At 41.7% G+C, this 70826-nt stretch overlaps 6 protein-coding genes across 13 annotated transcripts; 1 reads left to right on the top strand and 5 right to left on the bottom strand.

The window, feature by feature from the left end:
* Nucleotides 1-11388: 11388 nt before the first annotated feature.
* LOC306791769 (CD59 glycoprotein-like) lies at nt 11389-12980 on the bottom strand (the record flags this gene model as incomplete). Its single annotated transcript, XM_079288642.1, has 3 exons — nt 11389-11549; nt 12090-12197; nt 12923-12980. The coding sequence occupies 3 exons, from the start codon at nt 12978-12980 to the stop codon at nt 11389-11391; spliced, it is 327 nt and encodes a 108-aa protein (XP_079144768.1).
* Nucleotides 12981-26399: 13419 nt separating this feature from the next.
* slc39a4 (solute carrier family 39 member 4) lies at nt 26400-33081 on the top strand (the record flags this gene model as incomplete). The annotated part of the gene is made up of 12 exons (XM_079287538.1): nt 26400-26600; nt 28239-28595; nt 29884-30085; nt 30341-30483; nt 30634-30817; nt 31098-31270; nt 31454-31651; nt 31945-32049; nt 32269-32323; nt 32437-32589; nt 32671-32858; nt 32953-33081. The coding sequence occupies 12 exons, from the start codon at nt 26400-26402 to the stop codon at nt 33079-33081; spliced, it is 2088 nt and encodes a 695-aa protein (XP_079143664.1).
* Nucleotides 33082-36942: 3861 nt separating this feature from the next.
* recql4 (RecQ helicase-like 4) lies at nt 36943-47747 on the bottom strand. Of its 2 annotated transcripts, none has more exons than XM_079288530.1 (28): nt 47436-47747; nt 47188-47221; nt 46957-47072; nt 46701-46847; nt 46391-46569; nt 44630-45737; nt 44466-44548; nt 44289-44388; nt 43805-43964; nt 43518-43628; nt 42974-43141; nt 42783-42875; nt 42558-42694; nt 42323-42406; nt 41891-42079; nt 41340-41522; nt 40963-41158; nt 40642-40835; nt 40145-40228; nt 39873-40010; nt 39519-39647; nt 39079-39352; nt 38818-38947; nt 38503-38663; nt 38062-38239; nt 37758-37905; nt 37544-37652; nt 36943-37212 (listed from the first exon to the last, which is right to left on the bottom strand). In XM_079288530.1, the coding sequence occupies exons 1-28, from the start codon at nt 47517-47519 to the stop codon at nt 37091-37093; spliced, it is 4839 nt and encodes a 1612-aa protein (XP_079144656.1). In that variant the 5' UTR covers nt 47520-47747; the 3' UTR covers nt 36943-37090. The 2 variants fall into 2 exon arrangements, with proteins under 2 accessions (XP_079144656.1, XP_079144657.1); XM_079288531.1 differs by having other exon boundaries at nt 39079-39349.
* A 1270-nt stretch (nt 47748-49017) lies between these two features.
* Nucleotides 49018-55698, bottom strand: cndp2 (carnosine dipeptidase 2). Of its 5 annotated transcripts, none has more exons than XM_079287599.1 (13): nt 55386-55698; nt 55224-55314; nt 54724-54801; nt 54431-54574; nt 54176-54338; nt 52804-52892; nt 51408-51608; nt 51142-51226; nt 50879-51039; nt 50617-50781; nt 49778-49919; nt 49405-49552; nt 49018-49203 (listed from the first exon to the last, which is right to left on the bottom strand). In XM_079287599.1, the coding sequence occupies exons 3-13, from the start codon at nt 54781-54783 to the stop codon at nt 49137-49139; spliced, it is 1425 nt and encodes a 474-aa protein (XP_079143725.1). In that variant the 5' UTR covers nt 54784-54801; nt 55224-55314; nt 55386-55698; the 3' UTR covers nt 49018-49136. The 5 variants fall into 5 exon arrangements, with proteins under 5 accessions (XP_079143725.1, XP_079143727.1, XP_079143726.1 ...); XM_079287601.1 differs by having other exon boundaries at nt 55534-55696; XM_079287600.1 differs by having other exon boundaries at nt 55583-55687.
* Nucleotides 55699-57581: 1883 nt separating this feature from the next.
* Nucleotides 57582-63628, bottom strand: dus3l (dihydrouridine synthase 3-like). 3 transcript variants are annotated; one of them, XM_079288139.1, is made up of 16 exons: nt 63583-63628; nt 63051-63161; nt 61967-62237; nt 61526-61877; nt 61145-61221; nt 60951-61046; nt 60788-60829; nt 60479-60631; nt 60224-60340; nt 59915-59980; nt 59634-59744; nt 59070-59166; nt 58826-58901; nt 58166-58354; nt 57915-58043; nt 57582-57815 (listed from the first exon to the last, which is right to left on the bottom strand). In XM_079288139.1, the coding sequence occupies exons 2-16, from the start codon at nt 63125-63127 to the stop codon at nt 57743-57745; spliced, it is 1926 nt and encodes a 641-aa protein (XP_079144265.1). In that variant the 5' UTR covers nt 63128-63161; nt 63583-63628; the 3' UTR covers nt 57582-57742. The 3 variants fall into 3 exon arrangements, with proteins under 3 accessions (XP_079144265.1, XP_079144263.1, XP_079144264.1); XM_079288137.1 differs by having other exon boundaries at nt 63387-63618; XM_079288138.1 differs by having other exon boundaries at nt 60951-61040; nt 63387-63618.
* Nucleotides 63629-63899: 271 nt separating this feature from the next.
* mterf1 (mitochondrial transcription termination factor 1) lies at nt 63900-66025 on the bottom strand. Its single transcript, XM_079288292.1, has 2 exons — nt 65940-66025; nt 63900-65542 (listed from the first exon to the last, which is right to left on the bottom strand). Exon 2 carries the CDS (start codon nt 65513-65515, stop codon nt 64352-64354), a length of 1164 nt encoding a protein of 387 aa, XP_079144418.1. The 5' UTR covers nt 65516-65542; nt 65940-66025; the 3' UTR covers nt 63900-64351.
* Between the last annotated feature and the right edge of the window lie 4801 nt (nt 66026-70826).

The following is a 70826-nucleotide window of genomic DNA, read 5'->3' as shown; positions in this document are numbered from 1 at the left end:
GGGGAAAGGGAGAGCGATGGGGGTAGATGAAGAGACAGAGGGGGACAAAGAGGTAATTAGAAAGAAAGAAGAGAGACAAACATGAAGTGATAAAGACTGATGTCAAGAGGTGACGTTTACATTTTGACAATGTACTTGTTTTCAGTGAAATGTTGGTGCCAGAAATGCTACATCTCCTGGAGCTGCATTTAAAGAAAAATAGTTTATTTCCTTCCTCCACTTTGGTTTAATTTGTCCAGCTTTTGAGATATCTGAGTATAAGATGACCAAAATAGAGGTGAATGTAATTACTCTTTGTGGGCCCTTACAGTATTGAAAAAGTCCTTTTTTTCAACTCCTTTTGTTCTGGCTCTGCAGTGTTTCAGCTACATGCCTTCGCTGGTTGCAAACTATGGTGTGAAAGTGCTTTAATGCTGCAAACAGAAATTCTGGTTGTCGCCGGTGTTTGTTCGTGCTGACTCAGCCAAAGCTGTCAATGTTTCTTCAGCTGTCTCACTTTCTTCTGGCCTTGCACATTTGTCCCACATTATTGACTGTTTTCATGTCTGGCTCATGTGGTGTGTAATCATTTTTGTTGTTGTGACTGACAGCTTGCATACAGTACTGTAAGTCACTGAGTTGATCCGTCACAAAATATGTTCCAGATTGATGCCATACTACAGAAGAACCTTGCAGAACCTTGTGACTAATCTTAAGGATTTTAACGTTGAAGAACCTGCAAAGGAGTTGCCTAAAGGACTTCTTCTTTAAGGAACCTCTGTAAAGACAGTTATTTGTCTTCCGTTAATAACCCATATTGAAGTAGCCACATCTTAAAAGATGTGTTGGGTGGAAAGCAAGTATATGAACAAAGCTGTGAGCGTTGTAAGCAGGTGTGTGAAATGCAGCCACATGCTCCAAAACAATAGGGGGCAGCATTTCACCTCCACTACTGGGTCCATACAATTTAAATTTACAGTCAGCTGGTGTTAAGGAAAAGCCAACTATACCTCACAGCAAGGCACAAATACACACATTTCATCCAAACTGCTGAAACTCAGGAATGAACGAGCGCCACCTGAGACGCTGTCTTCACTTCTCTTTATACATCCATGGATCAGATCATCGGTGCTGGGGTTTGCACTGGTCTAATTTGAGCTAACTGCCAACTGCTAACTGGAGGGGCGTTTAGTTTCTGTCACTTTGGATTTATCCAATAAAAAATGTACAACAGACCATGGATGTACTATTGCCAATCCCTCAGGATTTTTTTCTGAGGTTGTTGCAGAGTTCAAGCGTGTGGTCTTTTACCCAACACCACCATGTCAAACGTAGAGAGAAAAAAAGTGAGTCCTGCATAATGTCCCTTTGTCCTGCCCACACACATGCACACACACACACACACACACCTACACACACCTACACACACTCAATGACAAGGACGCACAAAGTTTGGACACCAACATGGACTAATGAGAAGTAAGAGTAATTTGTGTTACTGCGATATAGTAACAGCTAAGGGCACAAAGTGAATTATATTATAACCCAAACAAAGGCCATGCACACACACACACACACATACACACACACACACACACACACACAGCAGGAGCAGCAGCACGGTCTTTGTCTTGTTTCCACCGTCTTAACTCTCACATGTAATTAGCTTCACTCTCTCTGTCCGTCGCAGATACCGATAGCACACAGGAGGGGGTCAGTGTGTGTGTGTGTGTGTGTGTGTGTGTGTGTGTGTGTGTGTGTGTGTGTGTGTGTGTGTGTGTGGTTATTGGGTGGGTATGGGGACAGGGGGGTCCAAGTGTCTCAAGGGACAGGTTATGACAAATAAGATTAATGTGTCCCCTATTTCCAGACTGGTGCACTGCCCTCTCTTCTGCTCACACACACACTCATGTCGTAAAACACACATACACGCCTCCCTGATAGCTTTTTCTCTCTGGAGAGGGTCCATATGGGGACCAGAGTCTGGTGGGAGTGTGTGCGTGCATATGTGTGTGTGTGTGTGTGTGTGTGTGTGTGTGTGTGTGTGTGTGTGTGTGTGTGTGTGTGTGTGTGTGTGTGTGTGTGTGTGCCACTCCAGGACATCACCTCTCTGTATTTTCCTTTGTTGTCATGAAATCCAGAGTCTCGGATGTCTTTGAAGACCTTGACTCACTGCTGCTTTTGTTTTCGTCTTGTATCAGAGTTTTAAAGACGTTGCATCCTTGATTCAATATACCGGTATGCATGTAAGTTAACAAACCCAATGCAGAAAACAGTAAAAAAAAAAAATAGATACAAGTTTAACAAATGATACTACCCTATTACTAAGCTTGCATGACAGGTGATTATGTGATCAGTTTTCTCCACTTCTTCTTGTACAGGACATTTCACAAAGCATTTGCACCAAGTTTCACCACTTTTAGAGGTTTTCATGTTGGTTGTTACATTTTCTTTTTATGCTATTTTTGAGTTTACAACATATTGTTTAACTCTGAAGTTCTGTTTTATGGCGAGAACAATTACACAGGTGTACACATTGCAATGTGTGTAAGTTTCTGTCAAATGTAACACACTTAATTAGCAATGAATAATCTTGGAACATGACTATAATTAGTTTAGGGTATACTTCACCAGTTACACAAATATAACAATGTATCATTCATGATACTTTGTGATGTGCAATAAAGATCCCTGTAGCTGTAGATGTTTCTAAGGGAACGCGTGTTGGAGTTAATCTACAGCAACACCTAATGTTGATGATGATATTGTACGTGTCATCACTTCTCTGTCCTTCCTCTTCCATACTCATCCAAAGTGTGTTTGGTTTGTGAAGAGTTGTTCCCAGTGAGGGAAACTCATCTTAGCACACCCACTCAAGCTGCTGAAGCGGGACGGCACGGCCTCTTTTCACCTTTGACCTCGGCTCTTTTGGCCCCGCATGCTTGAGTGGTCATTACATATCACCAAGACAAAATGGAAATCCGTCTGTGTGTCAGAGACAGAATGAGAGACAGACAGATAGATTGATAGAGAGAGAGAGAGAGAGAGAGAGAGAGAGAGAGAGAGAGAGAGAGAGAGAGAGAGAGAGAGAGAGAGAGAGAGAATGGGAGAAACAACATGTTTGTGTTGCTGAGTTGAAATTTGAATGAACCTTAATGTTCCCTAAAACAATTCAAATTAAATATGAATTAATGCAATTCAATTGTTAAATCTTGGGATAATAGTGGTAACGTTCATTTTATTTTAATCAGTTCCTTAAAAAATTCCAGACGGATAATGCTCACTGGCCAGCCTACCGATGCAAATGTAGGGACACCCACCATGAGTCTTGCACTGATTGAAAAGTAACACTCCGTGTGAGGCGGGTTGTGGGTCACGTGGGTCACCTCAATAATCAACCTGTGTGCATGTTTTTCATCGTCACCCACAGATCAAGTTGCGTGGATTTTTAAGAACACATTTTTGATACAGTCATCTGTCTGTCTTTTACTCTTTGCTCTATTGGAGGCCCTCGGGCATGTGTGTTTTCGCCCAATGGGGTGTTTGTCTCCTGGGTATCTGCAACATGCACACACTGGGAGGACACAACACACACACAGTGTCACAGTCGGGGGTAGACGCTCAGATCTGTGGGCAACAGAAGCACAGCGGGAGTACAAGGGGAAAAGATTACACCTCTGGGGCTGACACACACACACACACCCCAAAAACACACACGACAAAACACACACAAAAAAAATCTAAACTTTGAACAGTGAGGTGAGATTAATATGCAGGCAGAAAAACACTGAATTTACATTATGTATAAAACCTTTTCATCCAGAGAGTTTCACTCTGCGTATCCCACTGTTCAAGTGACTGAGAAGTTTCATAAAGTGCATTAAGTTGAATCAGACTCAGGTTTTGCTGGTTCATGGGACATGGAATCGGACTGATGAGGCTTATGGGTACTGTTGTATTTTGTTCCATTCAGCATAGTAAACTGACTGAAAACAACAACTCAGCAACTCATTCACAATGCTGCTGCTAGAATACTGACAAATGCCAAGAAGAGATAACACAAGTCTCCAATTATTAGATCCCTGCACTGACTTCCAGTTATATATTTTTGTTTTATAAGATTCTACTTATTGTCCATAAGTCCTCAATTGTCAGGGCCCAAAATATATCGCAGGCTTCAACCTGATTGTGCCGCTGTGTGTGGGTTGCAACACAACTCGATCCTAACATGTATAACAGCACTGTCTATGTTTTCTATTTCACAATGTATTAGCCATCTGATTCAAGGCTTTTTTAAACTTTTTCTGGCAGAAGGGTGACTTGGACCTTCCTTCTTTTTTGAACTTTAGTGTTTGCAACCAAAGAACAACTTCCACGCACTCCGGACCTTCGCTTTTGTATATCACGGATAGTCTGCAGGGACTGGTCAGGTAGTGGTGCCCAGCATTAAATCCAAATGTGGTGAGACGTCTTTCAGCTTTTATGCTGCCCAATGGTGGAATCAGCTCTCCTAGGAACTATTATTATTATTATTATTATTCAAAACAAAACGTTTTTAAACAGTTTTATAGGATTTTTATACAATTTTATTAATTAGTTTTTTAACGTGTCTATGCTCTTTTATTAAAAGGTCTCTTTTACATGTTTTGCCTGTTTAATGACATCTGTTTATGATTACGGGCCATATAAATACACTTGCTTTGCCTTACAGTATTGTTAAATTATCCAGGAAACTCTTTTTTTGTACAGTCATTGTGTTTTCTTGTACTGTATTAGTACTTCTGGGATACATTTACAACAATGTTAAAAGGGATTTATATGTATGTGTATTGTTGGTTTCAACGGCCAATACATTGTTGATCACATATGATATTATTTGAGGGAATCTGCTGTAGTAGTACTGGACTTATCCGGAGAAACCAAGAAAGGACTAAAAAGAGGGACAAGAGAAGAGAACAGATGAAGCAAAATAAACAATTTCTCAGAGCTAATTGGATGTATAGGAAGCAATTTGGTGTGGGATGATCTGGTGTATGAGTATGCATGTGTGCGTGTCTATGTGCAGCAGTTGTTGCGCCTGAAGCAAAAATATGGAAAAAGAAACGAAGACAGATTTAGACGGACACAGAGAGGGAGAGACAGATTTGGAGAAGCGAAGAAGACAAAAAGAAAATCATCGAGGGAAGATGAGAGCGAGAGAGAGGGAGAGAGAGAGAGAGGGAGACATTACTCCTCTCTGTCCTGGTCTGAAACTAATTGGTCCAGGATTAGAGGAGATTATATTTAAAAACTACAGAAAAAAATTATACAAAGCCCTCCACTGGTCTGGTTTCCATGGCGATAGTCTGCTGTGCAACAGTGCAACAGGGGGAGAAAATGAAACCAGTTGCTGCCTCGATCGCCAGGAAGACACAAACCAGTTGTAAGAGACTGATTAAATGAACAAATACTTGCAAGCATGCATTCCAGGTATATCACCACCGTGGATCGGTCTATAAATATGTCTCTGAGTGTATAATAAATCATTGTGCGGCGTTCTAGCCTGTGATGAGCCTTCACACTCACAGATCGTTCACACAAATCAGCCTACCTCGATCGTATCTCACGTCTCACTGGAAACAACACACCCTCACCAACGTAGCCCCCAGTATTCAGTCTGGACTTGTGCTTAGTAGCCTCACGTCTGAACTTTGCAGTGAACCAAGCTAGTTGTTTGACTTTCTTCCGGTTTTAATGCTAAGGTAAGCTAATGAACTCCTGGCTCCGGCTCCGTATATTTAGTTTCATAAACTTAGTTCAGGAACGGGACCACGCCCAGAACACGGCTCATTTCCCCTGCACAAGTATTTAAGCTCAACGCACCTGTTCACTTCCTCTTCGACTCTGTTCTCTCATCCCTCCCCCCCCCCCCCCCCCATTTTTTGTTTTCCTATTTTTTCTCTCTTGCAGGATTACAGGAACGACAGGAGACTCTGCACCGCCGGAGCTCCCCAGAGATGGCCCCACTGAACAGTCTCCGTTCCCACCAGCCGCTGGACACCAACTGTCCTCCATCACTTCCCTTCATCCCTCTACCTCTATCCCTACCCTACCTCCTTTCATCTCTCTACCTCGATCCCTACCCTACATCCCTTCATCCCTCTATCCCTACCCTACATCCCTCTTCATCTACCCTTACCCTACATCCCTTCATCCCTCTACCCCTTCTGCTTCCTAAACCTAACTATCATTCCATTACGCAATAAAAACTCTCGAAACTTATCCCGTTATTGGCGTGGTCCTTGTTAGTGAATCACTGTAACGTCACAAGAGCGGCAACCTCATCTGACTCTCTGCAAGAAAGTGCATGAGCCCTCTTAGCCCACTAGCGATACATTTTGTCATGTTGCATGTTGAATACTGATTGTAAAATGTAACATAACTCATTAGCAACATGAATTTATTCATTTTATATCTGAATCTGTTTTCTGTTAAACCTTCCCTGTATTTTATATTTAAATAATAGATTAGATGAATGATGACATTTATAAAAAACACAAAAATACAAAACTTCATTATGACATATTGAACAAGACCGAAGACACAGAAAGTTTTAGACAGCATGTGAAATAAACAGAGGATAAAGAAGAGTTTTTTTGCAGGAAGCGCTGCCATAAAAAAGGTTTAAATGGTCGCATTAATCACAAAAACTGTCAACGGTGGGAGGACTGTCGTTGTTTTTTCTCAAGCCAGTGAATATCTTTGATACTCAAAGAAATTGTCTTAGGTCTTTATAACTATGTTGAAATCCAAAAGGAGTAGGGGGATAAGAACAGGGCAGAGGTGTGGAGAAAACAGAAAGCTCCTGAGGCGTCGCACAGTGTGAACAAGAACACTTTTCGAAAATGTTAAACTTCAATTATTCACTGAGACATCTACTTGTTTCAGCACCCCCCCAAAAAAACATCTGCTGTTAATTAAAAACAGGCTTCTACCTTTCAAAAAGCAGCCGATACTCTGATTGTGGTTGCTGTTTATGGATCTCAGCAAGAACACTCATGTGCTGCTTCAGGCTTTGAATCCGTCTCTGTGTATATTTCAGTGCTTGAACAAAGGCTTAACAGCGTGTCAGCTGTTGTTTTTTAACTGGGTGTCACGCTGCTGCTTTGTCTGTGAAATGCACTCGACTCTGAAGCAAGAAGCTTTCGTCCCTGTCTATCTTCCAGGCTGATCAGACAGGCTGAGACATCAGTGTTTTCCTGTTCCATCATTGCCTCTGAAATATGTTCTTCAAGAGGGTTTTGATCACACTGTGTACCTGTGACAAGCAGATAAACCAACAACCAACTAACTTGTTACAAGCAACAATATCCCAGCTCACTGTGCCAGCCTCCACCTGTCAGTGGATCACAAACTTCCTGACTGACAGGACGCAGCAGGTGAGGCTGGGAAAAATCACATCCAGCACCCGGACCATCAGCACTGGCGCCCCCCAGGGATGTGTGCTCTCCCCACTGCTCTTCTCCCTCTACACCAACGACTGCACCTCAGAGGACCCAACGGTCAAACTCCTGAAGTTCGCAGACGACACAACGGTCATCGGCCTCATCAGGAACGGTGACGAGTCTGCGTACAGACGGAAGGTTGAGCAGCTGGTCCTCTGGTGTGGTCAGAACAACCTGGAGCTTAACAGGCTCAAGACTGTGGAGATGACAGTGGACTTCAGGAGGAGCCCCCCAACACTGCCCCCACCCCCCCCCCCCCTCACCATACTCAACAACACTGTGTCCGCTGTGGAGACCTTCAAGTTTCTGGGATCCACAATCTCCCGGGACCTGAAGTGGGCTCCCAACAGCAACACCATCAGGAAAAAGGCCCAGCAGAGGTTGTACTTTCAGCACCAGCTTAGTAAGTTCAACCTGCCTCAGGAGCTGCTGATTCTTTTCTACTCAGCCATCACCCAGTCTGTTCTCTGTTCTTCCATCACTGTGTGGTTTGGATCGGCCACCAAACAGGACAGAAACAGACTGCAACGGATTGTTAGGTCTGCGGAGAGGATCATTGGCTCCAGTCTGCCCTCCATCCTGGACTTGTACACCTCCAGAGTCAGGAAACGGGCTGGAAAGATCACTGCAGACCCTTCACACCCTGGACACAAGCTGTTCCAACTCCTCCCCTCTGGTAGGCGCTACAGGGCTCTGTACGCCAAGACCACCAGACACAGGAACAGCTTCTTTCCACTGGCCGTCACTCTCATGAACAATAAATAGGTTATACTACACTACTACCACCACTTACAACTCATGCCATTGTCTATAGGTTGATGTTCACATGTATATATATATATATATATATATATACACTTTTTCTCTTGGATATATATTTATACTTATATTATAGCTAAATGTCTGTACCTACATCCGTTCTACTTTTTTTGCTGCCCTTTTTTATTCTTTATACATATATTTTCTTGTTTATTGTAAATTTGTGTTTGTACATTGAGAGCGGAGTGGAAACCGGAGACAAATTCCATGTATGCGTGAGCACACATGGCCAATAAAGCTGATTCTGATTCTGATTCTGATTCTGTTGTTCATCGACACATTTATCATGGGGACAGATCAGGCAGATTATTAGTCCACTCTCCTCTGCTGCCCATTGCAACCTGCGCAATCTTGGGATTTTCTTTGATCGATCCATGTCGTTTGACCCTCATGTTAAGCAGCTGTCCAGGTCATGTTTCTTCCATCTAAGAAATATCAGGAAACTGAGATCTGTAGTATCAACACCTGAATTAGAAATGATCATACACACATTTATCTCTTCACGCATTGACTACTGCAACTCACTTTTCACATCACTCAGTGTATCTGCTCTTAACCGTCTGCAGGTCATCCAAAATGCTGCCGCCAGATTACTCACCAGGACAAATCGACGGTCTCACATCACCCCCGTACTCCGATCTCTCTGACTTCCTGTATCATCTCGGATACCCTTCAAAATTCTCACCATCACTTACAGAGCACTTCACGGTCAGGCTCCGGCTTATGTAGCTGATCTACTTCGCCCCTATTCACCCGCCCGCACTCTCAGGTCAAACGCTCTCGGTCTTCTGTCAGTCCCACGCACACGATTTAAGAGCCGTGGTGACCGAGCCTTTGAGGCAGTGGCCCCGAGGCTCTGGAATGCTCTGCCTGCAACTCTGCGCCTCGCAGATACTTTTAAAAGCCAGCTCAAAACCCACCTGTTTAGGCTGGCGTTTGTGTAAAAGTAAACCCATGTCCTAGACCTGCTCTTAAAATACGTTTTACATTTTTATTTTATTTTTTATTATTTGTTATTTAATTTTTTTATTTTCTCTGTGTAGATAATTAATTGACCCTTGGGTCACATTGTGTTTTTTATGCTTTTAAATGTCTGCTCTGTTAAGCACTCTGCGACAGCAACGGTATTGTTCTCAACTTGTGCGAGTGATCATATTCTGTCACTGCGTAACATCACAACCGCATAAGATGCAGTCACGAAACCACACAGGTGTGTAGTTGAGGTTAAAATGAAGTTTGAGTTCAAAGTTGGCCGTCGTCCAAGCAAGGGGGCTTTACAACCCATGGCCTGATATGGCGTTGCAGCTGGTGTGACCCCATCACAAGATGGATCTCTAGTTCTATTATTTTCCTTCTTGTGGCAAGATTACCTCGAGAGCTCAACGCACCACAGTTTAAAGGTACCATGGGGAGTTTTTGACCACTAGTGGCGCTATGGAGCATTGTTTTTTGTGAGTGTGTCCTGTTTTGTTGGTATTGTACACGTGCAAGTGGATGCAAATTCAAAAGGCGGCCAGCATATTTTTTTAATGCGTCTCATTAATCAATCTTTGTTATATCCTAATTACATCACCAAAAGATCACAGATTCCACCCAACACAGCTCAATTTAGTCGCTCTTTCTCAGTCTCACACACACACACACACACACACACCTGGTATTTTCCTCCTGTGCTCAGCCAGATGTTATCATTGAGATTTCGATGTAAATTCAAGTGTGAGAAATGTTTTTAATTATCTAGCCACCTGGACAGGGTTGTAGCATGCACACACACACACACACACACACACACACACACACACACACTTTGCATAAAATAGCATCACTTTCTTTGACGCACATTCACATAGAGTGATTCGTATAATACCTCGACTTTCTAACTTTAAAAATGTGTTTTTTGTCCAGAGTGAATGTCCTCACACAGTCTTATTTTGTCGCTTGTGAGGACATCCTTAGAATAACACACACACACATATTGTTTCCGGTTACAGATGTTGTCCTTCTTTTGATTAAAGTCAACATATTTAGACATTGTTCTCACTCACTGCAGCAGAAACGTCACATTATTCTATAATCGGCTGAAGGGGAATACATCAGCTTGTTTGGAAAATGAATCTTAATCATGTTCGAGAGCAGCAGCAGACACTCGTACAGTCTTGGACTTTGATGATCTTCTTCAGAATATTTCCAGGCTTCTGTTATGCTTCACCAGTTTCAATGCTCTGTCTACAGGATCTTTCTTTCTCAGTATTTTCTCACCGAGTACTTTCTACGATGATTGAAAAGTGATCAATTTGATCTGCATGTTGAGTGCAAATATCAAATTGTCATAGGCTTTACCACAGCCTACTCTGTCGCTATGTTGTGCGGATATTGATCCATTTGCTCAGGATTTTTGGAAAGCCGCACAATTAATTTATTTTATCCCCATTCAAGTTAGCAAAGGGCTTTTGGAGTTAGTTAAAAGCTGTTGCATCTCATATGCTAAACGGTGCATCTGTATCAAGAGGCACTGGGAGTGAGATGAGGCTGGGCTAACAGCTAACTCTATGCAGGGCAATCATAGTCTTGAGTCAATAAATCTGAATCTAAATGTTAACAACTTATAAACTCTTGATAAATAATGCCTTAATATAAAAGTGGTAGCATTACTTCAACCTCTTCTCACATACAAATCAAGTTTGTTCCGGAACTTCACAAAGAAATGCCGAATATCACCAAGTGCAGCTCAAGATAAATGACACTAATTGTAAAATATAGGATTTATATTGTAATGTTTTAAGTAAATACGACTTTTATGATGCAACATAGACAATACATTGTTTGCAGTGTGGATAAATGTAGAAAGACATGACTGGACCAGTAGAACCTTCAGTTTATTTATGTGTCTCTGGCATAAGATCAGTCAAACATGTTTCACTGATGCTTTGCTGACCTCAGCATCAGAACTTAACGGTACACTTCCTCTAGAAAGACAGTTTATTTTAAAATATTTTTAATCGAGACTTTATTGTTTAGCGAACAATGTTCATCAGTGGTACCACAATTACACGCTGCATGGAAGAATCGACATTTGTTCGGATTTATTTTCCTCTTTTTTTATTTCTTAACCAAAGAAATCCTTAAATTTCTGAAAGGCACTTTTTTCTTGGCCATTGCAGAGTTCTGACCCACAGCAGCCGAATTCAAAGTCAGCGAGGGAATATCTGACGGCCAGAGTCATGAAGTCACACTCTGCGTACCTTATACATTGAGTGTAGGTGTTTTCTGGTGGGAGTGGGAGAGACACAGCATTAGTTTTGTGAGCATTACAATCATAACAGATACCAATACCAGCACTTCGCATTTCAAGGACAATGGCCAGTTTAAAGAAAGACCAATAAAACAAATATTCAAAAGCATTTTCCTCCAAATATGATTTGTCGAGAAGATAACCATCCCATTGAAGAAATTAAATAAATCAAAAAAGTATTTGAAATCATGCGAGAACACTCAATGAGGTCCAGTGTATTTATTAACTGCAAACATACTGGCTTTATTATTATTAAGACTTCCATTACAACTGAGCAAACTCTGTCCACTGTTGAAGCCCATGAGATGCAGTGGAAAGCTCCAGAGAATGGACATTGTGCTAAGAATGTTTTTTTATGTCTTATTAAGTTTTCACTGTTTGTCAAAAGTGCAAATATAATAAACATTTAATCAACATTGGCATCAGACAGACATTTTATGTTCTCAAAATGGCATTTTATGATGACTTCAACAATTGTTGCATATTGCACTGTTTAGTTCTTGAACAATACTTACCACCACTGGTGAGTTTGATGCAGCCGTCTTCATCTTGGTTACACTGCTGTTTGACTTGACAGTCGTTGGAGAGGCCATCAGGGCAGGAGTAGCACTGCAGGGAGAGGCCTGGGGAAACCAGGCAGAGCTCTTCAGTCTCAAGTGGTACAGTCAGTGCTCCCCCATGCAAAGTCATGTTCATGAGATTTCCAAGACAGCAAATATAAGGTATTTATTAGTCAGATATTGGAGGTGTTTGCTTGTATGATCTGTGCAGTTTTGTGATATATTTTTGTTTTGTTTGATAGAAAGGTTAAATTAATTCCACCCTGAAGCTGAATAACTATTGCACACAGAAGAAGACACAGCCAAAATGGCTGAACATTTTACTTCCCTTTCTGGAAACTATATGAAAGTTGAAGAATGGTGGTCTGTGAAAATCTTAACAGAAATGATCCAGGACTTTATTGTTTTATCCTTGACAAAACATACCCCTGATATGTTGTATTTCATAAATACTGCATATTACAATCCTGTCAATAAACCAGCTATGAGTAAAAAAAAAAGAAAAGCTGCAACACAACTGTGCACAAAGCAAACATGTCCTGAAACATCATAGAAAATATTCGGACTGACTAGTTATCACTGACTCTGTATAGTGTGAACTGGAGGCCGAACAAGCAAGCTGCACTGTGAAGTGCCAAAACGTTCCCTCAGGCTGATATGTTTTCTCTTTGCGAAACATATAATCTCTCCGATTTAGCCCCACTTGGCTGCGCTTTTCAGGAGCAGAAAAAAAGAAAAGAGCGAGCAAAAGCAATTCTGATTCCTTTTTCAACCCCTTTTTTTCTTACCAAATCCAAACATGGCAAAGCTGACAGCCAGGCAAAACAACACAGAGCTCCTCATCATGACTGAAAGCACTGTCGCGTCTGAAAATCTAAATAAAAAAAGGAAAATTCACAATTGTGTCAAAGCTGGATTAACAGGCAGGAAATGAACTTTGTAGAAATAGAAAAGGAAAAACATGTGCAGGGAGTCAATAACTAATAAAATATCACTTTGCATACCTTAACAGAATATGACAGAAATTATGACATAATTGTTACAAAAACATTCATTTGGAAGTACGGATCAATGTTTTGCGGTCATAATCACACTCACCTGTGAATGTGAAGAAAACGACGTTGAGCTCATGAAGAAGAGGCTTTTTGTAACGGCACCAACAGGGAAAGTAAACAGACCATTTGTTTGGGTTCAGAGTCTATGTGTGGATTTGATTTAGACGTCTACAATGTTGGTCAATGCAGTGCTCTAATTGTGTAATATGGTGAAATAATGAACAGATTAGTAATAGATTGTTTTCATGTCTTGTTCAGAATATTAAATGTACATAGTAAGGGGATTCAATCGTTATAGAGATGTTAGTAGAAAGAGAGAAGCCAGCGGATTTATTGTTAAACTATTATTGCAGAAGGATTGGCCCTGAAAGTCAGATGTGTATTATCTCTGTGCAACAAAAAAGGAGGAGTCAGCACGTTTCTGCTGAGAGAGAGGCTGAAATGAATCCGTGTTACGTGCACTGTGATCCAACAAACTGTCGGAGTGCGTCACGTGTATCTGTTTATTTGGTAATCCCACAAACACCATCCTGCTGCCGTAGTAGAGCACCAAATGTGTATTAATCCGCACCTGAAAGCAGTCCCAAATAAAAGCACGATTTACTATTTTTTGACTAATGTTTGCTAAAAACGTCAGTGCCCAGCAGGAGCTGAGCGACTAAAGCATTGTTGTCTTTTAGTCATTGTTGGTAATGAGAAAAGTGTAAAATAATGCAAAATGTATCCTTTAAAACAGAACTCAAACTCAAATCAGAGCAAACCTGTGACTAACAGCATCTAAGCCTGAACATACAAAGGATTTGATTTTAGAGTTTCTTGGATAATTAAAACCAAATGTACGTATTAAATTAAAAGCCAGTACCCCCAAATTTACAGGAACAAATATCATTGCTGTGTGTCTTTTAACAATGAAAACTGCCAGGTGAGCTGTTTTTTATTATGAAATGTTCCCTCTGTAAAAAGACTCAACCTCCCACCACTGTCAGCAGCGACACAGATATTATGTCAATAAACATTCAATCAGGACCGAAACCCTCCTCCGGGTATTATGGGTTTTATAATCCTGAATTTGTATGAAATCTTCTTTCTTCCTCCCTGTTTCTCTGCGGATCATCGTACGCTTCAGAGCCTCCTGGAGGCGTGAAATCAGAGTTCAGAGACACAAACACACTCATACACACGCACCAGAAGCATGAAATCAAAGTTCATGTTACAGTTTTTCCACTAAGTATTTTCTTTATGGACCTGCAGCTTTTCTAATCAGTTTAAGCCTCAATGCCTATCGAGGGAGAGAGATACTTTCATTGTGAATAATAAATCAGATCACATTATAACCTGTAACAAAGTTTATTGCAATACAACCTTAAAAGTTGTGTCTTTGCCGACCTAGGAGTAATAGCAATCAATTAAAGAGAATCATTTTATTCGGGAATGTGGCCAGTGTCATGACTAATTCAGAGAAGTTTGAAGTAAAATGGTGAATCATTTTTCCCAAGGGGAAGCTTAACATTTTCTCACAGAGTGTTGAATGTCGACGTCCGAAAGCGACATGACTTTGCTTTGCCATTGCAGCTATTTCGGCTAATGACTGGCTCACACCTCAGCCGGCATATATATCTACAAGCAAGACTCTATATCGTTCATTTAGACGTTAAGTAAACTGTTGACACCCTTTTCTCTACGTGGCTTTATGTGATTGCAACTTTGTTTTCCTCCAGAGGAGGCAGCTCATAAAGTAAAACTTGAAGCAAAATCAGTCCTTTTATCAAAAGGTCAGAATTTCTTGGACAACATGATGTAAAGTTTGTCAAGAGATCCTGAAATGTACTGACCATATCCACACTACAGCAAAGGAGGAGGCAAATCCACAGGACAAGTAATTCATCACATTCACAAAGTTTAATCTCACAATGAACTGTCGGTGACGAGGAAAAAGAATGCATGGATGAAGAAGACGCATCTCTGGGTCCGCTGCATCAATTTTGGTCCTTTTTTGCAAAGACCATCCGTCCTTAGTCCGATAATATTATAGAAGTGCAATGCTGGTTTGTAATGTGCAATGTGTGTGTTAAGTACGGAGCTCGAGTCATAAAGCCTGGAAACAGCTAGCCAGGACCCAGCAACTACTCACTGCCTTATTTACACAAATGATTATATTTAGTTTGATTAATCCAGACACGGACAAGAGGGTAAAATAGCCAATTTGTGATTTTATGTTGAACTATCCATATTCCATTTTCTATGCTTCCGTTTCTCTTTTTCTTTCTTTTCCCCATCCCCCTTTGCTTTGTTTTCTGTTCCTCTCTTTTACTCCGTTCATTCACTGTCTTTTGTTTCACTTTTTTTCTTTCAATCTGCCTCCATTCCTCTCTGCCACTCTCTCATTTCCCAGTCCACTGAGTTAAATATGAGGAAACCAAACCAATCAGGCCATGGTTATTATTTTTAAGTACTGATTTTCTTTTTTAATTCCCCCTCTCTCTCCGCCGTCACCATTGGTCTTGTTCTTCCCTTCCTCCACCTCTTTATATTCTCTCACTCTCAATCAGCATTCTGTCCATTTGCATGGATGAAATATTTCAACGCCCTAAGATTTAAATCCATGAATTAATAAAGCGTTAACATTTGACCAACATGTGTGAGTGTGTGTGTGTGTGTGTGTGTGTGTGTGTGTGTGTGTGCGCGTGTGTGTGTGTGCGCGCTTGTGTGCCTTGTTGGAGTCTTAAAAACAGCTTACTTACCATGAATTAAGACACCATCTATGTGCACATTCACAAGTCTGCAGCGTAGTATTCACTCAGAGGGTCCAAAAGACACCCTGAACGAAAAGAGCATATATTTAAAAAATCCTGAATGCATGTAGATTTGCACTAACTATGTGTACTAATCATGCTTCATCATGGAAAGTTACTCACCTCATCCAGGGATTGAAACATGTTGAAGTAGATGTTATTTGTACAGTATCTTTACCAGGCGGATGGGGGACGGCCATGTTGCAGCAGCACAAACGAAACAAAGGTATACATTTTTTTTGGGGTGTGCAGAAACGACTTATGAACACTCCATTGACATATGATCACTTTTTAATTTGATATGTAGAACTTGCTGGCAAACACTTGCCTAATGATACATCCAGTCTTGGAGAAATATCATGTTTCATTTGGAGTCATGCCTTTGTCCAGCTGATGAATGTAGGTCTAATACTCTCTCTCTCTCGCTGTGGGAAATAGGTTCTTGTCTCTTGAGAATGCTCCAATGTTCACCAGCTAGTCACGAACTGTGTCTGTTGCTTGTTTGGGCTCTAAGCATAGTGTACAGCAGGTTTTTAGAGCTTTGTTGCTGAAAACAGCTGCATGCTGCAGATGACAAGGACACAATGAGAGCGGTGAGAGTAAAGTTGTGGACCGGATAGCTTCTCTGTAGGTCCATCACTAAGTGTGGGTGTGCTCTGTGTTATCTGGGCTCAAGACAAATGTTACCCCTGATGAACTCAGGAACCACATGAACTCAATTTCCAACTTGCCCGGTCATTTTCAGGACACTGACAATTAAGCGGTGTCCCTACCCTTTAATTAGACATAGGACGAAATAGTGTCCTCATTAAGGACGTAATGAACTCAATCAATGAACGCTAAAGAGCACCGAAATACCATTTAAACTTCAAATATACAGGACGTGAATGGATAATGTGAGAGAGAGTGTGTGTTCTTGTTATCTTGTGGTCGGGCATGTGAGGGTTAACACAGTGAATGTATGGAGGAGAGAGAGAAAACACCATAGGTAGTATAATTATCTGGAATGACCTGAGTGTCCATGCATGTAGGACATACCCCCCTTTCACACACTCTCTGTCTCTCTGAATCTCACTGTTTTTACTTCTCTCTCATCTTCTCCTCCCTCCATCTTCAGTCTCTATACCGTCTTCTATAGTCTGAGAAAAATACTCATATGACATAATGTCAGTGTGGAGGCAACATGTTTTTGTTTTCCCTAAAAAAGGGGAAAGTGTCTGCCCTGCTGCTCAGTGTTTCCGGACAGATATATATGATGTGGTCATGATGGGATTGAATCCGTCCACACTGTGACTTCTATTTCACCGCCTACCTCTAAATCTGGATGACTACATGAACTCTAAATGGTGTTCTTTGTGAATTAATCAGAGAGAAAAGTAGTGTGATAAGGATTACAACTAGATCCTTCTTTCTTCTCCCTCAATCCTTTTCTCCATAGGAAGACTGTGCAGCTCTGTAGGAAACTGTTTTGTGAGATTATCAATGGGGTGGGGGAGGGGGGGGCGGTTACCAATCTTTGGTATTTATTTCCAGAAATCTCTGTTTCACTTCTTTCACAACAGGGGGTCTTGCTTCAATCAGATGCATTTGTGTGTGTGTGTGTGTGTGTGTGTGTGTGTGTGTGTGTGTGTGTTTTACCCATGTTGTGGGGACATACAGGGTATATTTGTTTACACGGTCACATTGTGGGGACCCGCCCTCCTTATAGGCACAAAATGCAGGTCCCCATAACATAAATCATTATATTTTTGTGAAAATTGGTTGAAGGTAAGGGTAAAGTTAGGCGTAGGATTAGGTTACGGTTAGGATAAGTCTCCAGGAAATGAATGTAAGGCAGTGTAAGGTCCCCAAATGTCTGGGAAACACGACTGTGTGTGTTTATGACTGAGTATAGTCATGTTTGTGTGTCACCATGCAAGTCTGTATTTGTCCACTCTCAACATGTATGTCTTTGTACTTGCTTGTTATTCAGCAGGTTTGTGCATGTGTGCATGTGTGTGTGTGTGTGTGTGTGTGTGTGTGTGTGTGTGTGTGTGCGTGCGTGCGTACATGTGGGTGTCGTCCAGGGAACATATAACTGGATTAGCCGTCATGCTTTTATTCCTGTAATGGAAATATCAGCCTCAGAAATAAAGTGGGGCTGAGGGCAAGTGTGTGTGTGTGTGTGTGTGTGTGTGTGTGTGTGTGTGTGTGTGTGTGTGTGTGTGTGTGTGTGTGGTGTATACTGTGACAGGAAAATCTTTGTCCAAGACGCTTCATGTTTGCTTCATCACTGCACCAAGTGGTGAAGAGTAAGAATACTTTCTGGAATAGTATTTTCCAATCCCGGACCACACACAAAACACAAAACACTATTTCTTAGAAGCAATTAAGTTAAAAAATAAAAACATAGATTTTGAAATCTGAGTCAGCAGTCCATCTTTTCTGGTGCTTTCATGTTGTTTATGTCTTTTGGTGCAAAAGACACTGGCACTGAAGTTTTTCTTTGAGCCACATATTCCTCCGTGGTACACAAACAGTTATATTGTCTTATTATTTTGTTAGAGAAAGGAGTTTATTTTCAAAGCAGGCAGATTGATTTCTTAAACATCAATCGATTTAGGAGCATTTGTATGCCTTTATTAGAGTTGACTGTAGAGAAATGTCAGAATTTATTTATTTTACTTTACTTTGAAAGGATATAATGAAAACCTCTTGAGATATGGGAAAGTGTATTAAGTGTTTAATTAGTTATATGGGAATGTAATATCAGACCCATGAGTTTAATCTTCTGATGCTTCCAGCGATGTAGGTTTTCCACGTGACCCCATTTATTTTGGTTAGTAAATCAGAATTTGGTATTTCCTTTTTAATATCTTGTATATACATGTATATATACATATATATATACATATATATATATATATACACACATACATACATATATATACATATACACACATATATATATGTTTGTTGATTTGAGGATGTTCAGTTTTCATTAAATAGGTCTGAGTTTTTTGAAAGAGTTTGTTTTTGTGTTGGTTATTATTGTTTGTTTCTTCTGATGATGAGATGTGTTTGCATGCGTGTTTGTACATTGATATACTCTGCATATGTGTGTGCGTGTCATGGGGTGATACAGTACAGTGTTGGACTTGATGAATGTGTGTGTCGAGAACATTTACAGGTTTGCATGACAGACGATGTAACAGAGAGTGACAGGACGATGGGGGGTGTAAAAACAGGTCACTGGACAGTGTGTGTTTTGTCTCAAAGATTAGCAGTGCATGGGTCAACATGCCTCTGTCTGTGTGTGTGTGTGTGCGTGGGTGTGTGTGCAGCAGGGGCAGATGTCCGGAGTCCCATGCCATAAGCGAGCTTGTGTGTGTGTGTGTTGCTGTCTGTTCATGTGTGTGAAGTGATGTGCAGCCAATCAACTCAATATCCTTCCCTTCGGTGGTTTTGAGATCGACGGCGGGCGAGCATTGACGCGATTTTAGTTCAGACTTGAAGCTACAAAAAGTCTGAATATTTGACTCTCACCGCACCAGATAACCGAGTGCAAACAAAACAAGACTATAAATGCTGTGGACTTATACATTTGTTGAGACCGGAAAATGAAGTGGCGCGTCACTCATGTGTAACAATGTTTGGAATCTTTCTGAACAGAACTGTTAGTGTTGGTTGTCTTTTTGATTCGAACAGTTAAATGACTAAAACACCTTCTCCTGCAATTAACACAGCTTCTTGAATTTGTCCATAATTCTGTTAAGGTTAATATTTTATCACATTCAACAGTAGCAAACTGAATCTATAAAGTGGAATAATATGCCCTTCGAAATTAACAATATCTAACAGAAGCAAAACACAACTTCTTTCTTTCCAAAATAGCTATTAATTTCATTTTTGAAACCGTAATATCACAAAATAAAATCAAACAAATAAAGTACAGCATATTAAGTGTTAGCCATTATACTGAAGCTATAATAACATTTTAAAAAGTTAGGAGCTAACCTTGGTTATCAACCTAAATAGTGAAATGTACACATTCAAATGCAAATTGAGCTATCGCTTTATGAGAGGTTTTTTTATTTTATTTTAGGAATTGGGGTTGGGGGGCTCTCAGAAGTATGGCAGGACTGCAGCACAGATCCATTATTTGCTGTGATTACACAGAGCAGCTGCACCACCTGGTGGTTAAGAGAGTAACATACATTTATTTTCCTCTTGTTCTGATGCTTTCCCTGTCTTAACATCACTCATTCAATGAAACATGTAAAGAATGTAGATCTTACGGAGGTCAGGTTCATCTCATGTGTGGACAAAGGGAAGCAGACTATAGTACAGCACATACAACTGTCACGGCTGCACGAGGCAGCAGGCAGAAAAAGGAGCAGGACCCAAACAGGGAGCAGCAGGATGATTGATTTAAATAAACAAAACTGCAAAGGAGGTGAGTCTGGTGAGTCCAAAACCAGTGGATCCACATCTGAAACAACAAAACAAAAGTCTGAAAACTGCCAAACTCCAAACAGGATCCGATACGCAATACAAGTGCATGAGGGATGGTGCCAGAAAACATAGCAGACAAACCAATCATCAACCGAGAAAGGACAGGACTATAAATACACAAGAAACTAATCAAACAACAAGACACAGGTGGGAAGACATGAGGGCAAGCTGATTGGATTGAAACAATGGGAACAGAGCAAAGCTGACGAAACTAATTAAAAACAGGTGATACACAGAAAAAAGGAGGGAAAACCACAAACACATGAGGCAGATGTTACAAAATAAAAAAGAAGTCCAGAGAAACCATGACACACAACATTATGAAGTAAAAACATGACAAACATAGAAATATTACAATATATTAACCAATAACTGTCTTTTTCTTTTTGTTTGACACTTTGTAAGGTTTTTATTATGAAATGCCTTCAGGTTACAGGCAGCAGTTATTTCAGAGGAAAGCAGAATTTTGGTAAAAAGAGAAATAGTGTAGTCCAAACGCGATGAGATAAAACCATGTTCAAGCACATCCATTTCTTTTCTTGACACAATGGACCTAAATTTGTCTATGCCTCTTTAAAGAAAGAAACGGGATCGAGTCAGTGTTCCAATGTGAGCATCAAAACTCATGGATTGGTCAAAAATCACACCAAGATTAAGCAGACCAAAGCAAGAAAATGATGATAAGGCACCAAGGTTCTGCCTGATCACTGAATGAAGGTTATCAGGAGAGTTTACCTGCGGAAAATGACTTGCCATTCAATTCATGATTGCATTTAAACTGTTGTTTGGTATAGACATTTTATGAGGTTGTCAATGTTGGAGGAAGATTACAACTGGACATTTTGTTGGACTGGACTGATGGACTAAAGCAGTTTATTCTGTTTTTCATCAATGTCATCGACCAACATAAGAGTTAATGGTAGAAAGATTCACTCGAGACTGGTGTAAAAATCATGAATCACAGGACATTTATTATTTGCAAAGAAGGAGACAGAGTTGATTCACATACAGGATGTACAGTACATCACGACCACTCGAAGATCCGAGCTTCTGGTATTTGTACTAAGTAAGCAACATGCAGTGGGCTGGCACAGGGTAACACACACACATTTTGCATTTCACACCGGCGTCTACGTATCTGGACACTTTAACAATTCGTTCTAGTACAAAGGTCACTTTCTCGTAGATCATGGTCGCAAATCAGCCCTGCGTAAGTGTTGACGCTTTCTACAAGTTTATTATCATTCTTATTCAGGACAAACAGCTGAAGTGTTCTTTCGGCAATCAACTGCTTCTTAATAGATTAAACATTTGTTGAAGACGCCTGGTGTCCCAGACAGTTCACACAAGGACACAGGCCTTAAACACGACAGAGGACACAAGCTTCTGTTAAATGTATAACATTCCTTAATCATTTAAACGCATACTAATTAGTCATTTAGATATTTCCCAACATTCCCACCTGTTTATACAATCAGTATAAATTCCAATAAAAATCAATCAATAAATCAATAAATTCATAAATGTCCAATCAAACTAAGTGAAAGCATAAACGCAAAAACATCAAAATCAATAAGAATTGAATATAATCAAGAACACACGTATTTTAATGTCATACTGATTTTATGAAGAGTAACATATTGAATAAAAAGCAGGTGTACTGTCTTTATCAGCTACAGGCAGAGCTGGGCAGTATTTCTATTACTTGTATTTGAAATACGTATTTCAATTACTTTTGAGTATTTTGTCATTTGTATTTGATAGGGCCTTTTGTAACAAAATACTTTAGAGTGGAGTCATTTTGTATTTAAAATACTCAAAATACTTTCTCCACGAATCAAAAAACAGTTCACGTGTTCAGTCTTCAGATCTTCAAGTTCAACGGATTGTCTGTCAACGTAAATATTGTATCTGAGTGTTTTAATATTTTATCTTTTATTCATCATGACAGATGTCAACTAGCTTGATGTATAATTGATGTCTGGGTCTGGCTACATAGCCTATTGTATATACATGGTGATGGTTATAATATCAAGCTCAATGCTAACATGCTAATGATGCTAGCATGCTGTCTAGGCTAGTGCATAGCCAGTGTTTAGCAAGTTAGCTTATCAGTGGAGTAGCTAGCTAGCTGAAGAGGGAGATTGGGAGCTTGTATTCATGATAACCTTATCAAGAGACGTCTGACCATCTAATCTCACTGTATTACAAGTTATGCTGTATCTTCTCAATGTGAATGTCATAATGCCATATCAATTACTGGCAGACAATATAGTTCACAGTTAGCCAGGCTATGACAGTAGATGTCCATTTGTTTAAAAAAAAACAAAAAAACATTAAATATCCAATTTATTTGATTTAAAAGACATATGAAAGTATTCTTAGTTGTATTATTTCATACATTCTGCAGGTTTATGGGCTGTTAAGTCCCATTAATAAAAATATATACATAATCAATCAAATTGTTGTCTTTTAATAGCTTTGCTTAGTTACACTGACATTCTGTGACTGTTCTTCCTGTTTGTGGGCTTCACCAGAGCTTTGTGTACATTATATATAATTATAGTATGTTATTATTATATTATATAGCCCAAACCTGCAATGCTCTGCTCTACCAAATTGTGAGAAGACGGAAAATCCAGAAAAAAAGTATTTCCTATGTTTTAAATACAGAATACATGTATTGTATTTTGTTACATTTTCTGGCACCAGTATTTTGTATTTTATGTTTAATACATTTATTTGAGGGGTATTTTGTATTTTGTATCAAAATACATTTTGATGTATTATTGCCCATCTCTGGCTACAGGTAATACTGCAATCATCATCTCTCGATTTTCGACATACGAATCATTATTACTTTACAGTTCAGTGTAATCGTCACTTCCCAGCTCCTCACCATCCCGCTAGGAAATCTGTAAGTACACTGGAGTTTGTTTAGTCATGTCAACATAAATTTATCGCTGCAGTAGTCTCCTCAAACATGGTATGAAAGTACAATCAAGATGAACCAAACATTTTTGCAGACCCCTCCCCTCTCCGCCAGCAGCACGTCTTGACCCCTCTACGTATTGTTGCCCACCAAAATAGTACTGTTTCAAACCCTGCAGCAATTTGATTTCCCCAAAGGACCCCAATGTCATCTATGTACACAGACTGACTGAAACTGCCAGATGGGCTGACCTGCCTAACTTCCCACCATAATAATGGACGAATTATTATTAAAGCCAAAGCAAAGCAAAACATAGTTCCCCTTATCCCACATAGCCCTGGCTGTCTAAATGTATCAATTTACGTGATGTTAGGTCTACCACTGAGCCCTTTTGTTTCTTACAGACACCACTAACCTATTTTCTCCCATATGTTCATCTTGTCGAACAAATGGGTTCGCCTCGGCAAGATATGTGTTCTTAATTTTGATTTAATTGTACCATTTGTTCTTTGAATCAACCCTGCTGACTGTGGGTGATAAGAGCAATGATAGTTCATATTTATTCCAAATACCTCAGCCAAATGTTGTCATACATTTTACAAAATGTGTATCATTTGTCACACTAAATTATTTCTGGTATTTCAAAATGTTCTTTATGTCTTCAGTCAAAGTTCTTGCTTCGTAATAGCATCTCGATCCATTTAGAGCAGGGGTCTCAAACTCCCGGCCTGCGGCCCGCCACGTCATTTCATGTGGCCCGCGAATCCGCCAGCAAAAAAAAAAAAAAGTAAAAAAATAAATAAAAATTTTTTTAAAGTTAGACTTGATAATAAAAATATCCACATCGTCGAAATTATGAGATTGAAAGTCAAAATTATGAGATTGAATGTCAAACTGATGAGATAGAAAGTCAAAATTATGAGATTGAACGTCAAAATGATGAGATTGAAAGTCAAAATTATGAGATAGAAAGTCGAAATTATGAGATAGAAAGTCGAAGTTATGAGATAGAAAGTCAAAATGATGAGATACTTGGCTCTTTGGCTGGTTACTGTACACTTGACATGGAAATATATTGTGAGTACATTGAAGACTACTTTAAACGTGTATTTACTTGTGGGTTTGACAGGATTGGCGAAGATTCACACAGTAAATGGAGACTCTCTGTGTGTTCCAGTGTCCATACAACCAGACTATTTACTGTGCCAGAAAAATATTTAGAATGTCCCAATACATATGCAAATACCAGGATGTTCTACTACTTCCGGTCACATTTTACAGTATGCAAGCAAGCAGATAACTGAGCAAGAGGGTCAAAGTTCACGGTGCCATGTTATGAGCACGTAGCGTGTCCCAATTGAATGCATGCAACGGTACATACTTTTTAAGGGCTTGTCATCTAAGTTGGGATTCTGAGATGAAGCGTCATAAAGCATTTCCAGCTAATTGTTTTCGCAATCGGGTTCATTTCCTGAGGCTTTATATGCTCACAAAACCACCTGTTGGCCAAAGAGTGTAAAATCTATTACAGATCTTCTCACCCATGTAATTTGTGATAAAGGCCGATGTATTTTGCCTCAGGAGACCAATTGTCTTGTGAGTAAAACTTCCTGGATTAATCGGCACGTGCTCCGAAACCACGGCACAGCACGTGGCATCATTTCATCTAATGCCTGATTTATACGCCTGCGGCCGTCCGCCTATGCGTTCTGTGTGGGCACCTCTCGCCAGGCATACATACTGCATTGGATTACGCATGGTGTGATTTGCATGGGGTTTGTTCAAGACCAAATCAAATTTTTCCTTTGCAAGAAAGGTTGCCTCTCAGCATCTACTTAGAGCTGCATTTAGTACATTTTTGGCACCTACAAAATTGGTACCTTGGAAAAAGTATAAAATATGGACGTATAGTCTCCGTAACATCGGCCATTGGTTTCTGAAGAGCAGGAGTGAAGCTCAAAGTGTGCGGCAACAGCCGGCTCAATCTTGGCAGTGACGACACAGCCTGTGATCAAAGAGATGGATTGTTGGTGGACCTGAGGCGCTGACACAGCAGAGCAGAGTTATAGCCGGTAGCAACCTGAGACAGCACTCACCTGTTGCTCAAAGCGACCACACCCTCAACTAAGCCTAACTTTGAGCCTTAATTTAAACGGGTGAGTTATATAAAAAAAATACACGCCCCGTAGAATTGGAAATTTGTTATGAGGGGGAAATTAGCTATAGAATAGAAATTGTTTTTGTTTATTTATGCTGAAAAGTTGGGCGTTTTAACATGGGGCACTATGGGGATTGATTCGCTTTTGGAACCAAACTCAAGTGGCCATTTGAAGACCTGCAGTTTTTGTCACCTTTGCGTTGGCTTCATTTCTCAGCACTGGAGGTTGCCACTTGGGTTACGCTTCATTTGCTTGACTGAGCCTCAATATGTAGCAACGCAGGCCATTGATGAAAGCATCAGCTGACAGATCATTGAACATCTCATCGACCTTTCGTGTTAATTTAGAGGGTTCCTTTCATTCTCTCGTGATGTCACTCATTCTCTGTCCCTCCACAAGTGCCCTTACTCTTCAATCTACCACACACTGGTGAATGTAGGATGTTCCAGATCGACTTGATCCTGGGATCAAATTGGACTGGATTCCATTGATGGTTGAGCCTTTGCCCTGGTGTTTAACCCTTCCCTGGTAGCGTGCAATAATGCATTTCAGCATGCATGCCTACAGGGTGTGTTGAAGGCTGTACAAGTGACAAAGGGTTTAATAAACAGGTATAGAACAGCACGAGCCACGTGTCAGCCAATCACAATGCAGGTCCAGTGAACGTGTTGTGGTTTAAAACTGATAACGGCTGTGAGCTGAGCTCTGTACAGCTCAATGTCTCTGTAGAAATACCTTGGGACTGTATCAGCCTCTGTCAGCCTGTTTTTTTTTTCTTTCTTATTTCAAATTAATCCATTCTTATAAAAGCAGTTTTTAAAGAAAGCTTTAAGATGTTTCTCTCCGCGCTGCTGATTCTTGCCAGTCGGGGTTTGTTCAGTTCTGTTTCGGGGTCTCCCGCTGTGGAGGAAGCGTACAGGGCTGTGCTCAGCGTCGTGTCTCCAGGACAGCAGTATCTGAACAGGGAGTCCCTCGGCTCTGTCTTTAATACACTGGAGAAACGTGTGCAGTGTGGTGAAGTGTCGTGTGAAAAGGTAAGTTTTTATTAGGCTTAACTCGCAGCCAGGTTAGAGAGCCAGGTGGGTGACTACAGGTGCTGCGGAATGAGGTCGAGGTCCAAAAGCTATTAACTCTGACTGCTGACCCACGTTCACATGGTTAAAGTAGATTTATTGATGGGAATCTTTAAACATATTTAGTTAGTGGTAATTGATCTCTTTACTGGAAAGACTTTTATTTTATACTTTTTTTTAAGTTGTTAATTCTTAATTCTTCTCTTTCCTCCTGTCAGAGTTTCTGGTACAGGATTGACCGTTATCAGCCGATATAGTACGTTGATTTTGTCACAACCTTTACTAGAGCAGATCCGTGATGAAGACAGGTGACAGGTTTCCGAGCACCAGATTCCCTTTAGAAAACCTCTCATTTTACTGCAGCAGGGCCTGACAGTCTGCGCCTTTCAGTCCTGGTTCTGGGTCTCCTGTGCCTCCCTTCCCTCCAGCAGGCCCAGTAACACATACAGCCTGGGCCTTCCGGCAGCGTGGTGTCGATGTTTGCTCCCAACGGGGACCGACGAAGCAGCTTCTGACTCACTGCTTTAGACCCCGCAGGAGTCCGAGCTGAAGGACTTCCTGTCCAACGTACATGATTTCATCTGATTTCACACAAATCTGACCAGGTGGCACCGATGACAAGCATTGAGAATAACTATGTTAAAATAGCCAATCTCGTGGTCTCATTTACAAATATAGGTCATATAGAGGCATCAGTATTACATTTAGACTGTTTCAAAACCAATTCAAAGTTCCTCACAGTAACTTTACTTTTTAAGTAAATGAAGTAAGTAATACAATAGGCTGTGTTTGTCAAGTCAGTCGGCAATGTCTGTGTGAGGAGATTGTGTGTGTGTGTGTGTGTGTGCGCGAAGTGTGTGTTCTACCCGCCTTGTGGGGACATTCATTTTGTCCTCATTGTATTTTATTAGCACTTATTAGCATTTATTGTATCCGTATTAGTATGTTGCACTGATTGTATTCATATTAGTTTGTTTCTGCACTGTACTTTTACTCTGGTTTTTGCTCTAGTTCGTGCTCTTAGATGCTTGTGTTCTCTTGAATACCTATGTTGAATACACTTATTGTAAGTCGCTTTGGATAAAAACATCTGCTAAATGACAGTAATGTAATGTAATGTCCTCATGAGGACGGAGAGTCCCCACAAAGTACATAAGGAATGACTGCTCAGCTGTGTTACATCTCAGCTCCACCCATCAATCAAGCAAAGCAGGAAACACAGCCAACAAGAAGGACAAGATAGTGCCAACCCCGAGGCCCTCCCAATTTGTATTGTCGCCTAACTCTTGTTATCTGAGGAAGTTCTTTCTAATAGAAGGCAATAAAAGCAACTGATATCCAAGGTTAATGCATTACCGGTTGCTATTAATGCAATGTGCATATTTCTTTTTCTAAATGAATCAAACCTTGTGTTTGAATCGATCAGCGATATGAATAAGTTGCGTAGCACTCGCAGAAAGAAAGCAAGTAAATCTAAACTTCTGTAGCAGCTGTTGTTTCTGTATGTGTTGTTAGGCTATTGTGCCCGAGAAAATCCCTGAATTAGTAACTATATTCTTTTGCTAACATAGATCTGTATGTGTTTTTCTCTGGGCGTAGTGTGATCTAACGGATGCGTTTCACCAGCTGATCAGCGATCGCTCCACCCACGAGGAGGATGACACTGGAAGAGGCAGAAACAGTGTAACCATCAGTGTGCCTCAGTTCACTGCTCTCGCTGCTGGATGCGTCCTGTACCTCTCATCTCCTGGCCTGGTCTGCAGCGCGGTGAGGCAGGGGACGTGGGGACAGGAGGTCCAACGTTTCCTACGTAAAAAAACACATCAGGATCACCATGAGCACCGGCATGAAGACAGCGAGCAGCACCAGGACCATGAACACGTGCACATAGATGTTCATGAGTTGAACGTCCTGCTTCAAGAGCTTGCCGACCACTACGAGCCCTCAGACAGAGAGGTAAACATAAGACTACAACATACTGTTAGTCGACCAAACTAGAAGTACTCATTTTTTATATTTCTTTGATCTATGGTTGATCTATCTCACAAGATTATCAACAAGACAGCAAAGAGGAAAACAAAACATTACTGCTACACAAAATCTTCTCAAATTTACTCGAAGAACTCACTTGAGTTCAATTATTTGCGAAGGAAACATTACTCTTTGGTTAAATTGCTTGTCTCAGATCTCTGATGAGGTGTCGCCTAAGGACATAGTTCAGCTATAGAAGGCCACAAGCAAAACAAAGGTTGACCAACACGTGAATTTGATGATGCAACAATGCTTTATGCTATATAGAAAATTGCTGCTATAATTCATTATTTGGCAACCAGGCAGCCAGTTTACGACCCTCCTTGCTCTCTGACAGTATCCTTCCTGGGTGTGGGTTAATGCGTGTACAGGGTTACTGCCATCATGGCAGTATATATCCCATTACATAACTTATCATACTTGATTGATGAGCTAATATACCTACAAGTCTTTGACCTGTACATCACTGTAGCAACCACCATCATCACAATGAAAAGAGCCCTCTTTAACTGTTTTGTTCTGCCGTATCGTGAGACACAAATTTAATGTCAGAAGTTATTAAAAAACAGTTAAAGAAATGAAAATGAACTCTAGTAAACTATTTAAATGTGTTGTTTGTCTTTTACGTCGTCAAAGTTATTATTTGTAGCTGAAGACAAAACAATAAGGAGTCCTTAACAACAGTGCACACACTGATTCGGATGATTATTTAACATTAAATATTCTATAGTTTAAAGTTGTCTCATGAATTTGACTTCGTTGTATTCAGTTATCTGGCAAACCTTTCAATCAGAAACCAAAACAGCTGGTCAAAACAAGATGCTACTTGCTAATCAAAATGTCACTCAGGAGGAGTGCTGATCAAGTTGACAGCTCGTGATTTCTTGACAACTCTATTGTAATTGAGTTGTGGCTGCAACGGAGGATTAATCTGCGATAAACCAGCGTAAAATAGTGAAAAATGCCTCAGACAATTTGTGTAAAGTCAAAGGAAATGTCAGTGAATTGCTTGTTTTGTCCATCCAACAATCCCAAACTTAAGATATTCAATTTAGAATCAAATAAAGACAAAACTAGCAGAAAGTCTGGAATATGTTTGACTTTTTTCCTTGAAAAATCTCTTCAAGCTCTAATTGTGTCAGTGAGTAAAACTGTATTTGGGTTATATCCTTTGCTCTTTGTGCTTCCTCTGCCTTATCACCATGGTAACCAGAGCTGTGTAACAGCCGGTGACATCACGACAGAGGTCAACGCATCCTCGCCAGACCAGAGACAGGAAGTGGGGGCAGTTTTGGGCCGCGTCCTATATCACGCCTTGCAGGGTCACTGCTTCGTTAGCCGGGCCCTGCCTGAGGAGAGCTTCTTCCTGGACTACATCATGGACCATCTGGGGTCAACGAACGTCACTGTCGGGGGTGAATGTCCTTCAGAAACAGAGAAACAGAGACACGGACACATGCATAGAAAACCCAGACCCTGTAAACTTAGGTTTAACCACTTAGACACTAGAATCGCATGATTTATTGAACTTTCCTCAGTAGAAGTATTTCCCTGCGCACACATTGACTACATAAAGTCATATTCATACTCATATGGTCATATTATTAATCCAAACCAGCTGAATCCTGGAGTAGTTTTGCTCAAGTGTAGGTTCTATTTGTGTTGTGTAGATTTGGAGGCTCTCATGAGGAGTCTGAACCTCGGGCACCAGGAAGACGAACACGCTGATCACGATCACAGTGGTTTGAGACGGAGGAAGAGGAGGAGCCATGAACATCACGAGAGGCATGAAGGAAACACCACCTGGGATCGGGTACATATATACCAACACATCATTTTCTAATTTTCTCCAATGGATTTCACTGCATAATAAATGTCCTTGTTTTCATTCATCTTCACAGAGGAGGGTGAAGTCCATAGTGGTTGTGGTGAACTTAAGAGATCTTTCTTTCTTGTCTCCCAGTTCTGCGCCTCAGCTGAGGAGCTGGTGCTGATCTACGGTCTGGCGGACAACAGCTCGGTCTCCTCTGGCCTGAGTCAGACGGACTTGGCTCGGCTCAGCCCTGCACTCGTCCAGCAGATCCTGAGCGGAGCGTGTGCAGACATCACAGAACCACTGACACCAGATGAGCTCACTAACACTGAGAGTAAGGCTGCATGTTCTGAAAGACCTCTTTGAAACAAATTAAGAATAACAGTTGCACTTGAACGTACCCTCAGCATGCAATTTTGGAGAATATTTCTGATCCACAAGTTTCTCACTCATGAGGTTTTGTTCACCTTTATCATGGCAGGATGGACAGATTGAATCAATAAAGGCTTCACATTTGTTTTGCCATTTTGTGCTTTATTTTGTTTCAAAAGTCAATATCTTCTTGACATAACTGACTTTCACCCCCCATCTTCTGTTCTGTCTTTCTCTTGTAGAATACATCTATGCAACCATTGCCAATATGGCGATAACGCTGACGTCCATGTTTGGCATTGTAGTGCTGCTCTGTACGTCTTGCACCAGTGTCTTCCAGCTTTGTATCCAGTTTTGCATCAGCCTGGCTGTGGGTTCCCTGACTGGAGATGCCTTACTGCACCTGATACCCATGGTGAGTGATTTCCACACTTTTAAAGCCCTGACAAGCTTTTTTTTATTTTTATACCATTGGTAGCTGAAATTCATTGCAGCTATATAATATTCTTCATAAACACACCAGGACGTTTTGTCATGACATCAACAATCATGGTTATTTTTATACTCATTTAGACTTCTTCCTTGTCTGTGTGTCCAGTTTTTAGGTTTACATGTGCACTCAGACCAAACCGACAGCTCCAAGCACTCTCACGGCGCTCACCAGGAAGAAACTCCAGACTACCTTTACAAGATGTTAGTACTGATTGGCGGTATCTACTACTTTTATCTGATGGAAACAATCTTCTCTCTGCTTGCATATAAAGATAATCATCACCATCATCAACATCATCATGCGGTAAGAGAAAATGAATACACAGAATTTGGCTAATAAGAATATAAATGAGGACATACCATTCTCGATTTTTTCTTTAAATCAAACATTGTTTTGGAAATTATGGGAACCTAATGGGATCCTTTCCTTGATTTGTGCAGCTAAATATTGCGAGGAAATGTCAAAAAGTTACTCTCTCTCTCTCTCTCTCTTCTCTTCTCTCTCTCTCTTCTCTTCTCTTCTCTTCTCTTCTCTCGCTCTCTCTCTCTCTCTCTCTCTCTCTCTCTCTCTCTCTCTCTCTCTCTCTCTCTCTCAAGGAGGAATCAGAGCCTCACCACTGTGACCATGGGAGGGTTTTAGAGATGTATGAACATGAGAGGAAACAAAAAGACAAGTCACAGTCAGCATCAAGCGCAGACCTGGTGAGAAACACACTTACATTAACACTTGACGGAACACTAATCATCTAATTCATCTGCACAGATAAGGGAGAGTACAAATAACAGGAGACCAAAACGTGTTTAACTCAGTTAATCTCTGTAAACAAATACTGTTGAAATGTTGAAAATGCCCATAAGCTGCCTCAATGTGTCAATATCAGGACTTATTACTGAATGTTTAATGTAACATGTGCATTTTAGGTTGTCGATCAAGACAATGAGAACTCTCTTGCAGAGCCAAAAGAGCTCACCAGAGGCAAGTGAAGTTATTTCCAATACAAAAACAAGCATCACCAAATTGTGATAGGCTTTATGGTGCTAATCACCGTGGCTACTCTACTTCAACTATTACTTCGTCTGCCTCCACAGAACAGCGTCTGCTGCCTTATATGATCACTATCGGCGACAGCGTCCACAACTTTGCGGACGGCTTAGCGATGGGCGCAGCTTTCTCCCTGTCGTGGAAGTCCGGTCTGGCCACGTCACTAGCTGTCCTCTGCCATGAACTACCACATGAACTGGGTAAAGGAAACACACAAAGACAAGGCAGCGTCCCATTCGGTCATTAAAGATCTCTTTAACATTCGCCCTGTGTCTCTCCAGGCGATTTTGCCATTTTGCTCAACTGCGGTGTGTCCGTCCGCAAGGCGTTGCTTCTGAACGTTGGCAGCGCCATGACCTCGTTCATCGGCCTGTACATCGCTCTGTCTGTGGCCACTGACCTCGCCACCAAGCAGTGGATATCTGCCGTTTCTGCAGGACTCTTCCTGTACGTCGGGCTGGCTGACATGGTGAGTGTTTGTCATGACGGAACCATTTACCGTACAATACATACATCAAAATGGCACCAAAAGGAACTCCCATCTCTCTTCTTTCTCCTTCCAGCTCCCCACCATGGTCCACATCAGCAACAAGAAACCCTGGCTGATGTTTCTGCTGCAGAACGTCGGCCTTCTGACCGGGTGGGGTATTCTGTTGGTGCTGTCACTTTATGAAGAGAGGATCAGCTTTTAAAACAGACAAACGTCGGTCTGTTGAATGGGTTCTTCTTACTTCTGATAGAATCTATGACGATTGTGAACTCTTTGAACAACATTCACAGTAACATGACTGGCTGTTTATGGGCATTCCTCATAAATGACTATACCGTGAGAGCCCTGGTCTTGTTGGCATAAACAGCCTGTCGGACGGAGAACTAATTCAGTCAGATACATTTTAAACATTTCTGTGCCACCTAAATACTCCAAAACCCCTCCAACATAATATGTTTTTTTTTTGACCACCTTTTGAATGTTGTTCACTAACAGCTTGTGCAGAAAACTTGCACAGCAGCCTCCCAATAGCCTACACCAATGGTGATGGGCAAAATGTTAGAGACAAACTTCCAATACAGGAACACCATCAAATGCAGCCAGTAGAGCTGAAAATATACAGTCACTCTCCTGACAGTGAAAGGTCGGATGTATTCCAGAACCTCTGTGGCTAGAAGTACTGTTTAAACTAGAATCTCAGTGTACATATCAGAGGGTTTTTTAAATCAAACTTTTATCATTAATATTTTGGTAAAAAATTAATATTGACGAATTTACCTTTTTACAAAGATTGGTTGTGGTCCCTGTAACCCGAGGCTGTTTTTCTGCCAGTACAAGCAATTTCTTTCTTTGATTAGTTTGTTTCTGATTTTCAGCACTGATCAAATGTGAAAATGACGCTACAATTCAGAATACACGTATTGTTTACTCCTTGAGTATATACATTACATGTAATACATCTTTGTACAGTTATATTTTGTGCTTTTTGATAAGAAACATACACAGATAAATGAATTAGAAAAAGAAGATATAGTTGTTTGAGTTTATAGTATTTGCCTGAACTACAAATCCCACCACACAAATTATGAAGGTAAATGTGTAAAAATGTGTTATTTTTGTTGGTGTGGTGTAAAGTATATTTTATATTCTGCCTTGTTTGGAAAATTAAAACTCTTTCAAAACCCATTATGTACGAACTTACATGTGATCAATTTGTGAATCCTTTTAGCAGCGGCTTCACCCTTTTGTTCGGATGTGATCACGGATCCGCTGAATGTAACCTCCTTTCTTAATCTGTATGTGAATGAAGCGGTGGAAGCGGTGGAAACTAGATTGTCTCTTTATCTGTCTCGTCTAATCTCCTCAACTTGCAGGCCAGGTGAACGTCTTCATTAGGGACAGAGTCCGCTGACAACTCATCACGCAAAGACGGAGACACAAAATGTACATGATGTGGTGTCCGTGTAACCACCAGCATGACAGGTGGCCGACATTCTCTCAGACAGAATTACCCATTTAATGACCACATGTAGGTTGCGTGCTGATCCTTTAAGCATGCACCGTAAAAAACACCAATTGGAGATTACAGCATGTAGCTGCTGACAGAGGAAAATGGATTTCCCTGCAGTCAGCTCTCCAACACAAGCAATCCATAATTTTGAACTTCTACAGTATGTTTGCAGAGGTTTCTACGAGCCCCCAGAGTCAAGTAGCTTACTCTCCCAATAAAATACTTAATAATTACCTCTAAAACTGGACCTTTGAGCTGATCATAAATCACACTGCATAATACATAATACATATTTTGGCTGAATAGGTTTTACAACTTCATAAAGATGTTGAAGCTGCAGTGACAGAGAGCTGCATCAGAAAGTGAGTATTTCAGTGAATGGCTGTTGTTAAGCGGAGGTGATGGGAAGAAGACGTCGGGGTCACAATGGTTACTGTAAGTGTTTGAATAGTCACAGCATGTTTAAGGTGAGCTCACTGTCAATGACGTGGTTGAGTTTAAGTCTTACATCACTGTATCCTGCCAACAAAAACTGCTTATATCTCAGCTTTTTTTAAAGCCATGCTGGTGTCATCACTCAGTCAGTCTGTCAGTCCACCACTTTCGTCCAAACAGAAATATCTCAACTCGTGAACAGAGTGAGGTGACCTTTTATACAGACATTCATGATCCCCAGAGGATGAACCAATCCAGTGCTTTGGTTTATGACCAAACACCTGCAAAACGAATGGCATTGTGACGCAGTTCGTGTTTACTGCTCATGTGCAGATGTTAACACGCTAACACGCTAAACTAAGATGCGTTAGCTCAAAGTACGGCCTCCCAGAGGAGCTGGCCTCAGGAGGCTTAAAAGAGGAGATGCCACGGCGTCAAATCAACGGGGTGCGAGTGCGACACATACGCAGTCAAATCCGGTCTGCACAAAAGGCTCGCAATTACAGACCATGAGGATGATTGATTTTTGAAAATGATGAATTGTATATTGGCCGCCATCCATTCGAGCAAACCCAAAAACTTTGGTCAGGCTGAGGGCTCTCAACGAGCACCTGAGGGGACACCATCCCTTTACTTCCTGCCAGACTCTTGTTTTGTTTTCCTGAATAGTTAACTCTGCTGCTTCCAAAGTGACAGTCTTGTTCAATTTAAAAACATTCCCGAGGAGGGGCTGTTGATGATGCATTGTTAAAACATCATTGCCACTGACCTGTCCCAGAAAAGGCGGACTTCATGATGACCCAGTTTTTCCATTTCCTGTTTCTCCCACAGTGATACAGTATATTATCCCCTCCGTGGCGGGAAAATCACCATGAAAGTTTGTCTGAGTTGAGGTTTGTTTTCATCTCTACAGCTCAGTTTGCTGCCAGAGTTTGAAACTGTTGAAGAAAATCATCATATAACTTCGGATTGAACTGAACACATTTGGTCTCATAAGAAAACGGTTTATAGAAGTTATGTTGAACACATTTGGTTTCATAAAAACATTCTTCGGAAGTGATTAAGGCGCGCCAGAGAGATTGTAATCCATCACTCCTATTTGTATCAAAACATTTCCCGTACACAAATCGTGTGTTCTGCCAAAAGGTTATCTTGACCCAAACGAAAACATGAGGGCATGACATAGTGAAGAAACCACGTGTGTTTGTTTGTGGTTCAACCGACTGCTTTGATTGGTGGAAAGTGACATAAGGGGGTTGAATTTGACTGGAAGAGTAATCTGTGAAAAGTAATACATTGGATTTTGGTGAACATGTGCTCATTAAAACGCGCTGGGTTGCAAATCCAATTCAACGTCTCTTCTCGTCATTTTGCCAAAGACTGCTGATATGCATACATACATTTGCTCATTAGGCAGATTTCTCCACTTTTTATGACATGCTGTGAGAGTCATAGCAGATATGTGAAAGCCAGAGTCCACTGTTAAAACACAGAGAGCTCAGGCACTGCTGGTCAGCACAGCTCATTCTAAAGAGCATGTTTTAGCTTTTTAACCGGATTAATTCAACCAAAGTAAAAATACGTATTACTCTTTACAGTGACGAGACACAATTGAAACCTGTTTATAATTCGCCTGTCCGCTGAAGTTGAGTAAATATTTAACGAAGATGAGAGAAACCGAGGAAAAAAACTCCACACACAAAGTAACTAATCATTACACAAAACGTTTAACAAGAGCTGAATCTGTCAATAGAAGTCAATATTTGTATTTTTAACATGCGGTTAAAGTTTCTGGAGTCAACAGTGACATTGTGACAGTGGGATGGTACAATAAAAGAGAAATTATATTTTTACTTCCTCGTTTCTTTCTGGGTCGGGACTTTTATTTTCTCTGAGGTTTGAGTCCGTGTACTAATAAAACAAGATAAGCGCTTTTCATCAATGCGACACAAATCAGTTCTATTCGGAGGAGATATTCCTGAAGTATTTAAATAAATGTCAATGAAAGACAAAGCTAGAAAAATAGAACAATGTATTTATTTAATTACAGTCTTCAAAGAAAAACAAAAGTATTTTTTTTTTTATGTATAAACACTTAACATTGTAGAAAATAGCACATATTAAAGAATTCAACATGATTGATTAAAATTGATATGAGACACAAAACAAGTGTTTAATCTATCAAATCCATCAAATCCAGACCGAAGAGTACAAGCGAGGGAGTAAGTGAATGGTGCTTGTGTGCAGACATGTTGCACTTGGTCGTTCACTTGAAGCGAATGATCTCCTGCGTGGCCAGTCGGATGAGCTGGTTGAAGTCAAACTGGATGTACTTCCTCCAGTAGCGTCGGTCCCTGCCGTAGATCTGAGCAGGATAGCAAGGACTGCCTGAAACAGAGAAATGAAGCACAGATGTGGATCCACAGCTGACAACTCGATGCACTTTATGTCGGTTTACTGACAATCTAATATATTAAATATATATTTTAGATATATTTTGTTCACTGTCAAGCTCACAATTTATTCATTGATCCTCTAACACCCTCTACAGGTCAAGAGTCCTTTTGTTCATCTTTCCTGAACAGCTTTGGCTTGAGGCGCAGAACAAAGCTCTGTGGTTTATATGCTCTTTGAACAAATCAAAAACGCTGCACTGAGCAGTGTTAAACCACCTGTGATCACCTGACGTACAAACTGCGAGCTTTGTGTGCTCTCTCACCTATGCCGTGCAAGACTCTAGCAACAGCTCTTCCAGAAAACTTCTCATCACTTCGGTTGGAGAGAAAACTTCTGATGTCCGCTCTGATCTGATTCTCCCAGTCCAACAACTAAAAACAACGCAAAACACACACGCAAGTAAACCACGACATCCAGAACATTCAAGACAGAAATTCAGCCGTTAACTCCCGATAACCGCTCTGTGTGTGTTTCACCTTGTATTTGTCGAGCTCCTCGATGTCCACTGGCGCGAGGCCTCGGTCCCGCCTCTTGTCGAAGTACTCGGAGAGAAGGTCTTTCAGATGGAGGCTGCGACTCTCATCCAGATCTTCGAGACAGGACGCTACGCTCTGGAAGGAAACACTGCAACACAACGCGCACGCAAAGTTACACACGGACACAAGCTAACGTAGACAAGCATGCCGACCAATAAGGAGGATAACAATTGATCTTTTTAGCAGTCTGAAAAAGCCTTTCAAAAAGAAAAGAAAATAGGATTTCATGATACATTTAAGTGACCTTTTGAAGGCCTTGAAGCAGGCGGTCAGCTGGTAGAGCTGCGTTCTCTCTTGGTTCTGCACTCGATTATGGAGGAAGTGACAAACTCTGTCCATCTCCTCGTCGCTGAGGTCGCCGAAGGAACGGAAGTAGAAAGATAAGGAGGACAACTCAACGTGGACGCCGCTCCGTCCGCCGACTGAAACACAAACATTTGTGATCCACTGGCGAGTGTCTCTATTCGTCAGTTTGTATAATAAGAGAACACACAGGAAAGGAGGTCCGAGGCAGACCGTTTGAGTAAGACCGGTACGATTAACTACAGTGGGACAATTCAAACTATGACGTTGTTTTCCCGGCTGTGCTTTGCTTTTGTGTCTGTGAGGATATGTCCTTGAGGTTTTTGTTACATTGAACACAAAGATTTATTGCTGACGGATTAAACGAGAGTAAAAGAGTTACCGCTGCTCCACTGCAGCTGTCGGACTCCTCTCTTCACCAGAGGAAGCTGCCATCCCATAGTGTCCGCAACCTCGACAACATCGAACTCCAGCTGATCGAAGGTCTCCACCCGCTCGCCCGCCATCCGCCTTCTGGCCAACACCACAGCAATGGGAGGGCAGCTGTGGAACAGATTGAACAGCGGTTTGTCATTTGAAATATCTGATGACATCTACGTATAACTATGTATTTGTTTACAAACAAACGCATAATTATGCTGGCACGCTGCAGACTATGCATCATCTTCAGTGCCCCATATCGGAGCATATTTCATACATTTTAGTGATTTTCTGGAGCTGTCTTGGTCCGCCATAGCAGCTGACTTTGCACACAGAAAGCGTCGGGTGGAGAAGCTCGACAAAGCGCTGGGGATGCAGCTCCAGATAGCAGAGCAGCGTTTCTACACCTAAAATACACAAACACGCAAAGGAAGAAAGAAAGAAGGGGAATTTTCCACAGTTAGGTCTTGTTCTACTTATCAACAACTATTTTAGTTTTGAGCTATTCGTTCATGTTCATGCTCTCGCTTCCACTTACCTTCCTCTGTGATGTCCAGAGCCTCCACAGTTTCTTGGATGGGAATCGCTCGCTCATGCGTGTGACACACTCGCTCTCTGGGCCAATCGCTGCGTTCCTCTTCCTGGTCCCTGAGCCAATCAACAGCTCCTTTTGCCTCCACGACGCTGAGCTTCATCGAACCGTCAGCTTCACGGTCAGCTGTCTGCTCTTCATTCTGCTCCTCTTTCTTCTCCTCTCCTTCATCGCTACCGTCTTGGAGGGGCCGTCCCGCCGCATCGGTATGCGACGGCTCCTTGCGGTGAAAACAAGGACACATCGTTCATCACTTTGTCCAAGATTCTGGTTTCTTTTTACATACAACTACAAAATAAAACTTCCATTTACTGCATTTGAATGGTCTTTTATTGGGTGAAAGAGTGAATAAAAAGACATAAAAGAGCCTTTTCTTTTTGCGTTACCTGTGCAGTAGGCAGTATTGGCGTGTCTGTCTGCTCTACGTGCTGCTGAGTGTGAGGGTTCAGGCTGCTCTCCTGATCACACGCATCCATCGTTTCCATCATCTCCATCAGCTCGGAATCTTCAATGTCCTTTACACACAGACAGTTTAGTGTTGCTGTTGTACTACCATGGTCTCTCAGCTTATTGAACAGTATTTAAACCAAACCCCCCCCCACACACACACACACACACACACACACACACACACACACACACACACACACACACACACACACACACACACACACACACACACACACACACACACACACACACACACACACACACACACACACACACACAGGTGGAGATACCTGTTCCAGTTGCCGTTGTTTCTGGTGTATCCGTTCACATTTGCATGGAGGGAAAACTTTCTGGACCAGTTTCTTTACTGTGTAGTAGTCCACTGTGTCTGCATAGATGTGACGGCGGAGCTCATGGAGGTCCCCACCCTACAGACACACACACACACACACATCATTTATACGCAAAATATACTGTGTACTGAATTGGATTTTATTTAAACACATTTGTACCATGTTTTACTGTTGTATACTGTTTTATTGACAGATAACCACAGTCTCACCTCAGGGTCCAGGAAGAGGTGACAGTGCGCTGGATCTCCGTCTCTTCCTGCCCTCCCAATCTCCTGAACGTAGCTCTCAAAGCTCTGAAAAACAGTTACAACCAGTAAGGGAATACTGATAGAGACAAAGACTTGTTTTAGCACAGAGTTACGGTTTTAGATGTAAAATCTGGGTTTACGATCGAATGGAATCGATCGGACAAAGTACCTTTTGTATCTATTTACATTTTTAACGGGTAGAAAACAGGTGTGTTTAATTTTCACCATAAAAATGAAAATTTGAACATCGACCAGAGCATGACAAACTCCATCTGCTGATAAATATTATATGACATTAACGAAAGCTCCAGAACAACTGCCAAATGGACCTTGTGATAAAATAAATTTTCTCTTGTTCACAAAAATGTTTTCAAACCGAACACCGTTGCAGATTACGCGTAAAAGTTGAATGTAAAATGTTCCAAAGTGTGTTTTTGCTTTACATAAATCAAACCCACCTTCGGCATGTTATAGTGGATGATACCGCGGACGTCGGATTTATCGAGGCCCATGCCAAACGCCACAGTGGCGACCACTAGTCGGAGCTCCCCGCACATGAAGTTGTTCTGGACGCGACGGCGCTCTGACGCCGACAGGCCGGCGTGGTACGACTCCGCCTGCCATTTCAGCGGTTTACGGATCTTCTTCCTCGCTAAATGTAGAAACACAGAGCAGTAAGAAAAACCAGTGGACAAAGTAGAAAATATCAGATGGAGTAAATGCTTTTTGACAGATTCAGACAGCTTTCCGATCAGAGATACCAGTTATCCCTCCTTTACCCAGCTCTTTCTTTCTCTGTCCTACGGGGTTGCGTTGCGTCTGACTGCTGGTCTGTTTGTTTTCCTTCACGAGCACTCCGTTCAGGCAGGTCCTGAGCAGCGCTGACATGCGGGTCGTCTCCTCTCTTCTGGTGCAGTAGACGATGATGGAGTCCAGGCAGCCAAACCGATCGCCCTTCAACAGGGACACCAAAGCCTACACAGACAAATACAGGAGACGGACAGAAACATTGAGGAAGCTACGATTGTTTCTCGATGGACACATGGGGGGGGCTCTGGATATGGACAACTACACTTTTACAGAGATCTAAGAATATTTCGACACACTATAATTTCATTTGTGTGAAATGCTATGTTTCACATGCTACTCATCGCACCTGATCTTTGTCTCTGTCCATGGACACAGACAGTTGCAGGTTCGGAGGCACTGCCGCAGATCGGACCGCAATGCCGTCTCGATCGGTGATGTCCAGATGCCGTGCGATGTCCAGAGCAGTGGACAGCGTGGCCGTGGCTGTGAGTCCCAGCAAGCACTGCACTCCCAACCGCTCCCTTAGCACCTACAAACACGCATACATCATGTCGGTTTTTTGGTGACAGTTGCGGCAATCGCTCACACATACAAGGATGTTTATGCGTGTCTTGCTGCTGATAAACCAACACGGGTGCTCAAGATTTTAGTCTCATCGGGTATGGAAGCAGATTGACAAAAACATGCAGGCACAGCAGAATATCCTGATTTATGAAAACGTATTTTTCTTAATATCTAGTGTTGGTTTCAGACTTTTAAAATCTGATTTTAGAGAGAACTAGTGTCGGTGTATGGAAAGTCGTGCTTAACTTGGGTTGTTCACGTCTCTTCCTAAAATTCTCTTCGAATGTCCAGATGTTGTTTTCCCTCAAATGAACTCAAACAGTCTGAACTCACCTTGCAGAGTCTCAGGTAGCAGGGCCTGAAGTTGTGAGACCACTCTGAGACACAATGAGCTTCGTCTATACAGGCGAAGGCCACAGGGGGGAGCTCCTGAGCCGAGGGCAGACACCCGGAACCCGAACGGCCTCCACCAACCAGAGCCTCTGGAGAGAGGAGCAACACACACACCTGGCCTGACTTCACCTGGAGAAACAAAGGAAGGACACATTTTAGGCCCAAAATACTACCAACGCATAATAATAACACGTGATGGTTTAAGATGTCTCTCTTGAAAGAGTTTTGAAACTTGTCAGATGTAAACATGGCCTTTGATTCTAGATTGGGTATCATTTTTTTTTGAGACACGCAGGAAGATGTTGGAGTTTAAAACCTCCAAATGTACCGTTTCCTCCGACTCTGAAGTCTTGCTGCTCTTGTGTCTGTTACCTTTTCGATCGCAGCTTCTCTCTGTTTCATCGTCATGTTGGAGTGGATACAGGCTGCCTTCAGATTGGCTGGCAGGCCAGACAGCTACACACACACACACACACACACACACACACACACACACACACACACACACAGGAAACAGTCACAACAGAATTAGTTAACTGCATCGCTGTTCAAACGATTCACTTCATGTGAAGTCTTTTTGTTTGTGCGTGTGAGAGAAGGCGACTACCTGGTCGTCCATTAGTGAGACGAGAGGTGAAATGACCAGAGCGATGCTTTTTGATCTCTTAGCGTACAGGTAGGCCGGGAGCTGATAGCACAACGACTTACCCATCCCTGTTGACAGCACTACGAGGGTAGAGAGACCTGGAGGAACAAGTGAGCGAGGCAGACATGAACACAAGAGATCACAGATGTACACATGTGTGTTTGTATCTGTGAGTACTGTGGATACCTGACAGGATCCTCATGATGGCTTCCTCTTGTCCTGGTCTAAAGGACTGATAGCCGAGGTCTTTCAGAGCTGCCAAAACCTCAGCAGGTGTTTCTAAACACACACACACGTTCCCACAAATAAAACGTTAACTTTTGAGCAAAAGTTCTTTATTTATTTGTATTATTATAAGCAACACAATGAGTGTTTACCCTGGACTTTCCCATCATCTCCGACATCATAAAGTGGTTCCACTGGTGGTGGAGGAGCGGGGCGCTCGTAGTCAGGACGAATAACGTTCAGCAACACCTCGTCTTTATGGTCACCGTCCGCCTCCTTCTGTTGGTGCGGCTGCTCCTCTGTGATGCTGGGAGACGACACTGGAACACACACACACGACAAACATACTCAGAAACAACTGTGTGAAGTAATCATTGACTATTTTGTTCCCTCAAAATTGTGAGCTGGTTTGCAAAGTTGTATCGATTGCTGAAGCTGACGTGCAAGATGTAATAAAAGAAACGGAAAAATAAATTGTATTTACATGAAAATAAAGTGATGAAAGATGTTTTTCATGCAACATTTTGATGTAAACCTACAAAATTGTCATTTAATATCATTTATCTAACAAACAAGACGAACCTGAAAACCTCCATTGTTACATTTTTCATCATTTAGAACTAGACCGTCACATGAAAACAGTTGCGTTGAGGAGGAAAGCAGTGCGCTGGGTAACAGTGAGTTCAACAGGCGTACCCAGCGGCTGCGGTTGCAGTGTGCCCGTTGCCCTCGCAACCTCTTCCAGGGTGGGCAGTTCAAACGGCTCCTCCTCAGCGCGCTGGTCCTCGGGAACAGGAGGGGGAGGAGCTACAAAACAAGATCTCTTCATCAACACCAACAATCCATCGGTGATATTTACAGTCTGTTGTAAAACATAATCAGTCTGGTTCAGTTGATAATTGTCAGACACCACAAAGAATAATATTAATCGAGGAGATGAATTAGCGTCCACCGTCCACTTGTATTGGTTTTCTTTGTATTACCTGGTCCCTTGCAGTCCATGGCCCAGTGTCCGGTCCCTCCACACTTGTAGCAGGTGTCCCCCTGTCGAGTGAGCCCCCCTCTGAATCCACCGCGCCTTCCTCTGCCAAAAAATCCTCCACCGAAGCGTTCGCCTTTCAGCTGGAACTTCTGCATGTACATCTGAGAAACACACAGGCAATCTGTGACAACACATTTCTGGAGCTCTGGATACATCACGAGTCTGGTGGTTTAGATTTCCTTCACGAATGCATTCATTCTTTAGAAGGACACTGTAGACAGGTTTTGCATATTTAGTCTTATTTGCAATTTGCATTAAATTCATGTTGTGCAATGAATTACACAACATGAAATTACGTTTCTTAACCCCGAACACTTCAGAGCATCACTCACTGAGTGAGTCAGGAAGTTCAGTTTTACCTTTAATGTTTTGATTTATGACTTTTCGAAACATTAGGGATTCATCCGAGACACAAACAAACAAACCTGTTTCCGTAGACCTGCACCTCTGACGGCGTACCCTTTGACGTGAGATTTCTTCTTCAGATTGATCTTCACAAAGTTGCCCTCCAAGCCTTTCTTGCCGCTGTACAAATGAAGAATCGTTTGTACACGGAACACAAACAGAGATGTTTTGCAGCAGGACGTGGGTTTTGTCCTCACCTGGCTCTGACGGGCGGAGTGTGATGCGATCTCCTGGCTCCAAATTCCTCCTCTATTTCTCCTAACAAGTTCTCCTGAGGAACCTTGTGAGGAGTGATACCGTCTGTAACTCATTTGCACAGCATTCACAGTATGTGGAGATGAATTTAAACGAACCAACTTACCTTTTTTGGTTCGGTGGTTTCTTTCTCTTCTTCTGCCTCTCCATCTTCGTCTCCCTTTTTCTTGGCTCTCCTCTTCTTCCCTCCTCCTCGAGCTGGGCTCGGGTTTACATCAGAGCTCTCCTCTTTCTTTTTGCCATTCCTACGCCTCTTCTTCACTCCTCCCTCCTCTGTCGCGTCTCCCTCTCGCTGCCTTTTCCTCCTTCTCTGTTTTGTATCTTTGGATCTGTGACTAGCTTTAATGTCGTCTTCTGGCGTTAAAGGTGGCGTCGATCCTCTTTCCATCTCCTCACCTCCTTTTCTTTTTCTTTTCTCTTCCCCTGCTCCTCTGTTTTTTCCAGTGTGTTCTAGAGAAGATGTAGGTGCACTATCACTGACTGTTTTGTCACTTGTGGTGCTCTTCAACCCTTTGTCTCTTCCCAAGTCTATTGCCTCAGTTCTTTCTCGCTCCGCATCCATTTCTTCTTCCCCCTCTCTTTCATTCATTTGGATTCTCCCTTCAGTTTCTCGTCCCCTTTCTCCCTCTCCTTCTTTCTCCAGCTCTATCTCCTGGTTGCCTGCTCCCGGCTTCACCTCAGCCCCCATCTCTCCAAACACCTGACACCTCTCGAGCCACTTCCTGTCAACAAAACCCAGTCTGCTGGCAGGAGAGGACTTTCCTCCAATGCCCCTGCCTCCAATTCCTCCTCTGAAACCTCCAACAACCTGAGGGCTTCCTCTCAAGCTAATCAAAGTTCCAATGCCTGCCTCACCAACACCCTTATGTGGCGTTCCTAAAGTTTCAACAGTTTCTTTTTTGTCTCCTGAAGTCCCTGTCGTTTCATTGGCCCCTCTTGAACTTCCTGCACTACGTGGAGAAGATAACGACGACAACAAGGCAGAAGGTCGGGCTGCAGAGGGAGCTGGACGAGAGACATTTTGATTTTTTGAACTGATAACTTTACTAGTACTACTCTTAATACTAATATTACTAGTACTACTACAACTACTGGCAGCACTCGCAGCTTCTTCACAAGAATCTCTGACGGGCTCAAATGGTTCACATGGCTCTTCAGGCTCCACTTTCTGGGGTGTCTTTGAAACCAGGGACCCCAGGCCAGTGTTCCATCTTCTGTAAAGGACACAAAGTATTCTATTCAAACTAAAGTTTTAAATGGTTATCAGGTTTGGAAACTTGAAATGGCAGCAGCACAACTATTGGTAGTGTTGCTAAAGAGCATGAAATGCAATTACATACGGGGAACATAGTTCATTAAGAACATTACAAGACATATTTAATACAATATTTGGTACTTCATTTTTAGAATTGCAGAAGGTTGCAATAGTTTCATCAAAGTGGCGTCTGTTTAAGAAATGACAACAGCACTATGAACCAAAATCACAACAGAGACAAAGTATCTCAGTTCAAGCACGTGGTTAAGAAATCAGTGTCTGTGTTGAAAATAATACAACTCGAGCTGAAACAACTATCTTAATAATTGATTAAACCTTTCCGCCATTAATGAAGAAAAAAAGCAGAGAATTCTCCAATATGAAGATTTTTTGCTTTTCTCTCTTTTGTATCGTTTTAAACTGAATATATTTTGGTTTTGGACTGTTGGTCTTACAAAACAAGATATTTGTAGATGCCATCTTGGACTCTGGAATATATTTAATATACTAAACAATATCGATATATTAATAAAATGCAGTTACATATCGATCAGCAAATAATGCACGGATGATATGCAGCTAACATCACAATACCTTCTTGTATTTCATTACCTTGGTGTGAAAGGGCTGGATTTTGGGGCACAGGAAGTCATCTTGACAGTGGCAGCAGCAGCAGCAGCAGCAACAGCAGCAGCAACAGGGCTGTTTGACTGTCCAGTTTGTCCGTCTTTCAAGGAGTTAAGAGGCACCCGACCGGGAACGACAGATTTCTTCAGTGAGACAGGTCTCTCCTGGAATATCAAAATAAAATAAGGAAATCATTTTTACAGGTCTCACATGAGGTGGCAGGAGTTTTTAAGTGTACAGTTCTCTCTCTTATCATAATGTTGTATGGTCCGTGTTCTTTCAAAGTGTGTCTCACCTTACTGAGTGTGGCCAGGTTGTTTTTAAGCTTCATGCCATAGTACTGGGCAGAAGCCTTCAGACTGTCTCTGTCTTCGGGTGTCAGTCTGGGAGACGATGTCGGCTGTGAACTGCGGTTCAGATGGGCACCCCAACAGTCCGCCTCCTACGTAGATCAACAACCAGCAGAACATCACAGACGTACGAAACAAATTGTCTTACTTGTATTTGTTTGTTTTTGTTTTTTACAATAAACATCCAGAGTCCCAAACTACCTTCTGGACTGTGTTGATCCCAGCTGTAGCTGTGGCCTGTTCAGCATGCCCGCTGGCTGCATCACTGCTGCTGTTTTCTTTGGCTTGTTTCAAACTGCGGTATTCTTTATACAGCTCTGGGATTGAGACACACCATGTGTTATGCTTATGTCTTTAAACACATTGTCTGTGCTAGAGTTGGACAAAAGATACTTCTGTTTATTAGTGTTGCAAGTTATGGATGCTACTCACGTCTGGTCTCCTCTGGAGCTTGGTCAATGTCCTCCTGGAAATGAAAGAGCATCTTAATAAACTAACTAACACAGCAACACTGTCTGTAGCAGTACGTGCCATGTCCTGTGGACCAACAGATCAATAACGAAACGTAAACAACAATAAAAACAAAACATATCATGTCATATAATTACATTCTATATCTATGGGGTTGACATTATGTCACTGCCTGCTGACTCTCGGCTCACGTTTATGGTTTACATTACCTTGTTTGGTTTCCTCCGGTGGTCTTTAACAAAGCCCTGCTCAAAGCTTTTCAGCTGAAGCTTCACCTCGTTGTATCGATCCATGGTCACGTTAACAGGGTCGATACCTGTCCGATTTAAATAGCTTTAATGTTAACTCAAATGATTAATTTACATAATTAGAGGATAGCATCTGTCCAGCGAAAGCTAACGTTACAGCAACACGATAGCTCGCTAACGTTATAAACGCAACATTATTTCTAAGCGTTTTTCTGAATTTAGCAGCGAAAGCTTTTTTTATAGTAACGGTGAGTTACTTTAGCTTCTTCTTCTCTTGTATAGTTATAGCGACTCAAACGAGGAAAACAAATAAATGTAGAGTTAGTGCATAAACTATCATATTAGAAAACTGCATTAGAGGGCTTTCTTCTGCCTTGTGTCTTGTTTACGATTTTTCCCGCGCCGGAAAAATGACAGTTTGTGTTGCCAGGTTCCTTCTTGTATCCCCCATTCTCACAAAACATAGGTTTCTGTTTTTATACGGACTTAGTCAAGGTGAAATACTTTATTAGCGATGAGAACACAACAATATAGATTTTTGTAAACAATAGTCTGTGTAATCGTTAGAAATCTGTTGAATTTCTAATACATCCGTTTAGGTTTGGTTTATTCAGAGGGATTGGGATTGAGCCTGTCAGGCACCACTTCCTGCCGGATCCACTAGACTCCGCCTTCTTCTTAAAGGGACAGGGACTCATGATGACCGAGGTAATATTGTACTTTTTACTTCACTACATTTATTTGATAACTTTTCTTTATTTTCTTTATTTGATTTCTTTGCCGATTTAGATCAATTTAAAAAATAGAAATAATTGATATTAAAGGTTTAGACAACTTCAACTTTAGCCAGTCTATTTAAAATACATTGTTCTAAAAATCTTTTTTTTTTTTAAATGTAGTTTGACATACTGTAGTCTCAGCACTTTTGAGGTTTTGATCTTGAAATTCAAAGATACCGTGTAATGAATATACATTAAAGTTTAAGGTCCCTGACGTTTTTCTGCTGCTGCTATGTCAATGTGACAAAATATGAAAAATGAAATCAATCACTATATGTAGTTTTTACACCATGCAGTTATTATTACATTGTGTTTGTACAGTGTGAAACAAAGTGTTGCTCTGTGTAAGGGCATAACTGATCCTTCAACCTATAGGTAGTCTCTGACTATCCAGCACTCTTGCGAGTGTCCATTGCAATGTGCAGGATGACCTTATTCATGTGCATTAACTTAATTATCTAAAATGCGTATCCTGTTTTGTTCCGTTTTCATAAATTCATTCTCAACTACTGTTGGCCTGTACAGAAACATCGGTTGCTCTGTAATCACAGGTCTTTTTGTCAGCCTATTATCAGTGAGGCCTTGAACACATTTAATACTTGCTTCATCACTACTTCACTAGATACAAAACGCAGACTAACGGAAAATGAATCATTTTCTAAACCCGATGACATTATGGGTTATTGCAAGCAGGTATGTGATGCAGTGCATAACGGCAACAGCAACACTAAAATCAATGCATGAATGAAAAAGGACAACAAATAGTAACAAAGAAAAACTTTTATTGTCAGGGGGGGAGTGGGTATAAAACTGCTGCAAGGTAAATCAGAACCATGACAGTGAGGATGGACATATTTCACATTTGTCATAATGAGACATCACTTCATTCCAGCAGGGAGACCTCGTGGAAGTATGCACTGAGCATCTTGGTCCCCTGAATGTAGTTGGTTCTGAAAGTGGAAAGATAAAACAGCGATGAGCTCAATTAACCGGTGAATACTTGTCTTTATTACAAACCTGTAACAAAAAGGGCCATCGTAAAGATCATTCATGAAGAATTAAAGTTGTTGCGTCTCACTGTAATTATAACTTTTGTGTGGAAGAACTTAATTCGGTACTTGATCACGAAATTCAACATAACAACAACGTACCTGTTGAGCTTCTCGTTCTGTGAGTGAGCTCCATCATCAGAGGATCCAACAGGCAGCAGCATGACGTTACGCCCTGTGGCCTCCTGGAAGGTCAGGGTGACGGGGATGCTTCCACCCTCACGAGTCAGGTCAGGCTCCACTCCAAAGACTTTGGCACAGCAAGGAGGAGAACATGGAGAGAATAGTCACTAGGACTGGAAAACTAAATCTCTACAACGTTTTCATCTTTAACCATCAATAATAGGAATCAGATGACATGATATGAAAATCATCATATGAAACCGAAACTATCAACATAATTAGATAACAGTGGGTCTAACTGGGAGTATGTGTTTTGAGTGAACTGATCCTTTCACTATATACATCTCTGTACCTGTTTTCATGGCCTTTCGACCTGCCATGTAGTGTGGGTGGTTGAAGTCAGAGACCCAGGCCTTGGCTCCGTGGCCCATGTACACTTTCAGCTTGTTGGGGCTCCCCAGTTCAGCAAACTTCTTCTGCAGATGATCGTTAACCTTGATGGAGAAAAAGAAAAAAACATGAATGACAGTCTAGGTCCAGACTCGAGTCCCTCAAAACAAAACGCCTTTCTGTTTCAGCATCAGTTTTAAAACCCTCATTTGAATATTACCTTTATAAACGTGGATGTACATTGTGTTTTTATCTCCTGTTGGGTGACATAATGTGCAGTTTGAAATGTTTCTATAATGTTCCCGAATGTAAATGTGGGTGTATTTGCTTATTTGTATCACTGGTTTCTGTTTGTATTACTCTGTAGGTGTAATTTTATGTAATGTGATAAGTAATTTAAATAATTAAAACATTAATTTCTTTCCATCTTTAATGAACTTCCTGACTTTTCATTCATTACTTCTCCTTGATTGCTGCCTTGGTAACAACTTGGCAAACGTACCACTTACCAAACTTGCTTTGTGACAAGAGTTAATTAAACAATGAGTATTTTAAACCTTATTCTTCAGCAGAACTACTGTTAATCACTGATTTATTTATAGCCATATTCACGAAAAACAAAATGTGACAGAGTCATCTTTGTGACACACTACCACTGAGGGACTCGAGTCATCAAGTTTTAAATTACACTGGCAGCAATTATAATTTTTTTTCCACACCACAACCTTTATTGTGTTCTGGTCACATGACCACTACCATTTGCCAGCAGTAGAATGGGTGTTAGGCTATTTCGGTGTCTACCTGCTTCTCCACCACTTTGGGGTCCATGTCGGGGACGAGGCGGATGGAGAACTTGCCGATGACCTTGCGGGGGATAACAGTCTTGGCTCCTGTTTCAGAGAAAGCTCCCTCGATACCGTGAAGAGACAGAGATGGATACCTCCAGCGGTGCATCAGGAGTTTCTCCTACAGGACAAAAGAAGAAGAGTACACTTACATGATCATGACTTACCATGCAGTAATGTAATGTCTGTTTGAGTGGCAACAGAAATCAATGCCTTGCCTTGGTGTCATGCATCAGCTGTTCCACTCCGACGTCTTTGGAGTATTCATCCAAGTCAAACTCTATCTTCTCATACAGCTTTTTCTCGTCATCCGTCACAGGGGCCACGTCATCGCTCATCCCAGGAATCAAAATCTTCCCCTTCCCATCTAAGAGGGTGCCTGTTTAGAGAGACGCAAGCAAAAGATTTAAACACCGCTGAAAACGTCAAAGACTCAAAACTAGTTTTGCGAGACTGTGGCTCAAATGTCAGCATCACTTGCCCATGAGTGCAATCAGGTCGGTCATGGCTTCATGAACAGAGCCACCAAAAACCCCCGAGTGCAGGTCCTTGTCGCCGCATTTTACCTTTAAATAAAAAAATAAAAAAACATTTGAATGTGCTTCTTCAGAATACAATATCACAAAAAACCGCATGACATTTGTGTTGTGCTGGAAGAGCTGCATTACTATAGAACTAGGTTTGGTTCTTGCTGCATCTTAAGTGATTACGCTAAGAATTCAAAACAGCACTACAATCAGACTGCACCTCAATGAAGAAGTAGCAGATTCCTCTCAGGCCGTAGGTGATGCAGGGTTTGGTCTTGCCGAGCCAATAGTTGTCGGAGATGCAGACGTAGTCCACGTCTTTTAAGAAGGTGTCTTTTCGTGCAAACACCAGTTCATCCAGGCCCTCAGATCCAGACTCCTCCATCCCCTCGAAGCAGAATTTGATGTTGATGGGAAGCTCCTGCAGGAAGTGAGATAAGGGGAGAAAGAACAGTTTTGAAACGGAGTTGAAAGGGAGCACAAAACCATCCGACTCGTTCATTGAGAAAATAACTTTGATATTGATCATAGAGTAGATCCTGGGATTGTTGACTGAAGCTCCTTACAGCATGTCGCTGTGATACTTTCCTCAGACAAGCTGTTCCAGAGAGACGTGAAAGTTTTTCAAAACGACGCAACACGGTGACGTGACTTGGTTTAATCATTAAGTGATGGCTGGATAAGACGCGACTACCGATTTCATCCAGAGACCTTTGACCTCCTCTCCTGCTGACGGCTCTCAAATGATCAATTGATTACAGAATCGGCTCTGCACTGAAATACAGAGAGAATGAATTTCTAGGTTTGATGCAGAATCATTTTGGAAAACCACTCCTGGTCACAACACCAAAAGCAATACTGTACAGTAATTCAACAAGATTCTGGATTATTATTTATCATGTTCCCACAGAAAAACAAATATACGGCTTTGAGCATTGCGTAGCTCGGTAGCAGTGTTTACATGTTGTCCCAAATAGTCTCTGTGAATGTTCGTGACAGATGGGTTTAACCTATAATTATCATTCCACTCTCCATAAATGCCAAACAATGTTATGCTCAATGCCATAAAACCACATCGGCATATTTCTCCATTCCAAGCAATGGAATCAGTCAATTCTGATCCGTTCTGTTGTTTCCCCATCACCGTTCAACCGCACCCAATTTGGCAAGTCATGAATAACTGAACCAAACCAGAACAGGTTTGTTTGTATCGTCTCCACAGTGAAACGCTCTGCGACACCATCATCAATGACACCGGCTGCCTGGACTGTGATCACACACAGTCTTGTAACAGAGGTCTGGTCATTGTTGAACAATGGTTGTTCTCAGGAAATGTGGCTGCGTCAGTGGCACAAGGATGATCTCGGCCTTGCTGGTTTGATTTCTTGAAGCAGGACGTCTTACTGTCAACTGGACAATGCAGTTGTGGTTTTGTCAACTCTAACCCGAGAAACAATTTGTTGTCCCTAAAATCAATATGTGCCCACTGAATCAGAATATGGTTTATTACAAAGTAGTTTCTTACTTTTGGTGGATACAATAAACTTATTAAGAGGAAATAAAGGGTAAAGAAAGATTCCATAAGTAAGAGAAGAAGACTGTGGTGGGAACTTCACCTGCTGGATCTTCTGGTGGGCCTCAATGCAGTTGAACCAGGCCAACACTGGACCCTTGTCATCAGTTGAGCCTCTTCCGTAGAGCTTACCTGCAAATAGTAAACAGTGTTTTAGTTGAAAGTCTTTGGTCTTTATTTTATTGCAGTTATTATAAGGCTTATGAATTTACATTGTCTAGGCATAGCTATATATGTAACACAAGAAGAAAAACATTATTAATGTATTCTCTCATTCAAAGTTACTTGCTAGTAGTACCAGCAAAGTTAAGGAAGCCTTTCACACAATGAACAGCGTGAGGCAAAGTCCAGCAACTAAACAACTGGATAGTAAAACACGACATAAGCAAGAAAGATCAGAGCTGAGCAGACAGGAATGAGACAGGAGGAAGTGGATGTGGAACTTTCTGTCAGCTGACTTTCACCAGAAAGCACACGAGACTTTTGGGTTTTGGAATTATTAGCACAAAAAAAACATGAAGGAAAAAGGTTAAAAAAAAACCAAAAGATCTGACCAGTTCTCATGTCATCAAACATAAACTGAAAATATGTGCGGCCTAATAGTATAGCATGTAGAAGTCCTTCTGTGACGTTTAACACACAGCACAAGCACACCTTCAGAGACAGCATTTGCATCATTGTACAGGCTTTAAGGATGCTAAGTGACAGCTGCAGAGTTGGTGAATAGCAGACGATGATCAAACATCCATCATCCATCATCTTGTAATACATTTATGAGATAAAATGTTTCACTTGAGCCATTTTTGGCTTCTGTAAAGCTGAATGTATTCTTGTTAAACACATCTGCACTTGCTCAACTAGACCTGTGAGGTTTGCAGAGAAGACGAGATTAAGAGCACGGCACTACTGGGCTGTACTTTAGTAACATGCTGCACACTGCGATATGATCAAAAGTACAACGCTGATAAAAACAAGATGTTACATTTAAGTAATGACGAGTACAAAAGCGACCTCTCTGCTCTCCAAAGAAAGAGTTTCATGTAATAGTTGTGTGCAGACATTTTGATATCTTCTCAGATACTAAATGACCAGTTTCATTTTATTCTGTAGCTCAGTAAAACTCGGCTTTACTTTAACTGTCCTCTTTGTTTCTGTCTCTGTAGGACAAGTTGGTCATTCATTTCAGTGCAAAGTGACACTATATTGTTGCCACGCTGAAAAAGAAGGTTATGTGATCGTCACATCAAAGACTGGGAAAAAGAAACCTCACGAAGTCAACCTCATCACATCTCGTCTTACATGCCAAAACAGCATTCCGGTCTACTGCAATAAGTTGCAATAGAGCCGCTTTGTTTCTCACGGACAAACTTTCCGTGTCATATTGAAACAGAAACAAAAAAAACATCTGCTCTCACCGTCTTTCTCCACCAGAGTGAAAGGCTCTGTATCCCAGCCATCATCAATGCTAGCCGGCTGGACATCCAGGTGGCCGTAGATACACACGGTCTTCTTGCCCGGGTCCGACCCCAAACTCCCCAGGATGATAGGCGGCAGAGGGATCTCCTCTCCAGAGGGAAGCTGCATACACAAACAAAAACAGCATGACATTTTAGTACAGGTTCAAGGAAAACCAATGAATTACTAGTGATGACGTCGAAACATTAACACACCTTCTGTTTGCCGATGTCCACCATCTCCACTGTTCCCCCCAGCTTCTCGATGTCCTTGGCGGCCATCTCCATCATCTTCTTGATCTCCCCGCGCTTCTCTGGCCAAGCAGACACGCTCGGGACTGCGACCCAGTCTGCAAGACGCTGGGGACACCGAGCAAGATTCACATACATGTTAATGCCCCGGAGCAAATGTGTCTTTGCACTTTGATCACGTGAAGACAGACATTTGACTGCAAACGTTGACTGTAACAGCAAAAGGTCGTACAACACTTCCCTCAGGATGAGCTTACCTGCACGTACAGATCCTGGTGTTCGTCCACATACTTGAAAAGTGCTTCGAGATGAGCCATCTTGTCCAGCGACAGGAGCTGAGGGTTTACAAGGCAGAGTGGAGTGAGAGTCAACCTTCAGCCCTTTGCCGTCTTATGAGAGGAAGAAGAAAAAAAAACACGCCCTGCTGCAAACCTGCTGAGCCCTGCACTATTTGTACCCCCTTCTGTCATGCATGCAGAGCCAGAACAGCACGAATCAGATCAGGAAGTTGAGTTGGTGACAGTTTTGAAAATGTTTGTCACAGCTGCTACTTCATGCATCTTGTAGTTTTTTTATAAACAGAAAAGCAGCCACATAGAAAGTTGCAAAAAGGTCCCATTACAGCAGAAGGGTCACTTCCCTCCCTTTAAGTTCCATGTGTGAACATTTATAACATCACTTTAAGTTTTTAGGTTTAACTTGGAAGAATATGTATGAAAACCTCATTATAATTACTTGGTCAGTTATGAGAACTCACTTCGCGTTTATTCCCGGACAGCTGATGTCCACACGTGACTCTTCTCACCTGACAGACACTTCCTGTGTTTCCTAATGACGTGGACACGCGGCTGTAACGTTGAAACTTGTTAATGTTTTCTTCCACGCACGAAATAACAAGAGGGCAGAGAGATTTCCTCACATCAGTGGGCGTCAGTAACGGAGTTGTACCCCAAACCGGACAGTTTTTAGCTAATGTTTCAATACAATTCACTTACAATGTTGATAAAAATGATCGTGTAATGTTTTCAGTTGATTTAATGGTGTTAAACTGAAGTTAAACTTCGTACCTTTCAAACGAAATATTGTTGTAATTATTACAGTTAGCTTTGCCTTTACCAGAGTCGTTAAAACGATGCTAACACCGGTGAATTAGCCGTGCACTGCCTAATCCGTGGGGACTTCTATCCTCGTTGTAAACACTTGCTGCTGCTGGTTTTTCGTTAGTGGCTTTTTGATTATTTTCACTGCGCAAAGGATTGTGGGTCAGCGGCAGATGCTGCGTCATGATCGTCCATGAAGACCAGAAACAGTTGAGGGAGAAGAGCGACCCTCTTTGACGAATCTACGTACGTTTACACATGAGAGCAGCTCAGGTGCAACAGTGGTGGAAGTAGTACTACAAGTAAAAAGCATGTATTTAAAAGTACAATAGTATTTGCATCATAATATACTTTAAGTAGGACCATTTCGTGATAATGTACAGGACATTTTATTATTGGTTTATGATTATTGTACATTAATGTGTACATAACTAAAACATTACTTTATATACACTACTGCTGGTAGCTTGTGAATTTCCCCCTGTAGATCAATAAAGTGTTGATGTATGATTATTACATTTTGTAATATTAATCTGACTGGGAAGTAACAGTCATGAATGTAGTGGAGTAAAAAGTACAATATTAACCTCTGAAATGACCTTTCCTGCAGGTCAGTGCAATTCAGAGCAGAGTAATCTCAAAGCCAACCTCACTACAAACTACAGCTAACCCAGAAGAACTAGGAATGGTACTGCTGGTCCAGCTCCTTGGAGGGGAGTTACCATCGTTACCACTGTCCCTGTGTTTTGGAGGGCAATCCGGGTCATAGTATTCACTGGTAGCGGCACCTTCAACTTCAGGAAATTCATTTTCACTGTTAAAGTCACTGCTGTCATCTGGAGGAGAGAGTGGTAGTTGTTACCAACGTCACAGACGACTGCAGTAAAGTATTTGGCACATAATCAAGTCCAACGTGATAATTAAGTTGTGAATCATTAGTGAAAGCCAGATTAACAATCAAAGGGCAATGGCAAATCGTAAATAATTGTGTAACAGTAACACAAAGCAAAGCCAGTAAATAAGTTACAAACAAATTTAAAAACTTAGTTTCAAGTTTATTAACATTACTGGTCACAAATGTTAATATGTACTATGTTAATATATAATGACAAAGTAATCCTGTAGCACTCTTCAAAAGTTACATGTGGTCGAGCTTTGAAAAAGGACATACAGGCCCAGACTTATTAACCTGGTGGGACGGCTTTCTTCGTACAGAAACAAGGATTTATGTCAATGAAGACATTGCAACAATCTACTGACAGTGAACACACGTTCATTCATTATTTGAGGGCCATTGGTTTTGTTGAGTTTCGTCGATCAGCTGCCGTCCTGAGAAGTTACAGCTCTTTTAAAATGAATTTATAGACCACATCAATTATGTGAATAAAAACCTGGCCGCACAAAATACAAATTAGGCTTAAATATATGTGCACATACGTTTTCTAACACTTGTAACATAGGCCAATTCTGACTTTTACTTGGAATGTATTTTTCAGTCATGAAATATGAATATTATATATATTTATATTATATATAAAACATATTTACTTGGTCCAGACATGTTTTTATCAGTTAAACAAAACATTAAAATACATTAAATTCAAAGCACCTACTCTCCATCTCCAACAGTAGACACATTTTTTATGCTGCATACAGATATGGAGTATTGCTTCGCTGTTGTATTGCATTACATTTCACAGTTGTACCTAATAAACCTGGTAACTCAGTATAAATATATATGTACTGTGTATATATATACATATGCACCATTTCTGTCTTGTTTTTATGTATACTGTATGATCTTATATATGATCTCAGTAACAGAATGTTAACTTATTCCCACCAACTGTTGCTCAGTTTTATATCAAAGCAAAATGAGTAAACTTGTGTTTTTATATATTTTTTTCCACATAATGTATTTCAGAGCATTGCTGGATTTTTCTGTCAGTTTTAAATATTTTCCATAATGGCCAATTTAAAATAATTACAAGCATAATCAAAGAAAAATAAATATCTTCGTGTGGCAATAGACTTTATTGCATATATTTCAAGTACACAAACACTCCATGTATTCTGCTACTGCACCACAGGTCGAATGAACACACTCAAAAGTCTTAACAGTTAAAACAAACAAACAAATCAAAAGGCCTGGATGTTCAGTCAGAGAAAGAGAAAATCATTTGTAGGCATTGGCTTTATGTTTGGGCAAGAAGTTGAAACTCGTTGGTACCGGTCCAAGTAGCATTTCACTGGAGAGGGGAAAAGTAAGATATTATAATCAGTAAATACATACATTCCGCAGTTATTCTTAGTGTAGCTTGATGGTTTAAAAATGGTTTCCTGCTCACCTAATCCTGACCCAGTCCCCAGCATGTTGACTGGCCATTAGTGACTCCAGGTAGTTCCTGCCCAGGTAGAACGGAGGTCTCTCGTTGATCTTCTGAGGCACCCGTTCCAACAGGCCTACAGGAATATATCTGAGAGACAGAGATAGTACTATAATAATAAGTGTGTTTCTGGATCAAATGGCAAGCCATGAATATTTCTTGTTGTTGTTATTAGCAGAAGAAATATATTGCAAGTGCGTGTTGTTGCCCACCTGCACATGAAGGAGAGCCACTCCAGCATGAAGGTGCGCGTCTTCTCCACACCTCGAGTGTCGGAGCCCCAGTGCTCCAGACCGAAGTTGCTGAAATCCCGGAGGACGTCCAGTCGCTCACTGGACGAGATGTCCCAGTGTCTGCGCTCCTTTATTTCAGTGAAGATCCAGGGCTTAATGAGAGCACCCCTGAAGAGACAAAAAAAATCAAGTTCAAGTTCTCCACAAAGAAAACTGGGCTCCGTAAAATGGAGTAGTTCCTCTGGTCGGGATTCTTTGTGTGACTACTGTGCTCCAAGTTATTGTAAAAGTAAGAACGCACAGGAAATAACAGAAACACCCCCTAAAAAAACAGAATCATTACTAGCACAAAAAAAGGTATAATGCAGCTATAGAGCTAATTAGCTGTCAGCCTTAACTCTGACAATTTCAAAACGTAGCTAGCTAACAGTAGCAAAACATCTGTCTCTATCCCAAAATTTCTGTTTTTTTATCTAATCTATCCATTTCGCAGTAACTCACTGTCCACTAGACAGCGCTGTGGGGCCCACTGCCCAGTGGTTGACAATAGCTGGCGTAGACCACATAATAATGTGACATTTCCATCGGCGTTTCCATTCATTCGTCTGTACCGTGTGTATTCACTAAAGTGGCACCAACCTTGCAATCATAATGCCAGAAACTCCAGTTTCTCTTGCTTTCATGGCATCTTCATAGGACAGTATGTCTCCATTACCTGGGACAGTAAACACAGGTCACCTCAGGTCACCTCATCACCAACAAATGATGACCCTTCCACAGCTTGTGCATAATATACAGTTCTCTACACCTCAGAGGGGGTTTGTTATTGTGATAGTATTGAACTCTACGCAGCTAAAATCTGAGGTAAACCAAATTCACACACCAAACAGCGGGACAGGACTAGCCAGCTTGGAACAGGTGTTGATGTAGTCCCAGTCAGCCGACTTAGTGTAGCGCTGCTCTTTGGATCGGCCATGCAGCTGGAAGAAAACTACAGCATCAGTGGTGTGTCATCACACTTTGAAACAGACTCGTATTCATTTGCAGATACAAAAATGACAAAAGGAGAAGGAAAAACTATTCTGCACAGCTGACGACAAATAAAAAAAACAAGTGGCTGGAAATGACAACGACACACACTTAATAAGAGTCAGAGAAAATGCAAAATGGGAACACATGAAGTGAGACAAATAAAGAGTCATATCTGGTGCTCAAACAATGCATTCTGGAGAGGCGTCCACTCCACATGGTCTTAAAAAGACACGACTGGAAATGAGACTCGGTTTGACTTCCATAGTTGTCGTGTATTTCGTGACTCATGCTGCGACTGTATTAATTATGATTTTCACCGCATGGTGTGGGTCAATACCTTTTTACACCCATGCCTCTTCTGTTACAGTTGCAACACTTTGTCCGTTTATTTATGCTGCTTTTACACAAGACTGACCGTGATCATAGAGACGTCCCACTTCTTCATCTCCGGGATGAGTTTGTGTGCTACGTTGCACTTCTCCTGAACACCAGTGCGGATCTTGACCGTTAAAGGGACGTCAAGCACCTCCAGGAGGGAAAGAAAACACATTCTCATTCACCCTTACACTTTGTGGAAAACATTTTCCTGGACGGATTATTAAAAACTAGTTGAACACTTGCATACCGTACATATTAAATGACAGTATTTTCTGCTGAAAGCCTAAATTCACCACGATATCAAATTCAGACACGTACATGGTTCATTCCCTTGATTATCTGTTCAAACTTTCTGGTGCGTGTCATCAAGCCGCAGCCTCCGCCCTGATGAGGGAAAGTAAACAAACACCACCTGTTAGTCAGTGACATGTTAATGTTTAATACTGCTTCATACACTCAATCATCACACACAAACGTCTGTCTGACTGTAAAGCTCTCACTCATCACAGCGCCATTTAATTCCCCCCACATGGCCTCCCGTATTTACCAGCATGCTGATCTTTTCTTTGTCGTTTATTGACCTCAACCACTGTAGAAAAACATGGTTTTACCAGCTGTGATGTTTACCTTCTTGTAGACGAGGTCAATGGGGCATCCGGAATTGATGTCCACAAAGTCGACATCAATGTTACCGTTGATGAGCTCTGCACACCTCGTCATGGTGTCGGGGAAGCAGCCCTCCACCTGGGGACACAGTCAGGACTTCAGAACTGAGGCCGTCTTTACTCTCACGCAAGTCCACAAGCCGCGTTTAAGACAACGGGGAAAAAAAAAAGCAATTCAACAGCTCTGAGGAGTCTCAACAATCTATGACGACATCACCTGGACGCCAAAAACATCTTCGCTTTCGTGGCGCTTCAGGAGGGCCCACTCTGACTGCTGCCCCTGCAGCAGGTTGGTGCACATGGCCATCTCCCCGCAGGTGATGTCTGCTCCGAAGCGCTTGCACACGCGACGGAAAGGCAGATTTCCACACTGAGGAAAGAGAAGGAATGTATTTAGTCAGGTCAAAACCTTATCCGTTTGGTGTGTTACTGGTTCTATAGTGACATTTTAACAGCAAATTTGATTTGTCGGGCAGCATTTAACTACATCAAACCTCAGTGCTGGATTCAGTTTGGCTGTACTTACAGTTGTGAGAGGAGCAAGGTAGAGCTTGTCTTGAAAGTCCACCTTGAACACAGAGAAAGGGGATTACATGATGTTCCTTGGGTTATTTTAAATCATTTTGAAGGAGAGATGGTTGTCTATATATACTGGACATATATATATATATATATACACACATATATACCTGTTTCCTCTCACACGGGCGCAACTTGATGACATCTACATCAGTGAGAGGCCCAACCGTCTTCACTGGAGGCCGTTTATCTGGGCCGGCCTGTAGCTGGTCACAGAGCAAACACGTAAAAAAACATACTTCTAAAATGCCACGCAACACACATACCCCTATATCAGAGGTAGTAGTAGAGTAGAAATGTGTACCTGGGCTTCAGCCTCAGTAGACGCCTGCTGCTCCCCTCCTGTTAGATCTGCAGATAACTCAGCTGCACGAGTGTCACCTAAGAGTGTCAGAAAACTGAATTATCAACCGCTCTACTCAGGGGACAAAGAATGGCATGCATGTTGCCCAAATAAAATGAGGTGGGCTGATTAAATGAAAGCTCCAATGAGTGCCACAGAGACCCACGTCAGAGACACTTCCTTTTCACTGCTGATTACAGCACTTCTGTGTCGGTATAATTTCAAACCACTCATAGAACAAGAACGACCGACGGCTTCATTCTTAGCAGAAACACTGGCAGAATATTAATATTCCTGAAGGACATTTGCACTGCCAACAGATCACGTATAAGTGTGTCTTACCGTTCCCTTGCTGTTCTCTTTTCTCTTTGTTGTCCGAAAGTATTTTCAGGTACTCTTCTGACTTCTCGAAGGTCACCGAGCGCTTCCTCAGGCGAATCTGCAGGTCTTTACTGAGGCTGTTCTTCACCGGCGTCCGGCCCTCGTTGGCCTTAATTAGTTCGGCGTTCACCATGGTTTTGAAGTCAGGTGTCGTGTGCGCCTTGGCGTAGCGGCAGGAGAAACCATAACCGCACTTTCCGAATGTGTCATAGAGGTAGCAGCTCTCCCCGATGTCAGCGGGCTTGGTTGCCAAGTACTCGGCTACGTCGTGGTAAAAGCGGCATTTGTCTCCAAAGGGACATTCCCTGTTGTCCTGCATGGATGGGAAAAGTCACGACAATGACTGTCGGCTGGCATAGCGACTGAAGAGCACTTTGTGAATGGTCGGTTAGAGTTTCATACCTGAATGACTGAGGGACACAGTCGTTTTTCATCATAGGCGGTGGGCTTTGTGTGCGGCCTTGACTTATTCTGTCCCCGAATGCGTTTACCGTCTGGTTTGCCGCACTTATTCCCCTCCTCGGGGTCTAATTTGAGCTTTTTTGTGTCAGGTTCCTCAACAGAGGTCGCCTCCGTCTCCTCTACTTTGTCACCATCACTGGCCTTTTCCCCCTTTGGGCCCCGCCACTCAGAGTCTACGAACCCATGAAATTTCTCTTTGGTGGTCAGGAATCTGCAAATACAAGAAGAAAAAAAAGAAATGTAATGACCCGTCAGTTTGAAGATGTAACAACCTGACAAACAACACAGGAACTTTAAGTGCGAGCGGAATGAATAACGCAACATCACACTGTGTAATGTCTATGTGATTTGACACAGTGCCTTAGTTTGGCAAAGCTGTTTCTATTTCTATACCAATGAGATGTGAGACCGGAAACAGTTAAGGCCACCTTGATTATCATAACAGAGAAGAATATTTTGTGACATTTGCTTCCTGCTCTATTACCACAAAATGGTACAATTATAAGAATGTCTATTGATGTGGACCAGCCAATCCTTGGAGTGATACATAAGAACATACTCTGTGCAAGAAGTCGAGCACATTCACTACAGCTGCTAAGGCCTTTTGTGTAGTTCTGTTGGCTCCATCAGACAGAGCAGCGTGCAGTGTGCAATCTATGAGTCCATGCTACTCTGCAGGGAAAAAGTGGATCACTCTAATCAGGGTTGGAACCAGTTTCTAGCCCAAGTGTAGGGCATCTCTAGATATACCAATGAGGACAAGATGGAGCACGAGGCCGGGAGGCAGGCTGGAGTGACGTCAGCTTTGATACAAGCGTTATAACGGACTGATGGTGAAGAGGGAGCTGACGGGCAAGATGTGATGCAGAACAGGGAGATGGTGACGTTCAGAGTTTTGGCAGCTGTGTGGATGATGTCACATCAGCTGTCTGAATCGAGACTCTTGCACCAAACATACACTTTGGACAACAACTGAGATTGTGTGCAGTGATCTCCACCATGTATTAATTAGCTAGTTACTTACTGTGGCTTGAGGGCAGCTTCACCCTTCACAGCTACACTTGTCCTCTTTTCAACCGTTTCCTCTGCTGCTCTTTCCATCACACCTTCACAGGCGTTCTCCAAATCCTTTTCCCTGTAAAATGTACATCAGATTATCACTTTGAATCGAACACATCGCTTAACCGAAGAGCTATTGATCTCCTTCCTGGTCGAGGGACACGAGTAACGTTATGTCAGAAATACTCTGTACTGCATATTTCATTCATACGAGTTGACTCAACGTCAGTTGAAGCCACTCTATTCAACTCCCTGGTTGCCTGTCTGGTTAAATCTAATTAAAATCGGTGGAGTTACTTACATTTTATTTTCAAAGTTGCCAAGATAAACAGCTAACTCTCTCTGTTACTGTAGCATGCTTTGCTGGAACCTAACCCTGCTAGCAAGCTAACCGCTAACTTAAAGGCTGCTGAAGCAAACAGTCAACTAACCACTTGCTTGCAAATGCATTTGACGTTAATTTATAAAAAAGTCAAAAGTAAATGTCAAACAATTACAGTAAACGTGGATTACACTTCCGTCTCACACCCCAATATGCAACAATATAAGTTACAACTGCATGGGGAGGCAGTTGTGCTGCATTTTGGTAAAGTCCGTGGTGTACTGTGCGGACGTCTGACGAACATTAGTTCCGCGTAACACAGCTCGTAATCAGATTACATTTAATTGAATATACATTACATGTTTCAGTTTATAAATTATACTATATATATTACTAAATTACTTTTACAAAATAGAACTACAATAATAATTGAAACATTTAGTCAGATGCCTTTTTTGGATTTCACTTTTATTTTAAGATTGCATCCTCACATTCGAACATGTAATTTATACATCTTTGACCAAGGAAAAAAATGATTCACATGCAAATCAATTTTTGTCTACAAAGCTATTAAAGATGCAGAACATTATGCAGAAACTGATAGTTGATCCATTGTTTTAGTTCACCACCTTCTGTGATAGTAAATAAAATATGTTTGTGGTTTTGGATGATTGGTTGGAAAAAGAAGAAATTTGAAATGTGACCTTGGGAGTACAGGGAATTTATTTTAGAGACCTTATTAATCAAGAAAAATATTCGGCAGATTCATCCATAATTAAATGATTGTCGTTGTAGTCCCAACAGATACATTGAAACATTACAAAAGAGACATCCGCAAAGTCAGAAATCATATTCTAATTACAACATGAAGGAAAAAATGACTGCCATGAAGCAAAGCTCAGGTAAACGCAGCATCCACCATTATGTAACATCATAACACAGTTTCATTTAGTTTTTAGTGAGGCACTGAGTCTTTCTATCTTTGCATCAAACCGCTTCCGGCTGGAGTCCAGGACGTTGATGCCATTCTTCTGAAAGTTGTAGCCCACTCTCTGCAGCTCCCCGAGTCGCCCTGTAATGTTCTCGGTGCTGTAGTCTAACACTTTGGGCTTTTCCAGTATTTGCTTCATTGTTACTCCTCCTCTGAGGAGACAGTCCAGTTTAGAGCTCAGCGTGTCTGTCCCAATGTACAGAACCATTGGATAGCTGAGGATTAGTTTCTTCATGTCAGCTTCCCGACAGCTAAGTGAAACCATCCTCTCCTGGAGACTGTTGAAATTCTTTTTCAAATATTCATTGGAAAGATCCAGTATTTCTGCCCCGGGGCCTTGAAGCAGAGCAAGCATTTCTGAATCGCTCAACTTCAGAGAAGCTCTCAGGATATCGATGTTCGTCTTGACTCTCTTCGTGCTTCGGATGAGAATGTAAAGGTTTCTGGATATGACGGATTTGGGAAACTGCTCCGGATTCGTCCCGCCGAGTTCGGCGCAGGTGTCTTCCAGAAACTCCACCATCTGCTTGTTGAGCTCTAAACTGTTGGAGAATGTCCGCGGCGCCGTGCTCAGCAGCCGATGGAGGTCTTTGGTGTTCAGTCCCAGCGAGGTCAGAAAAACTATGTTCTTCTCCAAGTTCCCGTTATCACTGGACCGGAAGAAGGACTCTGGTGAGCGATCCAGGATGCTCACAATTTCTCCATCGGTCTTGAAGATGTCTCTCCACAGCGCCCAGCGCTGTTCCAGGTGTTCAATCGAGCGGGTGATGGCGCGCGGGTAACGGGATATGATGCTGGCGATTACTCTGCGGCTGGCGCCTTTACCTTGCAGGAACTTCGCGAGACCTTGCTCATTAGTGAAAGCTTTACGAAGCACCCCAGGCTGACGCTGGCGTGCCATCTTCACGTCAACTCCCATGAGATTCAGATTCTCCAGCAGAGATACATTCTCTGTGTTCACCGGCGGCTTTGGCTCACTGCTTTTTGCAGGGGCGCTGCAAAGGCCCCTGGGAAGGAAGGTTGACGTCGACTGAGCCTGAACGTGTCCAAAGCTGCGCTGCAACGTCACTGATCGATGAAAGCTGAGGAGAGCTCTCACTCCAGCTGCTGCTGCCATTTTTAATGAGGACCAGTTTCAGTGGACCTGAAGAAAAAAATAAACACATACATATATATATATATATATATATATATATATATATATACATATACATACATATATATACAAGCTCGTAAATGTATGTTAACTGTGAATGAAACAGGTCACGTTAATGTAACCTGACACAGGAACCGTCGTATTCTTATTTACAAGCTAACATTTAAGTGATAAACAGTACGACTGACTGAATGAAGTCTGTCGGTAACTTAGGTCTCAGACAAATTCATCGTTACTTTAACGTAACATATTCAACTGTTGAGACTTTATTCGCCCTTAAATGACTCAATAGAAAGTCCAGGTCAGCTCGTAACTGTAACGTTACAGTTATTTATAAATGTCTCAATCCATAGCCATTTTGTAGAAACTATATAAAAACACATACCATATACTTTTGGTTTCTTTTTGCCCCCCACATACTGGTGGTGAGGCATTAGGCATTTCTCACCGTGAACGTATGAAAGCGGAAACGTGAACGTCTTCTCGCGATATTTTGTCGTCCGAGAATAAAATAATCCAGACGACTATTGCTTAATTACCGCCATCTAGCGGGTTGGAGTTTAAAAGCACGCTGCTCATTTTTAACCTATAGTCTATGGTTTTAAACTAAGATAGAAGCAAATTACTTTAAATGAACTTTTACACAGTTCCACCTGTCATAGGATACACTCAATAGTAGATTATTATTATTATTATTATTATTATTATTATTATCCTCTCATACTATCAATTCAATAAACTTTTCAATTATATTTTCTAGATAATGGCATAAATGTGTAATGCCTTCTCCACACTGCAAGAATGTAGCTCTGGTGAAGCTATAATAAATACTTGAATTATATTTTTATTTAATTTTACAATATTTGCTGGAATCAGCCTTAAAAATTCACCATTTATTAATTTGTTTGCACATGTTGAATGTTAAACCCTATTTAAGTTGTTAAGACTACCAAATTGACAGTAACAATATAAAGGTACGACCCTGTATTTCATTGTGCACAAAACGTATAATGCATTCAGTCATTTACAATGACATTTTCAAGTCCGTTCATAGCGGTATTATGCTACGTGGACAGCTTACTGTTTTCAGTGTAATTATATAAAATAATAAATTGTATATTGGACGGTTTGTTTCAGGCATTAATACTTAATTTGTGCCAAACACACAGCTGACGTCCTTGTCCATGAGGTACAACAGCACGTTTGCCATGTGTTGTGTTGAGACTTTTTTCTCATGTCCAAGTAACTGGTGCATTACATTTTTTATTTTTGTATCATTGAAATAGCACAATGAAAGAGCAAATTAATATTGCAGGACTGTATCGACACCATATCTTTTGTTGGAACTATTCTAGATGGACAGTGATTCAATAGTATTTAGAAGGGTTTCTGTTATTTAGTTCACTCCATTTACGGTTCTATTATATTCTATGGCTGTTGTTTAAACTGGATACACTTCAGATTAGTGTACCTAATAAACTGTTGCTCGCCTTCCACTCAGAGATGTGTATGTTGCAGTGTTTTTAATATTTAATGGATTTCTGTCCAGGTCCATTTGTTGTGGTCCACTTGGTAAAGTTGCTTGGGTAACTGCTGACACAGTACTCCTTCAGTAAATCAATAATTCAGGAACTGTCGAAACTTTCAAATGCTCTGTGGTTCCTGTAGACGCACAAACAGCGAGTGTCCACAGGTGGGATCAAATTGGTAAGAATGTCTAAAAGAAGATGGGTGGAATTCAAAATCTGCCAGACGATAAGCTGCTCGGCTCCTGTCAGCCGAAGACACAGAGCATCCTCTCCTGCGGCTGCTGGTATGTTTTAAATGTTTCGAAGAAGCAGGGGAAACTGTTGCATGTTGGTATCTTCGTTTGAGGACAAACATTGTGTGATTTCCGTGAGTTTGGATGTTTTTAAGGACCAGGATTTGAGTTTGCATTTTACAAATACACATGCATTCTTAGACTCAAGATAATTTGTATGTTTATGGGGGAATAAAGGTTCAACTTTAGTTTACTAGTATCTAAAATGAGAAACTGTTATCTCTCCAAAAACGTCCTTTGGTAATTTGGAATTTGGTCCGAATAAAGAAATCAAGTTTATTTGTATTATTATTGATTTATTTGCAGGCTATAGGTTTTTGCTTTAATACTTGACAAAACAAACAACAAAAACAATATACATGAATCAAAAAAGGAGACTAGACACGAATGACTTCAGCATCTCTCAAATCTACTGCCTACACCTCCAATTTGTAAAGCAATTCATGTAGAAGAAAGAATGAATGAAGTGAACTGAAGTTACAATTCAGTCTGTAAGTTGTATTCTGAACATGTTTGCAGAACAGATATAATATACCACATAACCAGATCTAATGATATATAAACTACTTGTTGACTAATAATACATTTCACTTGGAGTCTGTCTGTAAATTAGATATTGGCCATTGTGTCCTTTATCTGTTCTAGAAGCTGATGCTATCGTGTTACCTGCTGTCCCACTAAAGGAGGCTCAAATGTTTCCTTTTCAAAGTGTACGCTGTAGGTGCGTGGAAACAAACAAGGAGGCGAGTATTCCCTTTGGCTGCACCTTGTGGCCATTTATTTCCATCCATACAAAACATAAAACACATTCACTTCCTGCCACCCTTTAACCCAGGGGTCTCAAACTCATTTTCACGCCGGGCCACATCAGCGTCATGGTCGCCCACAAAGGGCCGGTTGTAAATGTAACTACTCGTAACATATTGTTAAATAACTCTCTGCATTCACAGTTTAAAGTAGTCTTCAATGTACTCACAATACATTTCCATGTTAAATGTACAGTAACCAGCTAAAGAGCTGCTTATGACTGTTTAAGTATCTCATAATTTTGATTTTCAATCTCATAATTTTGACTTTCAATCTCATAATTTTGACTGTCAATCTCATAATTTTGACTTCAATCTCATCATTTTGACTTTCTACCATAGTTATGACTTTCTATCTCATAACTTCGACTTTCTATCTCATAATTTCGACTATGGGGATATTTTTATTATCAAGTCTAACTTCAAAAAAAAAAAAATAATAATAATAATAATTTAAACTTTTTTTTATTTTTTTGCTGGTGGATTCGCGGGCCACATAAAATGACGTAGCGGGCCGGATTCGGCCCGCGGGCCGGGAGTTTGAGACCCCTGCTTTAACCCCCTCTGTCACCAGGGTTACGCCCCTTTCCTTAAAGGGGCCCCGTGAATTCGGTCGTCCCCTACATGCCTCCCCCCAGAATTCACCAACTCCCGAGATTAGCCCCAACCATTACTGTTTTGGGGCCCGGATCAACCGACCAGCCCGACTCCGTGTCTCTGGGGCCGGAGGCAGAACCACCGTTGAAGGCCCCCTCCGGGTCCTGTTGTGCTGAGGTGGGAGGGCACGAGGCCGCCCCCGCCGTGGGGGTTCAGCCAACCGTACAGGTTGGTCCAGGTCTAGATGTGCCGGTTTAAGGCGGTCAACCGCCACGTACTCCAGCTTGCCGCCCATGTCGACCTTGCAGGTTTTGTCTCCGGTCTCCAGCACCCGAAACGGCCCGACGTAGGGGGGTTGAAAGGGTCCACGGTGGCCATCCTGGCGAACAAACACATACTCCGCTGACCTGAGGCTGGACGGGACATATGACTGCGGAAGGCCGTGTTGTGACGTGGGCACTGGTTTAAACAGCCTGGCTTTTTCCAGGAGCGTTTCCCGCTGCTGGGTTGCAGACCAAGGGTCTGTGACTTTGGGGATGAACTCCCCCGGGACCCGCAGTGGCTGTCCATAAACCAGCTCAGCCGATGAAGCTTGCAGATCGTCTTTGGGAGCTGTCCTGAGCCCCAACATGACCCACGGGAGCCTGTCCACCCAACTGCTGTCTTTGAGGCTGGCCCGGAGAGCAGCTTTCATTGACCGGTGGAACCGCTCACATAACTCATTAGCCTGCGGGTGGTAGGCGGTAGTGCGATGGAGCTTCACCCCTAGGCTTCCTGCAACTGCATTCCACAGCTCTCATGTAAACTGTGGGCCTTGGTCCGAGGAAACGTCAGCTGGGGCTCCGAACCTGGCGACCCAAGCCTGAATAAACGGCCGAGCCACCTCATCCGCCGTTGTTGATGACAACGGGACAGCTTCTGGCCAACGAGTGGTTCGGTCTACCATCGTGAGGAGATGTGTGAAACCACGAGATGGAGGCAAAGGTCCTACCAAGTCCACATTCACATGATCGAACCTCCTTTCTGGAACCGAGAACTGTGCTAAAGGGGCCTTTATGTGACGGTGCACCTTGGAGCGCTGGCACACCACACAAGTCCCGGCCCACTTCCGTATATGTCTGCGCTGCGTTTTTTAGGCCAAACGGCATCCTCAAGAACTCAAACAGGCCGAACAGAGTGATCAGCGCAGTCTTGGGAATGTCCAGCGGGTGAACGGGCACTTGATGGTAACCTCGTACCAGGTCCACTTTCGAAAACACCACGCTCTCCGACAAGTGGGTAGAAAAGTCTTGAATATGTGGAGCCGGCCAGGAGTGTCAGGGTCACCAATGTAGGTGCGTGGAAACAAACAAGGAGGCGAGTATTACCTTTGGCTGCACCTTGTGGCCGTTTATTTCCATCCATACAAAACATAAAACACATTCACTTCCTGCCACCCTTTAACCCCCTCTGTCACCAGGGTTACGCCCCTTTCCTTAAAGGGGCCCCGTGAATTCGGTCGTCCCCTACAACGCCACTGTTGTTTGAGATGTGCTCAGAATAGCCCAATCAAGTGCCATGCTGTAAAATGTGAACTGATGGCTGAAGTGTTTAGTAGAAGAAGAAAAGAAACACGGCCTTGAAGTGAAAATATCTAGAATTAAAAACGAAACATCTCGACGGCTCTCTCCTCCCGTTACCATAGAAACTGAGCAGACGTTTTGAGCAGGATTCAGACATAAAAACATTATGAAAACCGTTAGCTATCTTGATGACATCATTCATGATTATTAAGAAAAGTGCTGCACATCAAGACATAAAAGGATTCTGACATGTCGTTATTGCCTCTATAAATTCAGATTTTCTTCCAAACCCAGATCAAAATATGAGAAAAGACAAATTAAATATAACAAAAATAACAGAGCCATGTGGTTTGTTTAAGACGTTTTAGACAACTGTTTAGGCTAAAGTGGTGGAATGTATCTAAGAGCATTCATTATAGTACTGTACCTCCATTTGATGCTGGATTGTTATATCAAAATACTAAACAATATGTAAAATGGTTAAA

Source organism: Melanostigma gelatinosum (genome assembly GCF_949748355.1).
Source record: "Melanostigma gelatinosum genome assembly, chromosome: 17".
Classification (NCBI taxonomy): Eukaryota; Metazoa; Chordata; class Actinopteri; order Perciformes; family Zoarcidae; genus Melanostigma; species Melanostigma gelatinosum.
The sequence above is the reverse complement of the archived record's forward strand: the minus strand, read 5'-3'. Positions and strand labels throughout refer to the sequence as shown.

Coding starts and splice junctions, on each gene's coding strand:
- dus3l (XM_079288137.1), bottom strand. Junction 61,878..61,966: donor TGTGTCCCTCAGTCATTCAG/GTATGAAACTCT, acceptor CCATCCATGCAG/GACAACAGGGAATGTCCCTT. Junction 59,745..59,914: donor TAATCAAGGGAATGAACCAT/GTACGTGTCTGA, acceptor TCCCTCCTGGAG/GTGCTTGACGTCCCTTTAAC.
- cndp2 (XM_079287599.1), bottom strand. CDS start 54,783: ATGGCTCATCTCGAAGCACTTTTCAAGTATGTGGACGAACACCAGGAT. Junction 52,893..54,175: donor CACTCTGGTGGAGAAAGACG/GTGAGAGCAGAT, acceptor TACTATTTGCAG/GTAAGCTCTACGGAAGAGGC. Junction 51,609..52,803: donor CCCACCAGAAGATCCAGCAG/GTGAAGTTCCCA, acceptor CACTTCCTGCAG/GAGCTTCCCATCAACATCAA.
- recql4 (XM_079288530.1), bottom strand. CDS start 47,519: ATGGATCGATACAACGAGGTGAAGCTTCAGCTGAAAAGCTTTGAGCAG. Junction 47,073..47,187: donor AGCTCCAGAGGAGACCAGAC/GTGAGTAGCATC, acceptor TCTCAATCCCAG/AGCTGTATAAAGAATACCGC. Junction 42,876..42,973: donor AGATGATGGGAAAGTCCAGG/GTAAACACTCAT, acceptor GTGTGTGTTTAG/AAACACCTGCTGAGGTTTTG.
- mterf1 (XM_079288292.1), bottom strand. CDS start 65,515: ATGGCAGCAGCAGCTGGAGTGAGAGCTCTCCTCAGCTTTCATCGATCA.